This window comes from Bufo gargarizans, unplaced genomic scaffold (assembly GCF_014858855.1).
Source record: "Bufo gargarizans isolate SCDJY-AF-19 unplaced genomic scaffold, ASM1485885v1 original_scaffold_1953_pilon, whole genome shotgun sequence".
NCBI lineage: Eukaryota > Metazoa > Chordata > Amphibia > Anura > Bufonidae > Bufo > Bufo gargarizans.
This window is the reverse complement of record NW_025334580.1, coordinates 34,649-106,737: the sequence shown is the minus strand read 5'-3', so window position 1 is coordinate 106,737 and position 72,089 is coordinate 34,649. Positions and strand designations below refer to the sequence as shown.

Here is a 72,089-nt window from a genome sequence, read left to right as displayed (position 1 = left end):
TTTCACTTCTCAGATCTCACTGTGCGTCTCCTGTATGATATAAGTAACAACCAACGATTTATACAGGAAAATCATGACGAATAACAAGGTTGCCCAAACTTTCGCATCCCACTGTATACAGTATACTGTCCTCTGTAGTGTATATACAGTATACTGTCCTCTGTAGTATATATAGAGTATACTGTCCTCTGTAGTGTATATATACAGTATTCTGTCCTCTGTAGTATATATACAGTATGCTGTCCTCTGTAGTATATATACAGTATACTGTCCACTGTAGTGTATATATACAGTATACTGTCCACTGTAGTGTATATATACAGTATTCTGTCCTCTGTAGTATATATACAGTATACTGTCCTCTGTAGTGTATATATACAGTATACTGTCCACTGTAGTACATATACAGTATATTGTCCTCTGTAGTATATATATACAGTATACTGTCCACTGTAGTGTATATACAGTATACTGTCCTCTGTAGTATATATACAGTATACTGTCCTCTGTAGTGTATATATACAGTATACTGTCCACTGTAGTACATATACAGTATATTGTCCTCTGGAGTATATATACAGTATACTGTCCACTGTAGTGTATATATACACTATTCTGTCCTCTGTAGTATATATACAGTATACTGTCCTCTGTAGTATATATACAGTATATTGTCCACTGTAGTATATATACAGTATACTGTCCACTGTAGTATATATACAGTATACTGTCCTCTGTAGTATTTATACAGTATACTGTCCTCCATAGTATATATACAGTATACTGTTCTCTGTAGTATATATCTACAGTATACTGTCCTCTGTAGTATATATACAGTATACTGTCCTCTGTAGTATATATATATATACAGTATATTGTCCTCTGTAGCATACATACAGTATACTGTCCTCTGTAGTGTATATATACAGTATTCTGTCCTCTGTAGTATATACAGTATAATGTCCTCTGTAGTATATATACAGTATACTGTCCTCTGTAGTATATATACAGTATACTGTCCTCTGTAGTATATATATATACTGTCCTCTGTAGTGTATATACAGTATACTGTCCTCTGTAGTATATATACAGTATACTGTCCTCTGTAGTGTATTTACAGTATACTGTCCACTGTAGTATATATACAGTATACTGTCCACTGTAGTATATATACAGTATACCGTCCTCAGTAGTATATATACAGTATACCGTCCTCTGTAGTATATATCTACAGTATACTGTCCTCTGTAGTATATATACAGTATACTGTCCTCTGTAGTATATATACAGTATACTGATTTCTGTAGTATATATACAATACACTGTCCTCTTTAGTATATACAGTATACTGTCCTCTGTAGTATATATACATTATACTGTCCTCTGTAGTATATATACATTATACTGTCCTCTGTAGTATATATATACAGTATACTGTCCTCTGTAGTATATATATATACAGTATACTGTCCTCTGTAGTGTATATATACAGTATACTGTCCTCTGTAGTATATATACAGTATACTGTCCACTGTAGTATATATACAGTATACTGTCCTCTGTAGTATTTATACAGTATACTGTCCTCCATAGTATATACAGTCATGTGAAAAAATTAGGACACCCTTTGAAAGCATGTGGTTTTTTGTAACATTTTTAATAAAAGGTTATTTCATCTCCGTTTCAACAATACAGAGAGATTAAAGTAATCCGACTAAACAAAGAAAACTGAAGAAAAGTCTTTTCAAGATCTTCTGTAAATGTCATTCTACAAAAATGCCTATTCTAACTGAGGAAAAAGATAGGACACCCTCACATGTATTCCCTCTTAAATTGGCTCAGATCTCACACAGGTATATCACACCAGGTGCACATAATTAGTAGATCGTTACTCTGCATGTTGAATGAGGCTTGCCCTATTTAAACCTCAGACATTTAGTTTGGTGTGCTCCTGACTGTTGAAGTGAGAGTGAGCACCATGGTGAGAGCAAAAGAGCTGTCAGAGGACTTCAGAAAAAAGATTGTAGCAGCCTATGAGTCTGGGAAGGGATTTAAAAAGATCTCAAAAGATTTTGAAATCAGCCATTCCACTGTCCGGAAGATAGTCTACAAGTGGAGGGCTTTCAAAACAACTGCCAACATGCCCAGGACTGGTCGCCCCAGCAAGTTCACCCCAAGAGCAGACCGCAAGATGCTAAAAGAGGTCTCCAAAAACCCTAAAGTGTCATCTCGAGAACTACAGCAGGCTCTGGCTACTGTTGATGTAGAAGTACATGCCTCTACAATCAGAAAGAGACTGTACAAGTTTAACTTGCATGGGAGGTGTGCAAGGAGGAAACCTTTGCTTTCCAAGAGAAACATCGAGGCCAGACTGACATTTGCCAGAGATAAAGTTGACAAAGACCAGGACTTCTGGAATAATGTTCTTTGGACAGATGAGTCCAAAATTGAATTATTTGGACACAACAGCAGAGGACATGTTTGGCGTAAACCAAACACAGCATTCCAAGAAAAGAACCTCATACCAACTGTGAAGCATGGAGGTGGAAGTGTCATGTTTGGGGCTGCTTTGCTGCAGCAGGACCTGGTCAGCTCACCATCATAGAATCCACGATGAATTCTACTGTGTATCAGAAGGTGCTTGAAGAACATGTGAGACCATCAGTTAGAAAATTAAAGCTGAAGCGGAACTGGACCATGCAACATGACAATGACCCAAAACATACTAGTAAATCAACCAAAGATTGGCTGAAAAAGAAGAAATGGAGAGTCCTGGAATGGCCAAGTCAAAGTCCAGATTTGAATCCCATTGAGATGCTGTGGGGTGACTTGAAAAGGGCTGTACGTGCAAGAAACCCCTCAAACATCTCACAGCTGAAAAAGTTCTGCATTGAGGAGTGGGGTAAAATTTCCTCAGACCGATGTCGAAGACTGGTAGATGGCTACAAGAACCGTCTCACTGCAGTTATTTCAGCCAAAGGAGGTAACACTCGCTATTAGGGGCAAGGGTGTCCTATCTTTTTCCTCAGTTAGAATAGGCATTTTTGTAGAATGACATTTACAGAAGATCTTGAAAAGACTTTTCTTCAGTTTTCTTTGTTTAGTCGGATTACTTTAATCTCTCTGTATTGTTGAAACGGAGATGAAATAACCTTTTATTAAAAATGTTACAAAAAACCACATGCTTTCAAAGGGTGTCCTAATTTTTTCACATGACTGTATACAGTATACTGTTCTCTGTAGTATATATCTACAGTATACTGTCCTCTGTAGTATATATACAGTATACTGTCCTCTGTAGTATATATATATATACAGTATATTGTCCTCTGTAGCATATATACAGTATACTGTCCTCTGTAGTGTATATATACAGTATTCTGTCCTCTGTAGTATATATACAGTATATTGTCCTCTGTAGTATATATACAGTATACTGTCCTCTGTAGTATATATACAGTATACTGTCCTCTGTAGTATATATATATACTGTCCTCTGTAGTGTATATACAGTATACTGTCCTCTGTAGTATATATACAGTATACTGTCCTCTGTAGTGTATATACAGTATACTGTCCACTGTAGTATATATACAGTATACCGTCCTCAGTAGTATATATACAGTATATCGTCCTCTGTAGTATATATCTACAGTATACTGTCCTCTGTAGTATATATACAGTATACTGTCCTCTGTAGTATATATACAGTATACTGATTTCTGTAGTATATATACAATACACTGTCCTCTTTAGTATATACAGTATACTGTCCTCTGTAGTATATATACATTATACTGTCCTCTGTAGTATATATACATTATACTGTCCTCTGTAGTATATATATACAGTATACTGTCCTCTGTAGTGTATATATACAGTATACTGTCCTCTGTAGTATATATACAGTATACTGTTCTCTGTAGTATATATGCAGTATACTGTCCTCTGTAGTATATATACAGTATACTGTCCTCTGTAGTATATATATACAGTATACTGTCCTCTGTGGTATATATGCAGTATACTGTTCTCTATAGTATATATACAGTATATTGTCCTCTGTAGTATATATACAGTATACTGTTCTCTGTAGTATATATACAGTATACTGTCCTCTGTAGTATATACAGTATACTATCCTCTGTAGTATATATACATTATACTGTCCTCTGTAGTATATATACAGTATACTGTCCTCTGTAGTATATATGCAGTATGCTGTCCTCTGCAGTGTATATATACAGTATACTGTCCTCTGTAGTATATATACAGTATACTGTCCTCTGTAGTATATACAGTATACTGTCCTCTGTAGCATATATACAGTATACTGTCCTCTGTAGTATATATACAGTATACTGTCCTCTGTAGTATATATATACAGTATACTGTCCTCTGTAGTATATATGCAGTATACTGTCCTCTGTAGTATATATGCAGTATACTGTCCTCTGTAGTATATATATACAGTATACTGTCCTCTGTAGTATATATGCAGTATACTGTCCTCTGTAGTATATATGCAGTATACTGTCCTCTGTAGTATATATGCAGTATACCGTCCTCTGTAGTATATATCTACAGTATACTGTCCTCTGTAGTATATATACAGTATACTGTCCTCTGTAGTATATACACAGTATATTGTCCTCTGTAGTGTATATACAGTATACTGTCCTCTGTAGTATATATACAGTATACTGTCCTCTGTAGTGTATATACAGTATACTGTCCTCTGTAGTGTATATACAGTATGCTGTCCTCTGTAGTATATACAGTATACTGTCCTCTGTAGTATATATACATTATACTGTCCTCTGTAGTGTATATACAGTATGCTGTCCTCTGTAGTATATATACAGTATACTGTCCTCTGTAGTATATATATATATACAGTATATTGTCCTCTGTAGCATATATACAGTATACTGTCCTCTGTAGTGTATATATACAGTATTCTGTCCTCTGTAGTATATATACAGTATATTGTCCTCTGTAGTATATATACAGTATACTGTCCTCTGTAGTGTATATACAGTATGCTGTCCTCTGTAGTATATACATTATACTGTCCTCTGTAGTATATATACAGTATACTGTCCTCTATAGTATATATGCAGTATACTGTCCTCTGTAGTATATACAGTATACTGTCCTCTGTAGTGTATATACAGTATACTGTCCCCTGTAGTGTATATACAGTATACTGTCCTCTGTAGTATATATACAGTATACTGTCCTCTGTAGTGTATATACAGTATACTGTCCTCTGTAGTATATATACAGTATACTGTCCTCTGTAGTATATATACAGTATACTGTCCTCTGTAGTGTATATACAGTGTACTGCCCTCTGTAGTGTATATATGCAGTATACTGTCCTCTGTAGTGTATATACAGTATACTGTCCTCTGTAGTATATATACAGTATACTGTCCTCTGTAGTGTATATACAGTATACTGTCCTCTGTAGTATATATACAGTATACTGTCCTCTGTAGTATATATACAGTATACTGTCCTCTGTAGTATATATACATTATACTGTCCTCTGTAGTATATATACAGTATACTGTCCTCTGTAGTATATATACAGTATACTGTTCTCTGTGGTATATATGCAGTATATTGTCCTCTGTGGTATATATGCAGTATACTGTCCTCTGTAGTATATATGCAGTATACTGTCCTCTGTAGTATATATACATTATACTGTCCTCTGTAGTATATATACAGTATACTGTCCTCTGTAGTATATATACAGTATACTGTCCTCTGTGGTATATATGCAGTATACTGTCCTCTGTAGTATATATGCAGTATACTGTCCTCTGTAGTATATATACAGTTTCCCCTGTCGTCCTCGGCAGCACATGAAGGGTTAACAGAGTCCTATTCTCGCCCCAGGACCGCCCACCTAGATAAAAACAAGATAATTAATTAGCAATCCTATAGGTCCCTATAAAGCACTCCCTCTGGCAAACCTCCACTGTGTTTTTTTCATGTCCTTATTCTGGACAGGTTCCATAGCCCACCTCACTTGGGAGCCCTCATGCCTGGGGGGTGTCCCAGGCTTAGGCTCAGAGTCCAGCCAGCCATGGGGGTGCCTTGGCGCTGCTCTGTGGAGTCTTTTCCTTCCTGTGCCGGTCCGGATGTGCAGCGGGGCCTGCAATATGCAGCACCAGCACTTCTTCTCACTGGACGGCAATGGCGGCGCCTGCAGGTCTTAGTGGAACGCATCGTGGAACGCAGCGTCGGCTGCGTCTGACGTCATCAGCGGGCGCCCGCCCCCCGGGATTCTGGTGGCAAATTCAAATTATCTCCTGTATTTAAGGTGGTATAGTCCATGCTCTTACTGCCCTTGTGCCTTGGCAGTCGAGCTCTTTTTTCTCTAAGGTACCCCTGATCCAGGCTCTGGTTATGACTGATTACAGCCAGTTTGTTCTGGCTTTATATTATGTGGTATCTTAGATCTTTATATATTTAATCTGTTCCTCTTTCCAGATGTCCAGCCATTCCAGTAAAGGAGGAAAAAGATCCAGGAAGCACAGGCACAGGCTGTGCCAATCCTGCGACCAGCCTCTCCCTGATGACCACCAGGAGGATTATTGTGAAAGCTGTGAATTGGAGGTGTTTTCCCATTCCCCGGAATCCTCACCCAGACGTGCGAAGAGACATAAGAAGAAGCAGCCCTTATGTATTACGTGTATTAAACCGCTTCCTAAGGGGTATACGTCTAACATTTGCGCAGCCTGTACTCAGCCAGAGGTTGTCTCTGAAGATAATACAAAAAAATTGATCTCCTTACTTGTATCCTTTCTGTCTCAATCTAAGAGACAGAAGACGCATAAGAGGAAAAGGGCTGATCCTAGCCCTTCTACGTCTGCCGAGAAGTCTTCTCTCTCAGAAGGGGAGGTGTCCTCTGGTTCTAGCTCAGATCTAGAACCAGCCACAGAGGAGAATTTTTTGTTCAGAAAGGAGGATATTAACCGTCTCATCAAGGATGTGAAGCATATAATTGAATCCAAGACGGAGACGCGTACCGACCAAGATGAGGGGAGCCTGTTTTACTTTCCTAAAAAGAAAGTGCGTGTCTTTCCCAGTCATCCGGTGCTTGAATCTATCATCCAGAAAGAATGGAAACATCCATTAAGGAAGATGGATTCAGGAAGAAGAGCTAAGGCTATGTACAGAATAGATCCTGCTGAATGTGAGAAATGGGGGGCACCTTCCAAGGTCGATCCTGCAGTGGCCAGACTAGCGAAGAGGTCCTTTTTTTCCGTCTGACGACTCTACGTTGTTAAAGGATCCCATGGATAAGAAGGCAGATAATCTCCTAAAGCGGCTTCATTCTTATATAGCCTCCCTGAAGAAGGCGTCTATGGCCGCAGTGCCTGTAGCCCGTGCCCTGAGAGTATGGTTGAGTCAACTAGGAAGGGATATTGAGGATGGCGTGGATAGGGAAGATTTGCTTCAGCAACTTCCTTCTTTGAAGATCGCGGCGGAGTTCCTATGTGACTTTCCCGTGGATACCCTGAAAGGCTTAGCCAAAAATATGTCTCTCTCCAACTCTATCAGAAGGTCAATCTGGGTTGAAATTGTGGTCGGGTGATGTCCCCTCCAAGAACAACCTTTGTTCTCTTCCATTTGAACCAGGGCGTCTGTTCGGCTCGCAGTTAGACACTCTATTGGAGACCAATAAGGAAGATAAAGCACTGGAATTTCCTCTTTCCAGGCGCAGATTTCAACCCAGAAGCTTTCGGCCCTTTAGAAGACAGCGCTTTCAAAGATCCGATTTTCGCGGGCGTTCGGACAGGAGAGGATCTGACCGAAGGTATTTTGCCAAAACATCGGACAAGGGTAGGAAAAACCAGAGGATAAACCCACCAAAGAGGACTTCTGACGCCAGAAGCAAAGGGGTAGGAGGTCGGCTTACTCGATTCTACGCAGCATGGCAGAGAATTTCCTCAGACAGTTGGGCCTTGAGGATCGTAAGAGAAGGCTACTCACTGGAGTTTATCCGCCGTCCAAGAGACCGTTTTCTCTTAAGTCGAAGAGAAGACCCTCGGGTCATAGACCTCGTGAGAGAATTTATTCAAAAGGGTGCTCTGGAACCTGTACCAAAACATCAAGAAGGAACAGGAGTGTATTCTAGAGTGTTTCCAGTCCCCAAGCCAGAGGGAAAGTGGCGCCTAATCATAGACCTCCGCTACGTGAATCAATTTATCACAAAAGTTCATTTCAAGATGGAAAACATAAGGTCTATCACGTCTCTGCTTCAAGAAGGTCACTTCTTAGCATCCATCGACTTGAGAGACGTTTACCTGCATGTCCCAATAGAGAACGCGTCCAGACGCTTTCTAAGGATCGCAATCGCCATGGGAGGAAGGGTAAAACACCTCCAATTCAAAGCCCTGCCCTTTGGCCTCTCATCAGCACCCAGAATTTTTACGAAATTAGCCGTAATTGCTGTTGCAAGTTTACGCCTACAAGCCTTACAGGTGTTTCCGTACCTGGACGACTGGCTTGTAGTGGCACCCACCAGGGACTTACTGAATTCTCATCTCCTGAAAGTCATCAAGTTGCTTCAGTCTCTGGGCTTCTTGATCAATTGGGACAAATCCGACATCCAGCCAGCAACATCCAAAACGTTTCTAGGCTTCAGGATAGACACTTGCACCATGACCCTGTATCTCCCGACCTCCAGGATAAGCTCTGTCACATCAGCAATAAAGATCTTAATTGCGGGCCAAAGACCTACAGTCCACAGGGTGATGAAAACCCTGGGTTATATGACATCGGTAATAGATGCAGTTCCATGGGCTCAGGCCCACATACGGGAATTACAGCAGGACTTGCTTCAGGTCTGGAAGTACAACCACAATCTTTCAGCCCGTGTCAGGTTGAGACCTTCCACAATCACGGAGCTGAAATGGTGGTTAAGAGGAAGGAATTTATCCAGGGGCAGATCCTTCCAGCTAACTCCTACGGTGACTGTTACAACGGATGCCTCTTCCCGGGCCTGGGGAGCCCATCTCGGAAACAGTTGGGTTCAAGGTTCTTGGTCCTGCACAGAACGACAGCTGTCCTCGAACTTCAGAGAGTTGAAGGCAATCAAGCTGGCATTACAACACTTTCGGACAGATTTGGAGAACCAATCAGTCCTAATTCAGACAGACAATCTCCCTGCAGTTTTTTACATAAACAAGCAGGGAGGCACCCGGAGCCTTCTACTCCTTGCATTATGCAGGAAGATCTTTGCGTGGGCAGAGAGGCACTTACAGAATCTAAGGGCGGTACACATCAAAGGCTCGATGAATACTCAGGCGGATCTTCTGAGTCGGAGGAAGATCAGACAAACCGAGTGGGAGCTGAACCAGAAATACTTCCTGCAGATTACAGCCAGATGGGGTACTCCGTCTATAGATCTGATGGCCTCCAAGGAAAACAGCAAACTTCCCAAGTTCTGTTCTCTGAACAGATTCCAGAATCCAGCAGCAGTAGACGCCTTTTCTATAACTTGGAAGGACCAGTATGTTTGTATCTTTCCTCCGATGCCCCTAATCTTAAGAGTCCTGCAGAAGATCCTATTAGAGAAACCTCAAGCGATATTGATTGCTCCTTTTTGGCCAAGCAGGCCGTGGTTCCCACTTCTACTCCAGTTATCCAGAGGAGTCTACTGGAAGCTTCCATCTTATCCCGACTTACTAGTTCAGAACGGCCTGTTTCATCAACATCTGAACAAACTTCATCTCACAGCTTGGAGACTGAGAGGTCCAGACTAGAAGGAAAAGGGCTGTCTGTCCCTGTCATTAATACTCTGCTCTCCTCCCGGAAAACTTCTACAAATATAAAGTATGAAAGGAAATGGAGGAAATTTTTATCCTGGATCACAGAGAATGAATGTTCAGATATTACAGTCCCTGTTGTCCTCCAGTTCCTGCAATATGGATTCCAGAAAGGTCTTACTCCAAACACCTTGAAAGTGCACATGACAGCCATTAATGCCATGACAGAGAGCAGATTCGGACATCATCCCTTAAAGGGAACCTGTCACCGGGATTTTGTGTATAGAGCTGAGGACATGGGTTGCTAGATCGTCGCTGGCACATCCGCAATACCCAGTCCCCATAGCTCTGTGTGCTTTTATTGTGGAAAAAAAACGATTTGATACATATGCAAATTAACCTGAGATGAGTCCTGTATGTGAGAGGAGTCAGGGACAGGACTCATCTCAGGTTAATTTGCATATGCATCAAATAGTTGTTTTTTTTACACAATAAAAGCACACAGAGCTATGGGGACTGGATATTGCGGATGTGCTAGCGGCGATCTAGCAACCCATGTCCTCAGCTCTATACACAAAATCCCGGTGACAGGTTCCCTTTAATTAATCGTTTCTTCAAGGCCATTAAGAAGCTTAGACACCCTATGCCTGTTTGGGATCTGTCATTAGTCCTCAGGAGATTGACTGAACCCCCCTTTGAGCCCTTAGTAGACGCAGAACTTAATTGGCTCTCCTGCAAAGTTCTCTTTCTTATTGCCATCACTTCGGCTAAGAGACTCGGAGAATTGCAAGCACTATCGGTTAAGACGCCGTATTTAAGAATCCTGCCGAATGGAGTTCTTTTTTTTTTTTAAACCAAATTTTTATTAGTTTTTAGATCATCAGACATCCAAAGCATGTACAAGATACATATATCCAAAATTCACATTACATCGGCAAAAATTTCAATCTTATACATTTATCATGCTAGGTAAGTGTAAATACACAAACTTACTTTCCCACCCTACTTTGTATAAGCCCCAGTAATAACCCCTATAGTAACCTGTGCCAGTACTCTCATTATTCCCTAGCTCATTTCTGACTTTGTTTTACCCCTAAACTCAAACCCCCTGACCCTACTGCTCTAAATTACCTAAAGTACCCTTCAATTGTTCTAGTAGATACCAAGACGTCTGCTTCAAAGGGGCCATAATACCCTTTATTTCTGACGGATCCAATACCTTACTGATAAATCCTCTCCATCTGGTAATCAGTTTCTGCAAAGCTTTTTCCGCGCCTTGCTCTGCTGCAAAGATTTCCCTATTTAGACACCATTTTATTTGAGTAACGACCTCCCCGATTGATGGGACAGCTTGGAGTAATACATTTTTGAGAATGCAACGTTTTGCTGCATTTGTACGACTAAGGGTACTAACCCGAAACGCGTCAAGGTTTATGCTGTGTACCAAGTGGCTGCGTCCGCTATTTATCTATGAACAATAAAGAAGAGCTTTTAGAGGATCTCTATTGCTTCCGAGACCTTCCCTTTCAAAGTTATTTGGAAGAGTGTAAAGTCAGGAGTTAGTGACATTGTGACATGCATTACATCTTTTAACCATGTCTCAACAGACGCCCAAAATTCCGCTATCTTTGGGCATGTCCACAGACCGTGAAGTAAGTCGGAATTTTCCAGCGCGCACTTTGGACAATGCGTAATTTTATTCGCTTGCACTGCTGAACTGGTATTATAGAACCCATAGATCGCTCTGTGTGCTATCTTGAATTGAGTCTCTCGCCATATTTCGTTAGGAATCACATTCCGCAGACATAACCACCCTTTCAAAATATCCTCATGGTCCCCTTGCCTATCAAGCTCCTTACCCCATGCCTTAAATGGCTGGAGAGGGGAGGTCACCCACCCGGCTTCTTGTAGTCTACCTTGTAGATCTGACAAGGATAAAGACGAAGCATTCACGTTTCCTAGGAGGTCAAACTTATTTGTGGGAAATTCTTTACTCAAGTCAGTTATCTTACTTTTCAGGAAGCTGCATACCTGCGTGTATGCCAAATGTTGACTAGAATGTAAGTCATATTTGTTGCACAGTTCCCCGAAGCTGAGGTATCGGCGATCTGTACTATTCCACAAATCCGCTAGAGAGCGTATTCCTTTGTCTCTCCATACACAGAATTGTTTGTTAAGTCTCCCCTCCTCAAATTCTGGATGCCCCCAGATAGACATATGTTTAGATAAAGAAAAAGGTGACCCATATTCCTTCCGCACTGCCGATGTCACGGACGGTGTACAGGAAACAAGACAAAGCAACATGCATATATGACTCACTGGATCCAAAGCTAAGGAACCAAAAGGGAGACCCCTGCACAAGACCTAGCACTTTCCCTGGCTGCTCAGCCTATGCAAAGATCCCAAAGGTGGATGGTTGCATATCCACGTACCTCGACTATATAACCCCTGAACACCCTACAATAGTGAGAGGACACGACCACCGGCTCCCTACACCAGACACGGAGGGAGTCAGGGTCACCTGGGATCCAGCAAACAGAAAATAACAGATAAATGTTCAGCACTTAACTTTGTAGAAGACTGGGAAACAGGATCAGCATGCACACACACTCCAGGAAGAAGTATAAGCCGCCCAGTAATGCATTATGGGGCGGAATTTAAAGGGATGCAATCAGTCCAACTACATGACAGCTGAGAGAGGCTAACGAGATGAGGAACTGAACAGCACAACAAGAAAACTCAAGGAGGAGGTTCTGAAAGGCTTCTGTCAGAGCTTCTCAGCTGTCTGGTTGTGACAGTACCCCTCCCTCTACGAGTGGACTCCGGACACTCAGAGCCCACCGTCTCAGGATGGGACCTATGGAAAGCCCTGATGAGACGAGAGGCCTTAATGTCCGTCACTGGGACCCACATCCTCTCCTCAGGACCATAACCCTCCCAATGAACAAGGTACTGGAGAGAACCGCAGACAAGACGAGAATCCACAATCCTAGAGACCTGAAATTCAAGATTCCCATCAACCATAATCGGAGGAGGAGGCAAAGGCGAGGGTACAATGGGTTGAACATAAGGTTTCAATAAGGACTTATGAAAAACATTATGGATCTTCCAAGTCTGAGGAAGATCAAGACGGTAGGCAACAGGATTGATGACAGACAGGATTTTGTAAGGCCCAATAAACCTAGGACCCAACTTCCAGGAGGGAACCTTCAATTTGATATTCTTGGTAGACAACCACACCAGATCACCAACATTCAGGTCCGGACCAAGCACACGTCTCTTATCTGACACACGCTTATATCTCTCACTCATGCTCTTTAGATTATCCTGAATCTTTTGCCAAATAGATGACAAAGAGGAGGAGAATCTGTCCTCATCAGGTAAACCAGAAGACCCCTCTCCCGAGAAAGTCCCAAACTGCGGATGAAACCCATATGCACCAAAAAATGGTGACTTATCAGAGGACTCCTGACGACGGTTATTTAAAGCAAACTCAGCAAGGGACAAAAAAGAACACCAATCCTCCTGATTCTCCGCCACAAAACAGCGCAGATATGTCTCTAGATTCTGATTGACGCGCTCAGTCTGGCCATTCGACTGCGGGTGGAAAGCAGAAGAGAATGACAACCGAACCCCCAAGCGAGAACAGAAAGCCTTCCAGAATCTGGAAACAAACTGCGTGCCCCTATCAGAGACTATGTCTGAAGGAATACCGTGCAATTTGACAATGTGATCAACAAATGCCTGCGCCAGCGTCTTAGCATTGGGCAAACCAGGAAAAGGGATGAAATGCACCATTTTGCTAAAACGGTCCACCACCACCAGAATCACAGTCTTCCCCGAGGAACGAGGCAGGTCCGTGATAAAGTTTATGGACAGATGTGTCCAAGGACGGGAAGGAATGGGTAAGGGAAGGAGGACCTGAAGGCCGTGAATGAGGGACTTTGGCACGAGCGCAAGTCTCGCAAGCAGCCACAAAACCCTCAACCGACTTACGAAGCGCAGGCCACCAGAATCTCTGAGCAATGAGAGCCAGTGTGGCTCTTGCCCCCGGGTGCCCAGCAAGGACCGTATCGCGGTGTTCCTTAACAATCTTGTGTCTTAAAGCGAGAGGCACAAACAACCTCCCAGGAGGACAAAGATCAGGAGCCTCTGACTGGGCTGCCTGCACCTCTGCCTCCAATTCAGAAAAAGAGCAGAGACCACCACACCTTCAGCCAAAATGGGACCCGGGTCTTCAAAATTCCCGCCTCCCGGAAAACAACGTGACAGGGCATCTGCCTTCACATTCTTAACCCCAGGGCGGAACGTGACAACAAAATTAAATCTTGAAAAGAACAAAGACCATTTGGCCTGTCTCGGATTCAGACGCTTGGCTGACTCCAAGTAGGCCAGATTTTTATGGTCAGTAAACACGGTAATAGGGTGTCTGGCTCCCTCCAGCCAATGGCGCCATTCCTCAAAAGCCAACTTGATGGCCAACAATTCCCTATCTCCCACATCGTAATTTCTCTCTGCGGAGGAGAGTTTTTTCGAGAAAAAGGCACACGGTCGCCATTTGGCAGGAGAGGAACCCTGAGACAAGACCGCACCCACACCCACCTCAGAAGCATCAACCTCAACTATGAAGGGTAAAGAAATATCAGGTTGCACCAAGATGGGAGCGGAAGCAAAACTCTCCTTGATATCAGAAAAAGCCTTACGCGCCTCTACCGACCAGGAAGAAAAATCTAACCCCTTTCTGGTCATATCAGTGAGTGGTTTAACAATAGAGGAATAATTCAAAATAAACTTCCTGTAATAATTGGCAAAGCCCAAAAGACGCATCAGCGCCTTCTGATTCTCAGGAAGCTCCCACTCAAGCACAGCGCGGACCTTCTCGGGGTCCATGCGAAAACCAGAAGCGGAGAGAAGAAACCCCAGAAATTGAATTTCTGGAACCGCAAACACACATTTTTCCAGTTTCGCATATAATTTATTCTCCCGCAGGATGAGCAAGACCTGACGTAAGTGTTCCTTATGAGTTTTGAAATCAGGAGAAAAAATCAAAATGTCATCCAAATACACTAATACAAATTTTCCCATCAAATGATAAAAAATGCTGTTCACGAAATGCTGAAAAACGGCTGGGGCATTCATCAAACCAAAAGGCATAACCAAATTCTCAAAATGGCCCTCAGGGGTATTGAAGGCCGTCTTCCATTCGTCCCCTTCTCTGACCCTGACCAGGTTGTATGCCCCTCTTAGATCTAATTTGGAAAAGACTTTAGCCCCAACAACCTGGTTAAACAGGTCCGGGATCAGAGGAAGCGGATAAGGGTCACGAATAGTGATAACTGTTCAGCTCCCTGAAATCCAGACAAGGTCTTAAAGAACCATCTTTTTTCTTAACAAAGAAAAAACCAGCGGCAACAGGTGACTTCGAGGGTCGTATGTGTCCCTTTCTCAGACTCTCAGAGATATAAGCACGCATAGCGATCCTCTCAGGTTGGGAGAGATTGTATAAACGAGATTTAGGCAGCTTGGCGTCTGGGATGAGATTAATAGGGCAATCGTATTCTCCCTGTGCGGGGGCAAATCCTGAACTCCACTCTCAGAGAAGACATCCGAAAATTCAGAGAGAAAGGATGGTACAGTCTTAGTAGAAACCTCAGAAACAGATGTCATGAGGCAATTCTCTCTGCAAAAGTCACTCCAACCATTTATTTGCCTCGCTTGCCAATCAATGGTGGGGTTATGTTTAGTGAGCCAGGGTAGCCCCAACACTAGAGGAGTAGGTAATCCGCTAAGGACGAAACATGACACATCCTCAACATGAGCATCACTCACAATTAAACGGATATTGTGAACTATGCCCTTTAATGATTTCTGAGAAAGTGGAGCGGAATCAATAGCAAAAACAGGAATATCCTTTCCCAAAGTGCGCACCTGGAAACCATGAGTTATCGCAAATTGATTATCAATGAGATTGACAGCTGCTCCACTATCCACAAAAATCTCACAAAAAATGCTCTTGCTCTCTAGCGCCACCCTAGCAGGCAGGACAAAATGGGAACTACAAGCAAACGGAAAACCTTCAATTTCCGCCTCAACCCTGCCAATAGTAACAGACGGAACATTTTTAAAAGATTTTTTCCTCTTTGTTTCTTTATTACTCCCAGAGAACTGCCTGAATCTCCTAGAGGGACAAATATTTGCCAAATGATTTATACCTCCACAACAAAAACAAACCCTCCCATGCGGGCTGAATCTTCCACTGTCAGAGGCAATCAACCCCAGCTGCATGGGCTCCTGCTCAGAAGGGGCTGACAGCGACTGAGACCCCTGCGCACAGAACGGGACCGCTGCACTGTCCTGGGACTGAGTATGACAGGAAGGAGATATCTCTCCTCTCTCTCTAAGACGCCTGTCAATACGAACGGCCTGAGACATAGCAGAGTCCAAGGAGATAGGCCTCTCATGAAAGGCAAATGCATCTTTCAATCCCTCTGAAAGACCATGGCTGTGGCGAAACCAACCTCGCCACTGGGTTTTGGAGAGGACTGTTTAAAGGCCTCTTGCCTCAGGATTATGGCCCATAGTAACTTTAAAGGAGAAGACAGACCGGCCGCACAGCTTAAATCTGTCTGTAGAATTGTATTTTATGTTATTATGCGTTCGGTTAAATTGTATGTTATGTGAGGCACCCAGATAGCTAATATTATTGTATTCGTGTATTCTGAGTGCCATTCGCCTAATGATATGCACTCAGACTTGAGCTATCTGGGGATATGTTAAATGTCTGTGTTTGCTGTGGGGGGGTGCCATTGTGTGTTTAAATGGTGATGTCTGTCCTGTTGTCTCCACGTGTATATTGGTGATCTCCCTTTGTCCTGAGAGATAATTGGATTGCCTTCGGTCGTCTCCCAGACAGAGAGGAGGAAACCATGATGCATTGTGGGGATATGTTGTATCTGTTATGTGTCGCAGTCTCCCTTCTGGTCCTCTGGGGGCGGGAACGATTGGTTGCTGTACTTGCATTGTGTGTTGTAAGGTATTGATTGGTTGGATTTCAAAACCCTGTGGGCAGCACTATGTATGTTTCTTATGAATAAAAGAGGCTGTACTTGAAGTACAGTCAGAGCACTGCTTGACCCTCAACACGGAGCCTTGTCTCGTTATTGGGGGGATTCCCTGTATGCTGTTGGAGACTGATTGCCAGGAGTGTAAGCTGACTGTACGCTTTTCCTGTTCGTCTGCTGACAGCTATTCGTGAGGTTCCGTTCGGAGTTTGGAGCATTCCCTTGTATTCCGTTACATTGGTGGCAAGCAGCGGGATCGTTCCTGCAGCCAGAAGGACAGCTACAGGAGACACCATTTCTGTGGATTCTACAATTTAAGGGCAACGCATGTCTCAGTACAGCGACCCTAAAAGCACCAGGATGGAACCAGCAGTGGAGTACAGATACTCTGTTGAGGAATTTGACCGTATGATGTGGTTGCGGCTGAACTTCTTCGGACCCAATCCAGCTGAGAAATCGGTGAAGTTCGTGAGGAGTCTAGTGTTCAAGACCCTACTATACCGGGCAGAAGGTGACGGTCAGCTGCCACGTTGGGTGGACCTCCATCGGAAGTTACAGTTGCGGGACAGAGGGAGCCCAGTCTCCATTCCCCAGCGGCAGTGTGAAGTGCAGGGAGGGGAGAGCAGCGGCCTCCCTCCCCAGCGGCAGGCTGAGTTACAGGGGGCAGAGGTAGTTGTTCCTGCCCCCCAGCAGCAGCATGATTTTTTGGGAATTGGGAGCCTAGTCTCCATTCCCAAGCGGCCGGGTGATGTAAAGGGAATTGGGAGCCGAGTCTCCATTCCCCAGCGGCAGGCGGAGTTACAGGGGGCAGAGACAGTCGGTCCTGTCCCCCAGCAGCAGCAGGATTTGTTGGGAACTGGGAGCCTAGTCTCCATTCCCCAGCGGCAGCTTAACGCACCAGGGGGAGACAGTAAGCCCCACAACTGTGCAGATGGGACCGTGGTCTCTGCACTCACAGCACAGGGGGTAGGGACAGTCGGTCCTGTCCCCCAGCAACAGGGCTGTTTAGCCAAAGAGGAGACAGTCGGTCTCCCCCTCAAACAACCAGATCTCCAGCCATCTCCGCAGGGATACCAGGAGGAGGAGGTAAGCGAGCCCTCCCCTTCCCAGCTACTTCCCAACCGAGTTCTGGGGGCAGGGGATGAGCCTGCAATACCCACTGATCCCTTCCCAGCGGAAGAGCTGGCATCAGGGCAGAGCGCAGTCGGCCTCTGCCCTCCCCTATCCTCTTGTCCAGAGACTGACTTCCCACAGGCATCCCCAGCGGAAGAGCTGGCATCTGGGCAGAGCGCAGTCGGCCTCTGCGCACCAAGTACCTACAGCTCCAAGCTGGAGAACCACAAAGCAAGGAGTAGCAGATGCCCACTCAACAGCTGGGGACATACAGAACAGAGCCAGGCCCTAAGATTCAACAGGTCCAATATTGGGTTGTGGGTGGGCTGCCAGACTAACTCAGGTACCGACCGGCATGAGGTCAGGTATCTGGTTAGTCTTCCCTGGGGGGGAGATGTGTGGCGAAACCAACCTCGCCACTGGGTTTTGGAGAGGACTGTTTAAAGGCCTCTTGCCTCAGGATTATGGTAACTTTAAAGGAGAAGACAGACCGGCCGCACAGCTTAAATCTGTCTGTAGAATTGTATTTTATGTTATTATGCGTTCGGTTAAATTGTATGTTATGTGAGGGCACCCAGATAGCTAATAGTATTGTATTCGTGTATTCTGAGTGCCATTCACCTAATGACATGCACTCAGACTTGAGCTATCTGGGGATATGTTAAATGTCTGTGTTTGCTGTGGGGGTGTGCCATTGTGTGTTTAAATGGTGATGTCTGTCCTGTTGTCTCCACATGTGTATTGGTGATCTCCCTTTGTCCTGAGAGATAATTGGATTGCCTTCGGTTGTCTCCGGGACAGAGAGGAGGAAACCATGATGCATTGTGGGGATATGTTGTATCTGTCCTGTGTCGCAGTCTCCCTTCTGGTCCTCTGGGGGCGTGAACGATTGGTTGCTGTATTTACATTGTATGTGTTGTAAATTACTGATTGGTTGTATTTCAAAACCCTGTGGGCGGACCTGTATTTGCAACAACTGTAATAAAAACCAGGCTGGGTGTGCCAGCACTTCAGACCACTGCTGACCCTCAAGACGGAGCCTTGTCTCATTATTGGGGGGATTCCCTATATGCTGTTAGAGACTGATTGCCAGGAGTGTAAGCTGACTGTACGCTTTTCCTGTTCGTCTGCTGGCAGCTATTCGCGAGGTTCCAGTTTGGAGTGCTATTTTGTATCCAGTTCGGGAGTTTGGTGTTCTGCAGTAGCTGTGCCTGTCTCTCAGAAAGGGGCATATCGCCTAAACGGATTTTAACCCCTTGTCTGCTGAAACGGTGCTGTTACAATGGCAAATTGACTTCGGAGTGCAGCATCATTCCAACCAGTATCAGCTGCCCATCTCCGAAATTCTGAGCAGTATATCTCTGCGGATTGTTTACCCTGGCATAATAGACGTAGTCTAGACTCAGCCAAAGCAATACGATCCGGATCATCATTGTAACGGAACGCCTAGCACCCCGACCGGGTACCTCCGTCGATAGATGCTCCTAGTGCTTTCCGAGGACTCCAAGCACTCCACTTGACACCATACGCCCTGCAGACCCCACGAACCGCCGCAGCTTGGTTGGGGTCTCACCGTCCTCCACCCACGCTGGACCTACGACAAGGCTCCAGGCTCCAGTGGGTGAACCTCTCCTACAGCCAGAGAGCAGGAACAGCTCTTACAAGAGCTCGTAGTTATGCCAGGGGAGTATAGCAAATCTTCAGCGTATAGCAATCCCCCAGTTTGATCAGTTATCCAAACACCAGTCTCAGCATGATGAAGGATAAAACAGGAACAACATATCCAAAATCCGGCTCCGTCGGTCCAAGGGTTCGGGAGTTACGGGTCCCTGAAGTCCTGACCGACCGCACACAGTGTAATTAACAGTTTTGTAACAGTGTAACTAACAGTTTTGTAACAGTGCTCCCTTTTTGTGGAACACTCTGGCAGACACTGTCTGACCCCTTTTCGGGGCAGACTAAGGCTGTCCAGACCGCGGGTTATGCTGGGCTGAGGTCTGTTTTCTTTAAAGTTAGTATGGGCCATAATCCTGAGGCAAGAGGCTAGCAACCAGCCCCCTCCAAAACACCGTGGCGAGGTTGGTTTCGTCACACATCTCCCCCTTCCAGGGAAGACTAACCAGATACCTGACCTCACGGTCAGTACCTGAGTTAGTCTGGCAGTCCAACCACAACCCCATACTGGACCTGTTGAATTTTGGGGCCTGGCTCTGTTCCGTATGTCCCCAGCTGTTGAGTGGGCATCTGCGACTCCTTGCTGCCTTGTGGTTCTCCAGCTTGGAGCTGTAGGTACTTGGTGGGCAGAGGCCGACTGCGCTCTGCCCAGATGCCAGCTCTTCCGCGGGGGTAGCCTGTGGAAAGTCCGGCTCTGAAGAAGAGGGTAGGGGAGGGCAGAGGCCGACTGCGCTCTGCCCAGATGCCAGCTCTTCCGCTGGGGTAGCCTGTGGGATGTCCGGCTCTGGAGAAGAGGATAGAGGAGGGCAGAGGCCGACTGCGCTCTGCCCTGATGCCAGCTCTTCTGCTGGGAAGAAATCAGTGGGTAGCGCAGGCTCATCCCCTGCCCCCAGAACTCTGTTGGGAAGTAGCTGGGAAGGGGAGGGCTCGCTTACCTCCTCCTCCTGGTATCCCTGCGGAGATGGATGGGGATCTGGACCGACTGTCCAGCATCCCTGTAGGACTGGCACCGAGCCCGCGGTCTCATCTGCGCCCATGCAGAGGGGCTTGTGTTCCCCTTTTCCCGGTATCTCCGGCTGCTGGTGGAAGGTGAGGCCGGTTGCCTCTCCTCCCCAGGACTCTGGTTGCTGTAAGGCAGAGGGACCCCGCATCTCCTCCCCCTGGAACTCAGGTTGCCGCTGGGGAGAGAGACCGGTTGTCTCCTCTCCCTGTGATATGCACTGCCGCTGGAGATCTGGGCAGGCGGCCCAGCATCCCTGTAGGGCCAGTAGAGAGACCTCGGTCCCATCTCCACCTGCCATCTGTGGGTCCTCCCAGGACCAGTCTGTGAGGTCCCTCAACATTTGCGAGTCAGGATCACCTGCGTCCACACCTGGCAACTCCGGCTGCTGCTGAGGGTCTGGGCCAGCATCCCAGCATCCCGGTGGAGAGCCCTCGGTCCCGTCTCCACCTGCCTGTTGTGGTTCCTCACAGGACCAGTCTATGAGGACCCCTACCTCTGTAGCTGGTACTGAAGCAGGGGATACTTCAGTCGGGTCTTCCCAGCTGTAGGGTTGTAGGTCTGGGACTGCCACCCAGCTCTCTGGCAGTGTATATTGGGACCGAATTGAGCTGAAGAAGTATTGGTAGTCCTGCTCCAGCTCCCACTCCTTTGTCACTAGAGATGCCAGGTCTTGTCTCACCTCTCTTGCTGTAGCCCAATCATGCATAGCCTCTCTGTAGTCATAGATATCCCAGAACCGGGACCCTCCAGCATCTCCGAACTCCGGTTCTGCGAAGGCCTCAAACAACAGGCCAGGGCCATCATAATCCTCACCCTCGGGTCTGTCGTGCTCAGCCATCCAGGGAGAGTGCCGAATCACATACCACCAGAGTGCCTGTTAGGCGTCATCTAGCCAAAGCTCCTTCCATACCAGGCTCTCCAGTTCTGTCACCCACTCATTCAGGGGCTCCTCTCCCAGAAGGGGCATTCGCAGGGCCACTCGCATCCGCAACTGCTGCTCCTCACTGGGGAGACACTCGCCCCGCCGACGCTGTACATCTTCCAGGGCCTCGTGCCAGACGCCTTTCCGGACTGCATCCCTCCAGTCCGGGTCATCATCCTCCTCGTAGTGGAACGCTGTTCGAAGACTAGCCGATTCCATCCTGCTGTAGCCAGGGGCGCTGTACGGATACTAGCGTTGCCCTCAATATACTCCACGAACGGTGTCTCCGAGCTGCTTCTCCTCACACTAGGAAGCCATCCCACCGCTGCCACCAATGTAACGGAACGCCTAGCACCCCGACCGGGTACCTCCGTCGATAGATGCTCCTAGTGCTTTCCGAGGACTCCAAGCACTCCACTTGACACCATACGCCCTGCAGACCCCACGAACCGCCGCAGCTTGGTTGGGGTCTCACCGTCCTCCACCCACGCTGGACCTACGACAAGGCTCCAGGCTCCAGTGGGTGAACCTCTCCTACAGCCAGAGAGCAGGAACAGCTCTTACAAGAGCTCGTAGTTATGCCAGGGGAGTATAGCAAATCTTCAGCGTATAGCAATCCCCCAGTTTGATCAGTTATCCAAACACCAGTCTCAGCATGATGAAGGATAAAACAGGAACAACATATCCAAAATCCGGCTCCGTCGGTCCAAGGGTTCGGGAGTTACGGGTCCCTGAAGTCCTGACCGACCGCACACAGTGTAATTAACAGTTTTGTAACAGTGTAACTAACAGTTTTGTAACAATCATATATCTGACCCAGGGCTAAAAATAATTCATCCACTGAACGGAGGGGCCGTACCCCCTCCGGCAGCGAAAAGGCCCAGGACTGAGCATTACCCCTGAGCAGCGATATAATGATCCCCACCCTCCGTTCACCAGAGGAATGGGGAAGAAGGTGAAAATTGAGTTTGCAAGCCTCTCTAAAACGCACAAAATTCTCACTACCCCCGGAAAACGTATCCGGGAGCGAGATCTTAGGCTCAGAACAAACTCCATGAACGCCAGCTGAACCGGTCACTTGAAGCTGAGAAAAAGTCCTGCGGAGATCAGCTACCTCCAATGAAAGACCCTGGAAGCGTTCAGTCAAAAGTGAAACCGGATCCATGCTTGAGACGGTTTTGGCGGCTTATAATGTCACGGACGGTGTACAGGAAACAAGACAAAGCAACATGCATATATGACTCACTGGATCCAAAGCTAAGGAACCAAAAGGGAGACCCCTGCACAAGACCTAGCACTTTCCCTGGCTGCTCAGCCTATGCAAAGATCCCAAAGGTGGATGGTTGCATATCCACGTACCTCGACTATATAACCCCTGAACACCCTACAATAGTGAGGGGACACGACCACCGGCTCCCTACACCAGACAGTGAGGGAGTCAGGGTCACCTGGGATCCAGCAAACAGAAAATAACAGATAAATGTACAGTACTTAACTTTGTAGCAGACTGGGAAACAGGATCAGCATGAACACACACTCCAGGAAGAAGTATAAGCCGCCCAGTAATGCATTATGGGGCGGAATTTAAAGGGATGCAATCAGTCCAACTTCATGACAGCTGAGAGAGGCTAACGAGATGAGGAACTGAACACCACAACAAGAAAACTCAAGGAGGAGGTTCTGAAAGGCTTCTGTCAGAGCTTCTCAGCTGTCTGGTTGTGACAGCCGAATGGAGTTCTGCTGCGTACTCTACCTTCCTTTGTGCCAAAAGTTCCTTCTTATGCTAATGTCTACCGAGAAGCGTTTCTACCAGTCTTTTTCCCAGACCCCTCAGATGAAGAACAAGCTCACTGGCACACCTTGGATGTCAAGAGGGCGGTTGAGATCTACCTTCAAAGGACGGAGGATTTTAGACTAGATGAAAATCTGTTTTTGCTATACTCCGGTCCTAATAAAGGTCACAAGGCATCTAAGAGTTCCCTGGCAAGATGGATCAAGTCTATCATCTTGGAGGCATACACCATAGAGGGCATCTCTCCTCCTTCTCCGATTAGAGCCCACTCAACTAGGGCCACAGCAACATCTTGGGCCGAACAAGCACATGTCTCCCTAGAAGAGATCTGTAGAGCAGCATCATGGTCTACGCCATCTACCTTCATGAAGCACTACCGGCTGGACATAGAAAATAAGAGCTCAGCCTTTGGCACCTCGGTGTTGAGTGCAGCCGTTCAGTAATTCCCTCCCTTCAGTATCTATGCATATCCCTTCATGTGCTGCCGAGGACGACAGGGGAAAGTGAAAATTATTACCTGGAATTTTGCTTTCCATGAGTCCGAAGGCAGCACATACATACCCCCCCTAATAAATCCTTTTGTTTTGCATTTTGCCTGAATCTATTTTTTATACACAGTGGAGGTTTGCCAGAGGGGGCGTTTTATAGGGACCTATAGGATTGCTAATAATTAATTATCTTGTTTTATCTAGGTGGGCGGTCCTGGGGCGAGAATAGGACTCTGTTAACCCTTCATGTGCTGCCTTCGGACTCATGGAAAGCAAAATTCCAGGTAATAATTTTCACTATACTGTCCTCTGTAGTATACTGTCCTCTGTAGTATATATACAGTATACTGTCCTCTGTAGTATATATACAGTATACTGTCCTCTGTAGTATATATACAGTATACTGTCCTCTGTAGTGTATATACAGTATACTGTCCTCTGTAGTGTATATAGTATACTGTCCTCTGTAGTATATATACAGTATACTGTCCTCTGTAGCATATATACACAGTATACTGTCCTCTGTAGCATATATACACAGTATACTGTCCTCTGTAGTATATATACAGTATACTGTCCTCTGTAGTATATATACAGTATACTGTGCTCTGTAGTATATATACAGTATACTGTCCTCTGTAGTGTATATACAGTATACTGTCCTCTGTAGTGTATATAGTATACTGTCCTCTGTAGTGTATATACAGTATACTGTTCTCTGTAGTGTATATACAGTATACTGTCCTCTGTAGTATATATATACAGTATACTGTCCTCTGTAGTATATATACAGTATACTGTTCTCTGTAGTGTATATACAGTATACTGTCCTCTGTAGTATAGATACAGTATACTGTCCTCTGTAGTATATCTGCAGTATACTGTCCTCTGTAGTATATATAGTATACTGTCCTCTGTAGTATATATACAGTATACTGTCCTCTGTAGTGTATATACTGTATACTGTCCTCTGTAGTATATATATACAGTATACTGCCCTCTGTAGTGTATATACAGTATACTGTCCTCTGTAGTGTATATATATACAGTATACTGTCTTCTGTAGTATATATACAGCATACTGTCCTCTGTAGTATATATACAGTATACTGTCCTCTGTAGTGTATATACAGTATACTGTCCTCTGTAGTATATATATATACAGTATACTGTTCTCTGTAGTGTATATATAGTATACTGCCCTCTGTAGTATATATACACAGTATACTGTCCTCTGTAGTATATATATATATATATACAGTATACTGCCCTTTGTAGTATATATACACAGTATACTGTCCTCTGTAGTATATATATACAGTATACTGTCCTCTGTAGTATATATATACAGTATACTGTCCTCTGTAGTATATATACAGTATACTGTCCTCTGTAGTATATATGCAGTATACTGTCCTCCATAGTATATATACAGTGTACTGTCCTCTGTAGTATATATATACAGTATACTGTCCTCTGTAGTATATATACAGTATACTGTCCGCTGTAGTATATATGCAGTATACTGTCTTCTGTAGTATATATATACAGTATACTGTCCTCTGTAGTATATATACAGTATACTGTCCTCTGTAGTATATATATACAGTATATTGTCCGCTGTAGTATATATACAGTATACTGTCCTCTGTAGTATATACAGTATACTGTCCTCTGTAGTATATATACAGTATACTGTCCTCTGTAGTGTATATATACAGTATACTGTCCTCTGTAGTGTGTATATACAGTATACTGTCCTCTGTAGTATATATATACAGTATACTGTCCTCTGTAGTGTATATACAGTATACTGTCCTCTGTAGTATATATACAGTATACTGTCCTCTGTAGTATATATATACAGTATACTGTCCTCTGTAGTATATATACTGTATACTGTCCTCTGTAGTATATATACAGTATACTGCCCTCTGTAGTATATATATACAGTATACTGCCCTCTGTAGTATATATACTGTATACTGCCCTCTGTAGTATATATACAGTATACTGTCCTCTGTAGCATATATACTGTATACTGCCCTCTGTAGTATATATACAGTATACTGTCCTCTGTAGTGTATATACAGCATACTGTCCTCTGTAGTATATATACAGTATACTGTCCTCTGTAGCATATATACTGTATACTGTCCTCTTTAGTGTATATACAGTATACTGTCCTCTGTAGCATATATACTGTATACTGCCCTCTGTAGTATATATACAGTATACTGCCCTCTGTAGTATATATACTGTATACTGCCCTCTGTAGTGTATATACTGTATACTGTCCTCTGTAGTATATATACAGTATACTGCCCTCTGTAGTATATATACTGTATACTGCCCTCTGTAGTGTATATACAGTATACTGTCCTCTGTAGTATATATACAGTATACTGTCCTCTGTAGTATATATATACAGTATACTGTCCTCTGTAGTATATATACTGTATACTGCCCTCAGTAGTATATATACTGTATACTGCCCTCTGTAGTGTATATACAGTATACTGTCCTCTGTAGTATATATACTGTATACTGTCCTCTGTAGCATATATACTGTATACTGCCCTCTGTAGTGTATATACAGTATACTGTCCTCTGTAGTGTATATACAGTACACTGTCCTCTGTAGTATATTATATATACAGTATACTGTCCTCTGTAGTATATATACAGTATACTGTCCTCTGTAGTATATATACAGTATACTTTCCTCTGAAGTGTATATACAGTATACTGTCCTCTGTAGTATATATACTGTATACTGTCCTCTGTAGTATATATATACAGTATACTGCCCTCTGTAGTATATATATATAGTATACTGCCCTCTGTAGTATATATATACACTATACTGTCCTCTGTAGTATATATACTGTATACTGCCCTCTGTAGTGTATATACAGTATACTGTCCTCTGTAGTATATATATACAGTATACTGCCCTCTGTAGTATATATATATAGTATACTGCCCTCTGTAGTATATATATACACTACACTGTCCTCTGTAGTATATATACTGTATACTGCCCTCTGTAGTATATATATATAGTATACTGCCCTCTGTAGTATATATATACAGTATACTGTCCTCTGTAGTATATATACACAGTATACTGTCCTCTGTAGTATATATACAGTATACTGTCCTCTGTAGTATATTATATATAAAGTATACTGTCCTCTGTAGTATATATACAGTATACTGCCCTCTGTAGTATATATACAGTATACTGTCCTCTGTAGTATATATACTGTATACTGCCCTCTGTAGTGTATATACTGTATACTGTCCTCTGTAGTATATTATTACTTATTTGAAAGCGCCATTAATTCCATGTACTTCCAGACAGGTTTACACAAATATAAAAATAATATTACATTATTATAAGTTATAGTTATTAGATTTCTATAGAGGTCGTTGATCCCGGGAATTATTCTGATGCCTGATTGGAGTCTGGAAGGAATATTTTCCCCCTAAAATAAGGAAAATTGGCTTCTACCTCACGGATGTTTTTTTTCCTTCCTCTGGATCAACATGCAGGATACCAGGCTGAACTGGATGGACAGATGTCTGTAATCAGCCTGCTCCTCAAATTCGGGCAAACAAATTGTGCAAACAATGCGACCAGGAGGCCGTGGAGGATGAGGCTCATTTCCTGCTGCGGTGCCCCAAATACTCAGCAGTGAGGGAGACTGACTTCAGGAGACTGTCTGATCTCTGCCCAGACTTCACCTCCATGGAGGAGGAAGAGAGAGTCTCTATACTGCTGGGGGAAGAGGAGAACACAGCGGCCACAGCAGCACAATATATTACTGCCTGCCATAGACTGAGAGGAGCCGGATATACCAGGGACTCCTATACCCCCACCCTGGACCTGTCCCCATCCCCCAACCCTACACAATTACTTCCCACTTGCTTTGCCAATGCTAAAATGTATTTACAGACCTCCATCTCACTGTACTACACAGAGACCTCCATCTTACTGTACTACACAGAGACCTCCATCTCACTGTACTACACAGAGACCTCCATCTCACTGTACTACACAGAGACCTCCATCTCACTGTACTACACAGAGACCTCCATCTCACTGTACTACACAGAGACCTCCATCTCACTGCACTACACAGAGACCTCCATCTCACTGTACTACACAGAGACCTCCATCTCACTGCACTACACAGAGACCTCCATCTCACTGCACTACACAGAGACCTCCATCTCACTGTACTATACAGAGACCTCCATCTCACTGTACTACACAGAGACCTCCATCTCACTGTACTACACAGAGACCTCCATCTCACTGTACTACACAGAGACCTCCATCTCACTGTACTACACAGAGACCTCCATCTCACTGTACTACACAGAGACCTCCATCTCACTGTACTACACAGAGACCTCCATCTCACTGTACTACACAGAGACCTCCATCTTACTGTACTACACAGAGACCTCCATCTCACTGTACTACACAGAGACCTCCATCTCACTGTACTACACAGAGACCTCCATCTCACTGTACTACACAGAGACCTCCATCTCACTGCACTATACAGAGACCTCCATCTCACTGTACTACACAGAGACCTCCATCTCACTGCACTACACAGAGACCTCCATCTCACTGCACTATACAGAGACCTCCATCTCACTGTACTACACAGAGACCTCCATCTCACTGTACTACACAGAGACCTCCATCTTACTGTACTACACAGAGACCTCCATCTCACTGTACTACACAGAGACCTCCATCTCACTGTACTACACAGAGACCTCCATCTCACTGTACTACACAGAGACCTCCATCTCACTGTACTATACAGAGACCTCCATCTCACTGTACTACACAGAGACCTCCATCTCACTGTACTATACAGAGACCTCCATCTCACTGTACTATACAGAGACCTCCATCTCACTGTACTACACAGAGACCTCCATCTCACTGTACTACACAGAGACCTCCATCTCACTGTACTACACAGAGACCTCCATCTCACTGTACTACACAGAGACCTCCATCTCACTGTACTACACAGAGACCTCCATCTCACTGTACTATACAGAGACCTCCATCTCACTGTACTACACAGAGACCTCCATCTCACTGTACTACACAGAGACCTCCATCTCACTGTACTACACAGAGACCTCCATCTCACTGTACTACACAGAGACCTCCATCTCACTGTACTACACAGAGACCTCCATCTCACTGTACTACACAGAGACCTCCATCTCACTGTACTACACAGAGACCTCCATCTCACTGTACTACACAGAGACCTCCATCTCACTGTACTATACAGAGACCTCCATCTCACTGTACTATACAGAGACCTCCATCTCACTGTACTATACAGAGACCTCCATCTCACTGTACTACACAGAGACCTCCATCTTACTGTACTGCACAGAGACCTCCATCTTACTGTACTGCACAGAGACCTCCATCTCACTGTACTACACAGAGACCTCCATCTCACTGTACTACACAGAGACCTCCATCTCACTGTACTACACAGAGACCTCCATCTCACTGTACTATACAGAGACCTCCATCTCACTGTACTATACAGAGACCTCCATCTCACTGTACTATACAGAGACCTCCATCTCACTGTACTACACAGAGACCTCCATCTTACTGTACTGCACAGAGACCTCCATCTTACTGTACTGCACAGAGACCTCCATCTCACTGTACTACAGAGACCTCCATCTCACTGTACTACACAGAGACCTCCATCTCACTGTACTACACAGAGACCTCCATCTCACTGTACTACACAGAGACCTCCATCTCACTGTACTACACAGAGACCTCCATCTCACTGTACTATACAGAGACCTCCATCTCACTGTACTATACAGAGACCTCCATCTCACTGTACTACACAGAGACCTCCATCTCACTGTACTACACAGAGACCTCCATCTCACTGTACTAAACAGAGACCTCCATCTCACTGTACTACACAGAGACCTCCATCTCACTGTACTACACAGAGACCTCCATCTCACTGTACTATACAGAGACCTCCATCTCACTGTACTATACAGAGACCTCCATCTCACTGTACTACACAGAGACCTCCATCTCACTGTACTACACAGAGACCTCCATCTCACTGTACTACACAGAGACCTCCATCTCACTGTACTGCACAGAGACCTCCATCTCACTGTACTACACAGAGACCTCCATCTCACTGTACTACACAGAGACCTCCATCTCACTGCACTACACAGAGACCTCCATCTCACTGTACTACACAGAGACCTCCATCTCACTGTACTATACAGAGACCTCCATCTCACTGTACTACACAGAGACCTCCATCTCACTGTACTACACAGAGACCTCCATCTCACTGTACTACACAGAGACCTCCATCTCACTGTACTACACAGAGACCTCCATCTCACTGTACTACACAGAGACCTCCATCTCACTGTACTACACAGAGACCTCCATCTCACTGTACTACACAGAGACCTCCATCTCACTGTACTACACAGAGACCTCCATCTCACTGTACTACACAGAGACCTCCATCTTACTGTACTACACAGAGACCTCCATCTTACTGTACTGCACAGAGACCTCCATCTCACTGTACTACACAGAGACCTCCATCTCACTGCACTACACAGAGACCTCCATCTCACTGTACTACACAGAGACCCCTCCATCTCACTGCACTACACAGAGACCTCCATCTCACTGCACTACACAGAGACCTCCATCTCACTGTACTACACAGAGACCTCCATCTCACTGCACTACACAGAGACCTCCATCTCACTGCACTACACAGAGACCTCCATCTCACTGCACTACACAGAGACCTCCATCTCACTGTACTATACAGAGACCTCCATCTCACTGTACTATACAGAGACCTCATCTCACTGTACTATACAGAGACCTCCATCTCACTGTACTATACAGAGACCTCATCTCACTGTACTATACAGAGACCTCCATCTCACTGCACTACACAGAGACCTCCATCTTACTGTACTACACAGAGACCTCCATCTTACTGTACTACACAGAGACCTCCATCTTACTGTACTACACAGAGACCTCCATCTTACTGTACTACACAGAGACCTCCATCTCACTGCACTACACAGAGACCCCTCCATCTCACTGCACTACACAGAGACCTCCATCTCACTGCACTACACAGAGACCTTCATCTCACTGCACTACACAGAGACCTCCATCTCACTGTACTACACAGAGACCTCCATCTCACTGTACTATACAGAGACCTCCATCTCACTGTACTACACAGAGACCTCCATCTCACTGCACTACACAGAGACCTCCATCTTACTGCACTACACAGAGACCTCCATCTCACTGTACTACACAGAGACCTCCATCTCACTGTACTATACAGAGACCTCCATCTCACTGCACTACACAGAGACCTCCATCTCACTGTACTACACAGAGACCTCCATCTCACTGTACTACACAGAGACCTCCATCTCACTGTACTATACAGAGACCTCCATCTCACTGTACTATACAGAGACCTCCATCTCACTGCACTACACAGAGACCTCCATCTCACTGCACTACACAGAGACCTCCATCTCACTGTACTACACAGAGACCTCCATCTCACTGCACTACACAGAGACCTCCATCTCACTGCACTACACAGAGACCTCCATCTCACTGCACTACACAGAGACCTCCATCTCACTGCACTACACAGAGACCTCCATCTCACTGCACTACACAGAGACCTCCATCTCACTGTACTACACAGAGACCTCCATCTCACTGTACTACACAGAGACCTCCATCTTACTGTACTATACAGAGACCTCCATCTCACTGCACTACACAGAGACCTCCTTCTCACTGTACTACACAGAGACCTCATCTCACTGTACTACACAGAGACCTCCATCTCACTGCACTATACAGAGACCTCCATCTCACTGCACTACACAGAGACCTCCATCTCACTGCACTATACAGAGACCTCCATCTCACTGCACTACACAGAGACCTCCATCTCACTGTACTATACAGAGACCTCCATCTCACTGCACTACACAGAGACCTCCATCTCACTGCACTACACAGAGACCTCCATCTCACTGCACTACACAGAGACCTCCATCTCACTGCACTACACAGAGACCTCCATCTCACTGTACTATACAGAGACCTCCATCTCACTGCACTATACAGAGACCTCCATCTCACTGCACTACACAGAGACCTCCATCTCACTGCACTATACAGAGACCTCCATCTCACTGTACTATACAGAGACCTCCATCTCACTGCACTATACAGAGACCTCCATCTCACTGCACTACACAGAGACCTCCATCTCACTGCACTATACAGAGACCTCCATCTCACTGTACTACACAGAGACCTCCATCTCACTGTACTACACAGAGACCTCCATCGCACTGTACTACACAGAGACCTCCATCTCACTGTACTACACAGAGACCCCTCCATCTCACTGCACTACACAGAGACCTCCATCTCACTGCACTACACAGAGACCTCCATCTCACTGCACTACACAGAGACCTCATCTCACTGTACTATACAGAGACCTCCATCTCACTGTACTATACAGAGACCTCATCTCACTGTACTATACAGAGACCTCCATCTCACTGCACTATACAGAGACCTCCATCTTACTGTACTACACAGAGACCTCCATCTTACTGTACTACACAGAGACCTCCATCTTACTGTACTACACAGAGACCTCCATCTTACTGTACTACACAGAGACCTCCATCTCACTGCACTACACAGAGACCCCTCCATCTCACTGCACTACACAGAGACCTCCATCTCACTGCACTACACAGAGACCTTCATCTCACTGCACTACACAGAGACCTCCATCTCACTGTACTACACAGAGACCTCCATCTCACTGTACTATACAGAGACCTCCATCTCACTGTACTACACAGAGACCTCCATCTTACTGCACTACACAGAGACCTCCATCTCACTGCACTACACAGAGACCTCCATCTCACTGTACTACACAGAGACCTCCATCTCACTGTACTATACAGAGACCTCATCTCACTGCACTACACAGAGACCTCCATCTCACTGCACTACACGGAGACCTCCATCTCACTGTACTACACGGAGACCTCCATCTCACTGTACTACACGGAGACCTCCATCTCACTGTACTACACAGAGACCTCCATCTCACTGTACTACACAGAGACCTCCATCTCACTGTACTACACAGAGACCTCCATCTCACTGCACTACACAGAGACCTCCATCTCACTGCACTACAAAGAGACCTCCATCTCACTGCACTACAAAGAGACCTCCATCTCACTGCACTACACAGAGACCTCCATCTCACTGCGCTACACAGAGACCTCCATCTCACTGCACTACACAGAGACCTCCATCTCACTGTACTATACAGAGACCTCCATCTCACTGTACTATACAGAGACCTCCATCTCACTGTAATATACAGAGACCTCCATCTCACTGTACTACACAGAGACCTCCATCTCACTGCACTACACAGAGACCTCCATCTCACTGCACTACACAGAGACCTCCATCTCACTGTACTACACAGAGACCTCCATCTCACTGCACTACACAGAGACCTCCATCTCACTGTACTACACAGAGACCTCCATCTCACTGTACTACACAGAGACCTCCATCTCACTGTACTATACAGAGACCTCATCTCACTGTACTATACAGAGACCTCCATCTCACTGTACTATACAGAGACCTCCATCTCACTGTACTACACAGAGACCTCCATCTCACTGCACTACACAGAGACCTCCAGCTCACAGCACTACACAGAGACCTCCATCTCACTGCACTACACAGAGACCTCCATCTCACTGTACTACACAGAGACCTCCATCTCACTGTACTATACAGAGACCTCCATCTCACTGTACTATACAGAGACCTCCATCTCACTGTACTACACAGAGACCTCCATCTCACTGTACTACACAGAGACCTCCATCTCACTGTACTACACAGAGACCTCCATCTCACTGCACTACACAGAGACCTCCATCTCACTGTACTACACAGAGACCTCCATCTCACTGTACTACACAGAGACCTCCATCTCACTGTACTACACAGAGACCTCCATCTCACTCTACTATACAGAGACCTCCATCTCACTGTACTACACAGAGACCTTCATCTCACTGTACTACACAGAGACCTCCATCTCACTGTACTATACAGAGACCTCCATCTCACTGCACTACACAGAGACCTCCATCTCACTGTACTACACAGAGACCTCCATCTCACTCTACTATACAGAGACCTCCATCTCACTGTACTACACAGAGACCTCCATCTCACTGTACTACACAGAGACCTCCATCTCACTGTACTACACAGAGACCTCCATCTCACTGTACTACACAGAGACCTCCATCTCACTGCACTACACAGAGACCTCCATCTCACTGCACTACACAGAGACCTCCATCTCACTGCACTACACAGAGACCTCCATCTCACTGTACTATACAGAGACCTCCATCTCACTGCACTACACAGAGACCTCCATCTCACTGTACTATACAGAGACCTCCATCTCACTGTACTATACAGAGACCTCCATCTCACTGCACTATACAGAGACCTCCATCTCACTGCACTACACAGAGACCTCCATCTCACTGCACTATACAGAGACCTCCATCTCACTGCACTACACAGAGACCTCCATCTCACTGTACTACACAGAGACCTCCATCTCACTGTACTACACAGAGACCTCCATCTCTTTGTACTACACAGAGACCTCCATCTCAGTGTACTACACAGAGACCTCCATCTCACTGTACTATACAGTGACTGATGACATCATCATGAGTTGCTACGTTTCTGGAATGTGTTACATTGTGTCTGTATATGTGTCAGTGGTAGGAGGGGGCGGGGCTTGTGTGATGGAACGGCGGGGGGACCACAGTAGAAGATGCTGCAGGAAGCAGTTACCATGGCGACCAGAGAGCGAGCGAGAGGGATGTGAGAAGAGGGAGAGAAAGGAAGACACAAAACAGAGGACAGCGAGACATTAGACAGACGAGGAGATGTCGGAGTCCGGGGCCGGGGGCAGCTCCGTCTACGACACCAGCTCCCTCCTGCAGTACTGTAACGGTGAGTGTCACCCGCTGCACCGGGACCCCAATATCCAGGATGGCCTCGGGGTGGGCCTGGCACTATCGGGGGAGGGGGGCATGATGGCGGAGGAGGGGGTCTCTTACATCTCATCCCCCCAGATGATGGCCTTTCGGGGCCCAGCGCCATGGACACCGACGACCGGATATCCAATCTGGAGCAGAGGCTTCAGCTACAGGAGGACGAGATGCAGGTGCTGCGAGCCGCGCTGAGCGACGCCCTGAGGAGACTGCGGGTGTGCGAGGAAAGAGGGGACCCTCTGCGGGGGCGCCAAGGTAGGAGGGCGTCACTCATTGTACTCCACATACAGCCTCATTCACACCTGTACTAGAGGACGGTGGTCAGCAGAAAATCCGTCATCCTCTGGACCTCCTGCACCCCAGAGCCCCCTGCACTCCAGAGCGTCCTGCACCCTGAGCCCCTCCTGCACCTTGAGCCCCTCCTGCACCCCAGAGCCCCCTACACCCCAGAGCCCCCTGCACCCTGAGCCCCTCCTGCACCCCAGAGCCCCTCCTGCACCCCAGAGCCCCTCCTGCACCCCAGAGCCCCCTCCACCCCAGAGCGTCCTGCACCCTGAGCCCCCCCTGCACCCTGAGCCCCTCCTGCACCCCAGAGCCTCCTGCACCCCAGAGCGTCCTGCACCCTGAGCCCCTCCTGCACCCTGAGCCCCTCCTGCACCCCAGAGCCCCTCCTGCACCCTAGAGCCCCTCCTGCACCCCAGAGCCCCTCCTGCACTCCAGAGCCCCCTCCACCCCAGAGCGTCCTGCACCCTGAGACCCTCCTGCACCCCAGAGCCTCCTGTACCCCAGAGCGTCCTGCACCCTGAGACCCTCCTGCACCCTGAGCCCCTCCTGCACCCCAGAGCCCCTCCTGCACCCTAGAGCCCCTCCTGCACCCCAGAGCCCCTCCTGCACCCCAGAGCCCCCTCCACCCCAGAGCGTCCTGCACCCTGAGCCCCTCCTGCACCCTAGTCCCCTGCACCCTGAGCCCCTCCTGCACCCTGAGCCTCCTGCACCCCAGAGCGTCCTGCACCCCAGAGCGTCCTGCACCCCAGAGCCCCTCTTGCACCCGAGCCCCTCCTGCACCCCAGAGCCCCTCCTGCACCCTGAGCCTCCTGCACCCCAGAGCCCCCTGCACCCTGAGCCCCTCCTGCACCCCAGAGCCTCCTGCACCTCAGAGCCCATCCTGCACCCCAGAGCCCCTCCTGCACCCCAGAGCCCCTCCTGCACCCTGAGCCCCTCCTGCACCCCCAGAGTCCCCTGCACCCCCAGAGCCCCTCCTGTACCCCAGAGCGTCCTGCACCCCCAGAGCCCCTACTGCACCCAACAGCCCCCTTCACCCCAGAGCCCCTCCTGCACCCCAGAGTGTCCTGCACCCCCAGAGCCCCCTGCACCCCAGAGCCCCCTGCACCCGAACCCTTTCTGCACCCTCAGAGCCTCCTGCACCCTGAGCCCCTCCTGCACCCCAGAGCGTCCTGCACCCCAGAGCCTCCAACACCCCAAGCTCCTCCTGCATCCTCAGAGCCTCCAACACCCCCAGATCCTCCTGCACCTCAAACCTCCAACACCCCCAGAGCCCCCTGCAGTCCAAGCCCCCCCAGAGAGTCCCGCACCCTCAGCGGGGCTGTGACTACCTCTCAGACAGGATATACTGGCAGGTTGTCAGCAGTAATATAATGCTTATGGTGTTTTTGTGTTTTTTCAGGGGCCCATGTTGTGAAGCCTCCACCCCGCTCTTCTCAGAATGGTATGGCCCCACGCAGGAGGAGCGCCATGTCCACCTCGCCTTCATCTCCTAAAAAAGGAGGGACCCCTGTCTTCTCTAAAAGGTGCCGCTCTCCCAGACTGTGTGTCCTGTCTTAGGCCCCGTTCCCTCTGTTCCCGGCCGGAGGCCATTTCCTGCACACAATGAAACCTCAGTCCTCACCCCAATCCTGACTGCGGACTGTGAGGTGCCCCAGTTATCTGTTCCCCTTCCCACCTGGTCCTGAGAGCTGCCAGCAAAGGGGGCCGTAACTGTACTGTGAGCGCAACCGGATCTGTCTGGGCCTCACCTGGTCCTGAGAGCTGCCAGCAGAGGGCGCCGTAACTGTACTGTGGGCGCAGCCGGATCTGTCTGGGCATCACCTGGTCCTGAGAGCTGCCAGCAGAGGGCGCCGTAACTCTACTGTGGGCGCAGCCGAATCTGTCTGGGCTTTACCTGGTCCTGAGAGCTGCCAGCAGAGGGCGCCGTAACTCTACTGTGGGCACAGCCGGATCTGTCTGGGCCTCACCTGGTCCTGAGAGCTGCCAGCAGAGGGTGCCGTAACTCTACTGTGGGCGCAGCCGAATCTGTCTGGGCTTCACCTGGTCCTGAGAGCTGCCAGCAGAGGGCGCCGTAACTCTACTGTGGGCGCAGCCGGATCTGTATGGGCCTCACCTGGTCCTGAGAGCTGCCAGCAGAGGGCGCCGTAACTGTACTGTGGACGCAGCCGGATCTGTCTGGGCATCACCTGGTCCTGAGAGCTGCCAGCAGAGGGCGCCGTAACTCTACTGTGGGCACAGCCGGATCTGTATGGGCCTCACCTGGTCCTGAGAGCTGCCAACAGAGGGCGCCGTAACTGTACTGTGGGCGCAGCCGGATCTGTATGGGCCTCACCTGGTCCTGAGAGCTGCCAGCAGAGGGCGCCGTAACTGTACTGTGGAAGCAGCCGGATCTGTCTGGGCATCACCTGGTCCTGAGAGCTGCCAGCAGAGGGCGCCGTAACTGTACTGTGGGCGCAGCCGGATCTGTCTGGGCTCCACCTGGTCCTGAGAGCTGCCAGCAGAGGGCGCCGTAACTCTACTGTGGGCCCAGCCGGATCTGTCTGGGCCTCACCTGGTCCTAAGAGCTGCCAGCAGAGGGTGCCGTAACTCTACTGTGGGCGCAGCCGAATCTGTCTGGGCTTTACCTGGTCCTGAGAGCTGCCAGCAGAGGGCGCCGTAACTCTACTGTGGGCACAGCCGGATCTGTCTGGGCCTCACCTGGTCCTGAGAGCTGCCAGCAGAGGGTGCCGTAACTCTACTGTGGGCGCAGCCGAATCTGTCTGGGCTTCACCTGGTCCTGAGAGCTGCCAGCAGAGGGCGCCGTAACTCTACTGTGGGCGCAGCCGAATCTGTCTGGGCTTCACCTGGTCCTGAGAGCTGCCAGCAGAGGGCGCCGTAACTGTACTGTGGGCGCAGCCGGATCTGTCTGGGCCTCACCTGGTCCTGAGAGCTGCCAGCAGAGGGTGCCGTAACTCTACTGTGGGCGCAGCCGGATCTGTCTGGGCCTCACCTGGTCCTGAGAGCTGCCAGCAGAGGGCGCCGTAACTCTACTGTGGGCGCAGCCGGATCTGTCTGGGTCTGGTCACCACCGCACACACAGTCTGCACCTCGGCCATTTTCATTTCCATTTTAGAGTTTTGAGTAATTTCTTGGCGTTTTCTGATTCTGACGATTGTAGCGCTCATGTAATTTGTGTCTCTTCCAGTGTGCGGCGCTCTCTTTCCCCAGAACGTCTCTCCTTTGTGAAGAGGGATATGTCAGACGCCCGGAGCCGTGTGCTGGCGACTGGAGGAAGGAGAGATGGGTGAGTGCTGTCCTCACTTTGTAGTCACAGCGCCTCCGCTGTCCTCATGTTGTAGTCACAGCGCCTCCGTTGTTCTCATGTTGTAGTCACAGCGCCTCCGTTGTTCTCATGTTGTAGTCACAGCGCCTCCGCTGTCCTCATGTTGTAGTCACAGCGCCTCCGTTGTTCTTATGTTGTAGTCACAGCGCCTCCGCTGTCCTCAGGTTGTAGTCACAGCGCCTCCGCTGTCCTCAGGTTGTAGTCACAGCGCCTCCGCTGTCCTCAGGTTGTAGTCACAGCGCCTCCGCTGTCCTCAGGTTGTAGTCACAGCGCCTCCGCTGACATCAGGTTGTAGTTACAGCGCCTCCGCTGTCCTCAGGTTGTAGTCACAGCGCCTCCGCTGTCCTCAGGTTGTAGTCACAGCGCCTCCGCTGTCCTCAGGTTGTAGTCACAGGGCCTCCGCTGACATCATGTTGTAGTCACAGCGCCTCCGCTGACATCAGGTTGTAGTTACAGCGCCTCCGCTGTCCTCAGGTTGTAGTCACAGCGCCTCCGCTGACATCATGTTGTAGTTACAGCGCCTCCGCTGTCCTCAGGTTGTAGTCACAGCGCCTCCGCTGTCCTCAGGTTGTAGTCACAGCGCCTCCGCTGTCCTCAGGTTGTAGTCACAGCGCCTCCGCTGTCCTCAGGTTGTAGTCACAGCGCCTCCGCTGCGGTTATGTAAAGGTGCATCGTGTGCTCGAGATCCAATGTGAATCGTGTTTTATGTAAATCGGGGTCTAAATGCAGAGAATAGTGGTAAACTGCATGAGTGCTGCTGTCACCGGCTTTAAATGGTTAAATGAGATCGTCCAATCGTTTAAATCCGTCATTCTTGGTGAAGCGTGAGCGCAGTGTGTGGAGAAGGTGGGGGCTGTGTACACAGATGTGGTGAGGGCTGTGTGCACTGGGGCTGTAGCCGTGTGTGCTGGGGGCTGTAGCTGTGTGCACTGGGGGCTGTAGCCGTGTGTACCAGAGACTGGGGCCGTGTGCACTGGGGCTGTAGCCGTGTGTGCTGGGGGCTGTAGCCGTGTGTACCAGAGACTGGGGCCGTGTGCACTGGGGGCTGTGGCCGTGTGCACTGGGTGCTGTAGCCGTGTGTACCAGAGGTTGGGGCCGTGTGCACTGGGGGCTGTAGCCGTGTGCACTGGGGGCCGTAGCCGTGTGTACCAGAGGTTGGGGCCGTGTGCACTGGGGGCTGTGGCCGTGTGCACTGGGGGCTGTAGGTGTGTGCACTGGGGGCTGTAGACGTGTGCACTGGGGCTGTAGCCGTGTGCACTGGGGGGCTGTAGCTGTGTGCACTGGGGGCTGTAGACGTGTGCACTGGGGCTGTAGGCGTGTGCACTGGGGGGCTGTAGCCGTGTGCGCTGGGGGCTGTAGCCGTGTGCACTGGGGGGCTGTAGCCGTGTGCGCGAGGGGCTGTAGCCGTGTGCACTGGGGGGCTGTAGCTGTGTGCACTGGGGGGCTGTAGCCGTGTGCGCTGGGGGCTGTAGCCGTGTGCACTGGGGGGCTGTAGCTGTGTGCACTGGGGGCTGTTGCCGTGTGTACCGGAGACTGGGGCCCTGTGCACTGGGGGGCTGTAGCCGTGTGCGCGAGGGGCTGTAGCCGTGTGCGCGGGGGCTGTAGCCGTGTGCACTGGGGGGCTGTAGGTGTGTGCACTGGGGGGCTGTAGGTGTGTGCACTGGAGGCTGTCGGTGTGTGCACTGGGGGCTGTAGCCGTGTGCGCTGGGGGCTGTAGCCGTGTGCACTGGGGGCTGTAGCCGTGTGCACTGGGGGGCTGTAGCCGTGTGCACTGGGGGGCTGTAGCCGTGTGCACTGGGGGGCTGTAGCCGCGTGCACTGGGGGGCTGTAGCCGCGTGCACTGGGGGGCTGTAGCCGTGTGCACTGGGGGGCTGTAGCCGTGTGCACTGGGGGCTGTAGCCGTGTGCACTGGGGGCTGTAGCCGTGTGCACTGGGGGGCTGTAGCCGTGTGCACTGGGGGGCTGTAGCCGTGTGCACTGGGGGCTGTAGCCGTGTGCACTGGGGGGCTGTAGCCGCGTGCACTGGGGGGCTGTAGCCGTGTGCACTGGGGGCTGTAGCCGTGTGCACTGGGGGGCTGTAGCCGTGTGCACTGGGGGGCTGTAGCCGTGTGCGCTGGGGGCTGTAGCAGGGGGCTGTAGGAGAAGATCTGCAGCCTTCCACCGGGGCTTAGGGGTGTAGGCACACACGGGGGACCCCCAATATTCCAGTGTCCTATGGAGGCTTTACCCTGGGGGTGATGAGGATGGAGGAGGACTCCTTTAGGCCTGTATCAGATCAATATTTGTTCTGTGTGTGGAAACTGCCGTCTGCCCAATGATTGGTGTAATACACCCCCTCCCCCTCCTCCGGGTGTGTCCGCAGCACAAGGAGGGTGTAACTCCCTGCAGAGCAGGAAACTTCGGCCGACACAATGAAGAAGACCTCGAGGTGCCGGGGGACATATTATACCCTTATATTATACCTTTATATGGGGGGCACATATTACACCCTTATAATATACTCTTATATAGGGGGACACTGCTTATACCCTTATATTATACATTTATATGGGGGGCACATATTACACCCTTATAATATACTCTTATATAGGGGGACACTGCTTATACCCTTATATTATACCTTTATGTGGGGGGGGGGGCACATATACCCTTATATTATACCTTTATATGGGGGGCACATATTACACCCTTATAATATACTCTTATATAGGGGGGCACATATACCCTTATATTATACCTTTATGTGGGGGGGGCACATATACCCTTATATTATACCTTTATATGGGGGGCACATATTACACCCTTATAATATACTCTTATATAGGGGGGCACATATACCCTTATATTATACCTTTATGTGGGGGGGGGGCACATATACCCCTATATTATACTTTTTGTGGGGGGGGGCACATATTATACGCTTATCTGGGGGGGGGAACTATTATACCCTCATATTATGCTCTTATTAGGGGGGCACATATACCCTTATATTATACCTTTTATATGGGGGCCAAATATTATACTCTTATGTGCGGGGGGGCACATATTCTACCCTTATATTTTACTCATGTGGGGGGGGCACATACTATACGCTTTTCTGGGGGGGCACCTATTATACCCTTATATTTTACTCACATGTTGGGGGGGGCACATATTATACCCTTATATTTTACTCATGTGGGGGGGGGCACATACTATACGTTTTTCTGGGGGGGCACATATTATACCCTTATATTTTACTCACATGTGGGGGGGCACATATTATACCTTTATATGGGGGGCAAATATTATACTCTTATGTGAGGGGGGCACATATTCTACCCTTATATGGAGGGGCACATATTATGCCCTTATATTATACCGTTATTTTAGGGGGGGGGGCACATATTATACTCTGATGTGGGGGGGAACCTATTATACCCTTATATTATACTGTAATATGGGGGGAAATATTATACCCTTATATGGGGGGGCACATATTATACTCTTATTATACCTTTTTATGGGGGGGTACACATTATACCTTTATATTATACCCTTATATGGGGGGGGGCACATATTATACTCTTATTATACCTTTTTATGGGGGGGTACACATTATACCTTTATATTATACCCTTATGTGGGGGGGGGGCACATATTATACTCTTATATTATAACGCTCTCTTATGTTTTGTCTCCACAGCAAAAGCAAACAAGTCGTCTTCTTCCCCGGTGAGTGGCGCTCGGCCTCGGGCTGGGGCTGTGTTCTGTGTTCTGTGCTGCCAGTATTTACCTTAGGTGAATTGGCGGCCGGCGGTGATGAGAGCGGCCATGTCTGGAGATAATAAGCTGATAATTAACTGCATCCGGGAGGAGCCGGATCCCTGCAATACATGGAGGTGACCGACCAGTGATGGCGGCTGTGGACACAGGAAGGGGCCGCATCTGTACATACAGCACACACATGTACAGTATATATACACAAGCTCACACACACACATACAGTATATACACATCACACATACAGCATACACGGCACACACATGTACAGTCGCCCCCTCAGCCAGGGTCATACACCCCCACCGTCGCCCCGTCAGCCAGGGTCATACACCCTCACCGTCGCCCCGTCAGCCATGGTCATACACCCCCACCGTCGCCCCGTCAGCCAGGGTCATACACCCCCGCCGTCGCCCCGTCAGCCAGGGTCATACACCCCCCACCGTCGCCCCGTCAGCCAGGGTCATACACCCCCACCGTCGCCCCATCAGCCAGGGTCATACACCCCCACCGTTGCCCCGTCAGCCAGGGTCATACACCCCCACCGTCGCCCCGTCAGCCAGGGTCATACACCCCCGTCAGCCAGGGTCATACACCCCAGCCGTCGCCCCGTCAGCCAGGGTCATACACCCCCGCCGTCGCCCCGTCAGCCAGGGTCATACACCCCCCACCGTCGCCCCGTCAGCCAGGGTCATACACCCCCACCGTCGCCCCATCAGCCAGGGTCATACACCCCCACCGTCGCCCCGTCAGCCAGGGTCATACACCCCCGTCAGCCAGGGTCCTACACCCCCACCGTCGCCCCGTCAGCCAGGGTCATACACCCCCGCCGTCGCCCCGTCAGCCAGGGTCATACACCCCCGCCGTCGCCCCCGTCAGCCAGGGTCATACACCCCCGCCGTCGCCCCGTCAGCCAGGGTCATACACCCCCGCCGTCGCCCCGTCAGCCAGGGTCATACACCGTCGCCCCGTCAGCCAGGGTCATACACCCCCGCCGTCGCCCCGTCAGCCAGGGTCATACACCCCCACCGTCGCCCCGTCAGCCAGGGTCATACACCCCCGTCAGCCAGGGTCATACACCCCCGCCGTCGCCCCGTCAGCCAGGGTCATACACCCCCGCCGTCGCCCCGTCAGCCAGGGTCATACACCCCCACCGTCGCCCCGTCAGCCAGGGTCATACACCCCCGTCAGCCAGGGTCATACACCCCCACCGTCGCCCGTCAGCCAGGGTCATACACCCCCGCCGTCGCCCCGTCAGCCAGGGTCATACACCCCCGCCGTCGCCCCGTCAGCCAGGGTCATACACCCCCGCCGTCGCCCCGTCAGCCAGGGTCATACACCCCCGCCGTCGCCCCGTCAGCCAGGGTCATACACCCCCGCCGTCGCCCCGTCAGCCAGGGTCATACACCCCCGCCGTCGCCCCGTCAGCCAGGGTCATACACCCCCGCCGTCGCCCCGTCAGCCAGGGTCATACACCCCCGCCGTCGCCCCGTCAGCCAGGGTCATACACCCCCGCCGTTGCCCCGTCAGCCAGGGTCATACACCCCCGTCAGCCAGGGTCATACACCCCCGCCGTCGCCCCGTCAGCCAGGGTCATACACCCCCACCGTCGCCCCGTCAGCCAGGGTCATACACCCCCGTCAGCCAGGGTCATACACCCCCACCGTCGCCCCGTCAGCCAGGGTCATACACCCCCGCGATCGCCCCGTCAGCCAGGGTCATACACCCCCGCCGTCGCCCCGTCAGCCAGGGTCATACACCCCCCGCCGTCGCCCCGTCAGCCAGGGTCATACACCCCCGCCGTCGCCCCGTCAGCCAGGGTCATACACCCCCGCCGTCGCCCCGTCAGCCAGGGTCATACACCCCCGCCGTCGCCCCGTCAGCCAGGGTCATACACCCCCACCGTCGCCCCGTCAGCCAGGGTCATACACCCCCGCGATCGCCCCGTCAGCCAGGGTCATACACCCCCGCCGTCGCCCCCGTCAGCCAGGGTCATACACCCCCGCCGTCGCCCCGTCAGCCAGGGTCATACACCCCCGTCAGCCAGGGTCATACACCCCCGCCGTCGCCCCGTCAGCCAGGGTCATACACCCCCGCGATCGCCCCGTCAGCCAGGGTCATACACCCCCGCCGTCGCCCCGTCAGCCAGGGTCATACACCCCCGTCAGCCAGGGTCATACACCCCCACCGTCGCCCCGTCAGCCAGGGTCATACACCCCCGTCAGCCAGGGTCATACACCCCCACCGTCGCCCGTCAGCCAGGGTCATACACCCCCGTCAGCCAGGGTCATACACCCCCACCGTCGCCCGTCAGCCAGGGTCATACACCCCCGCCGTCGCCCCGTCAGCCAGGGTCATACACCCCCGCCGTCGCCCCGTCAGCCAGGGTCATACACCCCCGCCGTCGCCCCGTCAGCCAGGGTCATACACCCCCGCCGTCGCCCCGTCAGCCAGGGTCATACACCCCCGCCGTCGCCCCGTCAGCCAGGGTCATACACCCCCGCCGTCGCCCCGTCAGCCAGGGTCATACACCCCCGCCGTCGCCCCGTCAGCCAGGGTCATACACCCCCGCCGTCGCCCCGTCAGCCAGGGTCATACACCCCCGCCGTCGCCCCGTCAGCCAGGGTCATACACCCCCGCCGTTGCCCCGTCAGCCAGGGTCATACACCCCCGTCAGCCAGGGTCATACACCCCCGCCGTCGCCCCGTCAGCCAGGGTCATACACCCCCACCGTCGCCCCGTCAGCCAGGGTCATACACCCCCGTCAGCCAGGGTCATACACCCCCACCGTCGCCCCGTCAGCCAGGGTCATACACCCCCGCGATCGCCCCGTCAGCCAGGGTCATACCCCCCGCCGTCGCCCCGTCAGCCAGGGTCATACACCCCCGCCGTCGCCCCGTCAGCCAGGGTCATACACCCCCGCCGTCGCCCCGTCAGCCAGGGTCATACACCCCCGCCGTCGCCCCGTCAGCCAGGGTCATACACCCCCGCCGTCGCCCCGTCAGCCAGGGTCATACACCCCCACCGTCGCCCCGTCAGCCAGGGTCATACACCCCCGCGATCGCCCCGTCAGCCAGGGTCATACACCCCCGCCGTCGCCCCCGTCAGCCAGGGTCATACACCCCCGCCGTCGCCCCGTCAGCCAGGGTCATACACCCCCGCCAGCCAGGGTCATACACCCCCACCGTCGCCCCGTCAGCCAGGGTCATACACCCCCGCGATCGCCCCGTCAGCCAGGGTCATACACCCCCGCCGTCGCCCCGTCAGCCAGGGTCATACACCCCCGCCGTCGCCCCGTCAGCCAGGGTCATACACCCCCGCCGTCGCCCCGTCAGCCAGGGTCATACACCCCCGCCGTCGCCCCGTCAGCCAGGGTCATACACCCCCGCCGTCGCCCCGTCAGCCAGGGTCATACACCCCCGCCGTCGCCCCGTCAGCCAGGGTCATACACCCCCGCCGTCGCCCCGTCAGCCAGGGTCATACACCCCCGCCGTCGCCCCGTCAGCCAGGGTCATACACCCCCGCCGTCGCCCCGTCAGCCAGGGTCATACACCCCCGCCGTCGCCCCGTCAGCCAGGGTCATACACCCCCGCCGTCGCCCCGTCAGCCAGGGTCATACACCCCCGCCGTCGCCCCGTCAGCCAGGGTCATACACCCCCGCCGTCGCCCCGTCAGCCAGGGTCATACACCCCCGCCGTCGCCCCGTCAGCCAGGGTCATACACCGGCTCTTCCCTCATCGCTCCCTCACATGACCTCATTTTCCCCCCGGTGTCTCTCGTGCCTCCTCCTTGTCTCTGTCTCTTTCGGCCTCTCACAGCTTTCTAACCTATTTCTCCTCCTTACAGAAGAGGGCATGGTGAAGCTCTACCTGCGGGGCCGCTCTGTGCCCCTCTACGTTCCAGACTCGCTGGTCGCATCTTACAGTCTAGAAGCAAAGGGAGAACTTCCCCCGAGGGACCTGCAGCTGGAATGGGTGTATCCTGATGTGCAGTGGCCGACCATCACCCCCGGCATGAGACCACTGGCTATAATGACCCCAGATATGAAGGGAGGGGGGGTTGTTTACCATCCGGATGTTGGTTCATCATGCTGATATCTCAGGGTGAGAGACTCTGGGGGTGCCGATATCTCGGGGTGAGGGACTCTGGGGGTGCCGATATCTCGGGGTGAGGGACTCTGGGGGTGCCGATATCTCGGGGTGAGGGACTCTGGGGGTGCCGATATCTCGGGGTGAGGGACTCTGGGGGTGCCGATATCTCGGGGTGAGGGACTCTGGGGGTGACTCTAATGGTCAGGGGTTAGCTATAGTGGAAGCAGGGGAAGTGGCTGTTATGTGGCCAGGGCCGTCTTTAATATTGATTGGATTTACTTGGGCCCCTGGATCCCGCCTTCCCACACCTTAGCAGCAATCACGGCCTCCACCACAACACACACACAAAAAATCCACACATCTGGTAGAGTCCAGTGAATGAATGTAAATCCTTCCAGTTCTGAAGACTCCAGCGGCTCAGGATCAGTGCTCGGGGCAGCTGGGCTCAGGCTGGAAGTGGGCACCGCTCTGCAGGAAGGAGACCAGGGCTCGGCTCACCCTAGTATTACAGTGCACCCCAGCACCCCACAGTATGCAGTATAGCACCCTATAGTATACAGCAACCTACAGTATGCAGTATAGCACCCTATAGTATACAGCACCACACAGTATGCAGTATAGCACCCTATAGTATACAGCAACCCACAGTATGCAGTATAGCACCCTATAGTATACAGCAACCTACAGTATGCAGTATAGCACCCTATAGTATACAGCACCACACAGTATGCAGTATAGCACCCTATAGTATACAGCAACCCACAGTATGCAGTATAGCACCCTATAGTATACAGCAACCCACGGTATGCAGTATAGCACCCTATAGTATACAGCAACCCACAGTACAGCAGTATAGCACTCCACAGTATACAGCCCTCCACAGTATACAGTACAGCAGTATAGAACTCCACAGTATACAGCACCCACAGTATACAGTATACAGCCCCCCACAGTATACAGCCCCCCACTATACAGTACAGCAGTATAGCACTCCACAGTATACAGCCCCCACAGTATACAGCCCCCCACTATACAGTACAGCAGTATAGCACTCCACAGTATACAGCCCCCCACTATACAGTACAGCAGTATAGCACTCCACAGTATACAGCACCCACAGTATACAGCCCCCCACTATACAGTACAGCAGTATAGAACTCCACAGTATACAGCACCCACAGTATACAGTATACAGCCCCCCACAGTATACAGCACCCCACTATACAGTAGTTTACAGTATATTAGCATAACAGTCCCTGTCACCTTTTTCTGATGTAATCTTCACAAAAAAGCTCCACAGTTAAGGCAAACTTCACCTGCAACACTCCTGGTAGAAAGGACCTTGATGACCTCATAGCCATGTGACCAGTAATATTGCTAGGTTACTGGTCACATGGTGATGATGTCATGTAAGGTCCTAGAGAATCCCAGCTCTCACAGTACGCTGCCTGGACTCAGTGCCGGCAGGCATGGCATGGCAGCACCCCCTGTGTAGCTGACAGCCTGACACCCGGGGAAGTGGCTAGTAGGGCTCAAGAGGCAGCTTCCTTGGGCCCCCCAGGAGCAACTGGGCCCGGGGAAGCTGCCCCTTTTGCCCCTTGGTAAAGACGGCCCTGTATGTGGCTCATAATCCTGGGACTAAAGATTATATTGTCTGGGTCCCTTCAACAGAATTATACAGTCTAAGCAGTGACATACAATATGTACGTGTGTCGGAAACGGACGGGTATATGCACACGGGTGTAATACAGTGGCACAGAAGTAGGTGATCACATGGCGTGGAGCGTCACCTGTGGTACAGATTGTGAAATCTGAGGCAAATGCACCACAAACGCCACAAGTAACGCCTAAATTGCGGTGCTGCGTGCATGTACCCTAATCTTCTACAAATGATGGAAAATTTACGTCTTCCCGGGGAGGGGTCATTACATCTGCATGAAAACCGCCATGTGAGATGTGCGTCTATAGTGCCGACACAGGCCGCTCCATCAGCTGAAGGTCCGCCAGGTTCCTCCTTATTGTCCCTTGACCTTCGGATGGACAGATATGGATACAGAGGTCGGGATTGTCGCAGCAACCTCTACGTCCTCCCGTCTGGAGAGCTGTTGTACTTCACAGCGGCCGTCTGCGTCCTGTACGACCCTGCAGCCGGCACCCAGAGGCACTACAGGGGCCACACTGATGACATCAAGAGGTCAGTCCAGGAGTCGGTTGCTGGGGGGGTGACTGTACCCAAAACGCTGCCTGTGTTTAGGACTGAAGGATTTCTTTGTCTTCCAGTCTTGCTGTCCATCCAGACTCCGTAACAATCGCCAGCGGCCAAGTGGCGGGTAACTCGCAGGATGGCAAGGTGAGTGGCAGAGTGCTGTGACTTCTATGGAAGGACATGATCCTCTATAAACACTTCTTATAAATGGAGTAAAATGTAAGAATTCACAGAGAGGGGCGGGCCCGGAGTAACCCAGGGAACTTACAGGCTGCGCTCCCTGGCGCCCATAGGCGTGGTGGGCTGTCTCTTATTGACTGCAGCGAAAGGCTTTACCTTATCATGTGATATACGTGTACGGCCCCACGTGTGCTCAGCATGTATGTAACCCGCCACCCTCCCTAAAGCAGTATCGGTACAAGTTGGTTTCGGAAGTGATCTGTGCTTTATATGAATCTCTCCTTACACCTCACGCCAGCCTATTGGGCCCTTCACCAGTCGCCATGCAGCGAGCTGTCCATACCCTACTGTTTCTATATCTGACATCAGTTTACGGCTCCAGTTCTGCCGATCTCTATGGTGTTGGACATGACGGAGGACACATTATAGTCGGCGTCCTCCACAGCGACTGGGAAAGCCTCCCACCCCCACAGCTCCAGGGGCTCAGTATGATTTCTGCTGTGAATGGGGGGGAGGTGTCGCTACCGAAACGCGTACAGTAACGCGGTAACGCCTAGGGCGCTCAGTGGCTTTCTTGGCCTGTCTGCTGCTGCGCTGCTCCATGTCCGCACAGTTCCACCCTTCCCACACTGGCTGCCCCGTGTCCATAGAGGATAGACACAGAGAGAACGCTCCTTCTATTGGGTAACGAGTGAGGTGACATCTGTGATCGTCTTGGCATGTGTTCCTTCCCGCAGGCTCTGCCGCCCCACGTCCGGATCTGGCACTCCGTCAGCCTGTGCACGCTGCATGTCATTGGAGTGGGACATTTCGACAGAGCGGTCACCTGTCTCAGCTTCTCCAAGACTGTAAGTTGTGGCCTTGGCAGTGGTGTACCGCCTATAGTGCACACCTAGCATGAACCTGTGCCCGCCTTATGCTCCGCAGGATGGCGGAGGTCATCTGTGCGCATGCGATGAATCTGGAGACCACGTCTTGTCGGTGTGGCAGTGGCAACGGGAGGTGAAGGTTGCCGAAGTAAAGGTACAGGATTTCTTCAGATTGCTGATAAATGGAATGATTTGCAACAAAGAGTTAATGGAGACCATTTGTATGTCCCCAGTGCTCTACAGAACCCGTGCTCGCCGCCATCTTTCACCCAACAGAACCCAATCTAATTATAACATGTGGGAAGTCCCAGCTCTACTACTGGACCCTGGAAGGGGCCCCTGCCGGGGGGGCTGCAGGTGCCACAGCCACTTTGAGCAAGAGGCAGGGAGTTTTTGAGGTAAGATGTCACAAAAGGAAGAACAGACACCATAATGACACAGAGACCAAGACATCGTGAAAAGCTGAGAATTGGGGGCTCGTCCGGGATGATGGAGAAGTAGCACATGAGACGTGGACCCAACTGGTTATTGGGGGTTTAGAGATTTCGCGCTATTCTGGCAATGCTAAGAATAGACTCCCGTATGACTGATCTGTCAGGTCACTCCACAGAAACATGAGAAGCCGCGCTTTGTCCTGTGTCTGGCGTTTGCGGAGAACGGAGATGTGGTCACCGGAGATTCTAATGGCAATCTGTACATATGGGGTAAAGGTAAGAAGAGTGGGGGGCATTGCTCTGAGAGCGTCGGGGCCACGCCATTACTCCTGTCTGCATGTCTCTTTCAGGCAGTCACAGGATCGCGCAGGCGGTGTGTGGTGCTCACGATGGCGGAGTCTTCGCTTTGTGTGTGTGCAGAGACGGGACATTACTATCTGGAGGAGGCAAGGACGGGAGGATCATACTGTGGGACCGAGACTATAAGAAAGTGCGGGAGACCCGGGTATGACGGGGCAGAGGGGCTGCTGGAGACAGAGTCCTATGGGAGGAGCACTGACATGTCTTATACGTCACTTAGATTCCGGAATGTTATGGCCCTGTGAGAACCATTACTGAAGGCCGAGGAGGGGACACGCTGTATGTGGGCACCACCAAGAACTGTGTGATGAGCGGCAGCCTGGAGAGCGGACTCAGCTGCTTGATCCAGGTAATGGCCGATCCCACCTGCACATTGGGCCGAGGCTGCATATAATGGCCCCTGGAGGGGAGGAAGGTCAATTGGTTTGGGGAAATCTGCTTCTCTTCTGGCTGTTCAGGGGCCCCCGGGATACGATTATTATAACGTCCATCGTGGGATGTCGCCCATAACTGGCCAACAGTGTGTCTTGCTTTTTTCATCCTCAGGGTCACACAGATGAACTGTGGGGTCTGTGCAGTCACCCATCCCTAGACCTGTTTCTGACCTGTGGCCATGACAAACTGGTTCATCTCTGGAACAGCAAAACCCACAAGCCTGTGTGGACCACCACCCTGGAGGTGAGTGGGGGGACGCTCATATTGCTGTATGAGAGAACATACAAGCTCCATGCAGATGTTGTCCTTGGTCGGATTCCAACCTAGGACCCCAGTGTTAACCACTGAGCCGCCGTGCTGACCACTGAGCCGCCGAGCTGTATGCAGGGAGTGTGAAATCAGACCTGCCATATACAGAGATGATGATGGAGGCTGCAGGGATATCTGCACTTCTCGGCTTGTTATGGCCTGCAGTGCCCCATATGACGCTACATCTCATGTTCTCTTCAAGTAGATGGACATCATATGGGATGTATGTATGGCGGTGACTGAGATGTAGCCATTTACAGCACAGGGAGGATGGTGGGCGTTATAGTGGATGTGACTGAGACATGTAATGGGGTAGCGGGCACCGATGAACCAGTCACTCTTAGGCCCCATTCACACATCTGCAATTCCGTTCCCCCCAAAAATAGAACATGTACTATTCTTGTCTGCATTTGCTGACAATAATAGGCATATTCTATTAGTGCCGACAATGTGCGGTCCAAAAAATGTGGAACGCACATTGACAGTGTCTGTGTTTTACCGATCCCTGGATCCGCAAAACATGTTACGGATGTGTGAATGGAGCCTTGGGGGCATTCCATATTTCCTTTTAATCCTCCTTGTCTTACCGACATCATTATTACCGACTCTCTCCAAAGTAGCGGCGGCGCTGACCATGGTGTTCATTAGTAACATGACCCGCTTGACCAGCACCACGGAGTCTCACAAGTTTGACGGCGCGCTTGTGTCTTTATGTATGGCCGTCTTATTCCTGACTCTTGTGACCCTCCTTACTGAGGGGAGAACACGGACCATGTCTTGGACCTGGGTGCCGAGCCCCTCGCTCCCCTCGCACTGATGTCACATACTATTAATGTACAGTCCAGTGTATTCCGTGTCCATGATGGTGTCTGTGCCTGAAGTCTGATGTTTCCTCAGGATCCTGCTAGAGTGGCCGGATTCCATCCATCTGGTAATGTTGTGGCTGTGGGAACCACAACCGGGAGGTGAGTAACTGAACGTACCCGACATACATGTACAGTTGCAAGAAAAAGTATGTGACCCCTTTGGAATGATATGGATTTCTGCACAAATTGGTCATAAAATGTGATCTGATCTTCATCTAAGTCACAACAATAGACAATCACAGTCGGCTTAACCTAATAACACACAAAGAGTTGAATGTCACCATGTTTTTATTGAACACACCATGTAAACATTCACAGTGCAGGTGGAAAGTATGTGAACCCCTAGACTAATGACATCTCTAAGAGCTAATTGGAGTGAGGTGTCAGCCAACTGGAGTCCAATCAATGAGATGAGATTGGAGGTGTTGGTTACAGCTGCCCTATAAAACACACACCAGTTCTGGGTTTGCTTTTCACAAGAAGCTGTCACAACCAGACAGCTGAGAAGCTCTGACAGAAGCCTTTCAGAACCTCCTCCTTGAGTTTTCTTTGTTTTGGTTTTCAGTTCCTCATCTCGTTAGCCTCTCGCAGCTGTCATGTAGTTGGACTGATTGCATCCCTTTAAATTCCTCCCCATAATGCATTAGTGTGCGGTTTATACAACTTCCTGGAGTGTGTGTGCATGCTGATCCTATTTCCCAGTCTTCTACAACATAAGTGCTGTACATTCTTTTGTGATTTTCTGTTTGCTGGATCCCAGGTGACCCTGACTCCCTCCGTGTCTAGTGTAGGGAGCCGGTGGCCGTGTCCCCTCACTATTGTAGGGTGTTCAGGTGTTATATAGTCGAGGTACGAGGATATGCGATCATCCACCATTGGGGTGTTAGCATAGGCTGAGCAGTCAGGGAGAGTGCCAGGTCTTATGCAGGGGTCTCCCTTTTGTTCCTTAGTTTTGGATCCAGTGAGTCATATATTCATTTAGCATTATCTTGTTTCCTGTACACCTTCCGTGACATTATAAACCGCCAAAACCGTCTCAAGCATGGATCCGGTTTCACTTTTGACTGAACGCTTCCAGGGTCTTTCATTGGAGGTAGATGATCTCCGTAAGACTCTTTCTCAGTTTCTAGTGACCGGTTCAGCTTGCGTTCATGGAGTTTGTTCTGAGCCTAAGATCTCGCTCCCGGATACGTTCTCCGGGGGTAGTGAGAATTTTGTGCGTTTCAGAGAGGCTTGCAAACTCCATTTTCGCCTTCTTCCCCATTCCTCTGGTGATGAGGAACGGAGGGTGGGGATCATTATATCGCTGCTCAGGGGTAACGCTCAGTCGTGGGCCTTTTCGCTGACTCCGTTCAGTGGATGAATTCTTTTTAGCCCTGGGTCAGATATATGATGATCCGGATCGTGTTGCTTTGGCTGAGTCTAGACTACGTCTGTTATGCCAGGGTAAACAATCCGCAGAGATATACTGCTCAGAATTTCGGAGATGGGCAGCTGATACTGGTTGGAATGATGCTGCACTCCGAAGTCAATTTTGCCATGGTCTTTCAGAGGGATTGAAAGATGCATTTGCCTTTCATGAGAGGCCTATCTCCTTGGACTCTGCTATGTCTCAGGCCGTTTGTATTGACAGGCGTCTTAGAGAGAGAGGAGAGATCTCTCCTTCCTGTCATACTCAGTCCCAGGACAGTGCAGCGGTCTCATTCTGTGCGCAGGGGTCTCAGTCGCTGTTGGCCCCTTCTGAGCAGGAGCCCATGCAGCTGGGGTTGATTGCCTCGGACAATAGAAGATTCAGCCCGCATGGGAAGGTTTGTTTTTGTTGTGGAGGTATAAATCATTTGGCAAATGTTTGTCCCTCTAGGAGATTCAGGCAGTTTTCTGAGAGTAATAAAGAAACAAAAAGGAAAAAATCTTTTAAAAATGTTCCATCTGTTACTATTGGCAGGGTGGAAGTGGAAATTGAAGGTTTTCCGTTTGCTTGTAGTTCCCGTTTTGTCCTGCCTGCCAGGGTGGCGCTAGAGAGCAAGAACATTTTTTGTGAGATTTTTGTAGATAGTGGAGCAGCTGTCAATCTCATTGATAATCATTTTGCGATAACTCATGGTTTCCAGGACGTGGAAACAGGATATTCCTGTTTTTGCTATTGATTCCGCTCCACTTTCTCAGAAATCATTAAAGGGCATAGTTCACAATATTCGTTTAATTGTGAGTGATGCTCATGTTGAGGATGTGTCATGTTTCGTCCTTAGCGGATTACCTACTCCTCTAGTGTTGGGGCTACCTTGGCTCACTAAACATAACCCCACCATTGATTGGCAAGCGAGGCAAATAAATGGTTGGAGTGACTTTTGCAGAGAGAATTGCCTCACGACATCTGTTTCTGAGGTTGCTACTAAGACTGTACCATCCTTTCTCTCTGAATTTTCGGATGTCTTCTCTGAGAGTGGAGTTCAGGATTTGCCCCCGCACAGGGAGTACGATTGCCCTATTAATCTCATCCCAGGCGCCAAACTGCCTAAATCTCGTTTATACAATCTTTCCCAACCTGAAAGGGTCGCTATGCGTGCTTATATCTCTGAGAGTCTGAGAAAGGGACACATACGACCCTCGAAGTCACCTGTTGCCGCTGGTTTTTTCTTTAAGAAAAAAGATGGTTCTTTAAGACCTTGTCTGGATTTCAGGGAGCTGAACAGTATCACTATTCGTGACCCTTATCCGCTTCCTCTGATCCCGGACCTGTTTAACCAGGTTGTTGGGGCTAAAGTCTTTTCCAAATTAGATCTAAGAGGGGCATACAACCTGGTCAGGGTCAGAGAAGGAGACGAATGGAAGACGGCCTTCAATACCCCTGAGGGCCATTTTGAGAATTTGGTTATGCCTTTTGGTTTGATGAATGCCCCAGCTGTTTTTCAGCATTTCGTGAACAGCATTTTTTATCATTTAATGGGAAAATTTGTATTAGTGTATTTGGATGACATTTTGATTTTTTCTCCTGATTTCAAAACTCATAAGGAACACTTACGTCAGGTCTTGCTCATCCTGCGGGAGAAAAAATTATACGCGAAACTGGAAAAATGTGTGTTTGCGGTTCCAGAAATTCAATTTCTGGGGTTTCTTCTCTCTGCTTCTGGTTTTCGCATAGACCCCGAGAAGGTCCGCGCTGTGCTTGAGTGGGAGCTTCCTGAGAATCAGAAGGTGCTGATGCGTTTTTTGGGCTTTGCCAATTATTACAGGAAGTTTATTTTGAATTATTCCTCTATTGTTAAACCACTCACTGATATGACCAGAAAGGGGGTAGATTTTTCTTCCTGGTCGGTAGAGGCGCGTAAGGCCTTTTCTAATATCAAGGAGAGTTTTGCTTCCGCTCCCATCTTGGTACAACCTGATATTTCTCTACCCTTCATAGTTGAGGTTGATGCTTCTGAGGTGGGTGTGGGTGCGGTCTTGTCTTAGGGTTCCTCTCCTGCCAAATGGCGACCGTGTGCCTTTTTCTCGAAGAAACTCTCCTCCGCAGAGAGAAATTACGATGTGGGAGCTAGGGAATTGTTGGCCATCAAGTTGGCTTTTGAGGAATGGCGCCATTGGCTAGAGGGAGCCAGACACCCTATTACCGTGTTTACTGACCATAAAAATCTGGCCTACTTGGAGTCAGCCAAGCGTCTGAACCCGAGACAGGCCAGATGGTCTTTGTTCTTTTCAAGGTTTAATTTTGTTGTCACGTTCCACCCTGGGGTTAAGAATGTGAAGGCTGATGCCCTGTCATGTTGTTTTCCGGGAGGCGGGAATTTTGAAGACCCGGGTCCCATTTTGGCTGAAGGTGTGGTGGTCTCTGCTCTTTTCCTGAATTGGAGGCAGAGGTGCAGGCAGCCCAGTCAGAGGCTCCTGATCTTTGTCCTCCTGGGAGGTTGTTTGTGCCTCTCGCTTTAAGACACAAGATTTTTAAGGAACACCACGATACGGTCCTTGCTGGGTACCCGGGGGTAAGAGCCACAGTGGATCTCATCGCTCGGAGATTCTGGTGGCCTGCGCTTCGTAAGTCGGTTGAGGGTTTTGTGGCAGCCTGCGAGACTTGCGCTCGTGCCAAAGTCCCTCATTCACGGCCATCAGGTCCTCTCCTTCCCTTACCCATTCCTTCCCGTCCTTGGACACATCTGTCCATGGACTTCATAACGGACCTGCTTCGTTCCTCGGGGAAGACTGTGATTCTGGTGGTGGTGGACCGTTTTAGCAAAATGGTGCATTTCATCCCTTTTCCTGGTTTGCCCAATGCTAAGACGCTGGCGCAGGCATTTATTGATCACATTGTCAAATTGCATGGTATTCCTTCAGACATAGTCTCTGATAGGGGCACGCAGTTTGTTTCCAGATTCTGGAAGGCTTTCTGTTCTCGTTTGGGGGTTCGGTTGTCATTCTCTTCTGCTTTCCACCCGCAGTCGAATGGCCAGACGGAGCGCGTCAATCAGAATCTGGAGACATATCTGCGCTGTTTTGTGGCGGAGAATCAAGAGGATTGGTGTTCTCTTTTGTCCCTTGCTGAGTTTGCTTTAAATAACCGTCGTCAGGAGTCCTCTGATAAGTCACCATTTTTTAGTGCATATGGGTTTCATCCGCAGTTTGGGACTTTCTCGGGAGAGGGGTCTTCTGGTTTACCTGATGAGGACAGATTCTCCTCGTCTTTGTCATCTATTTGGCAAAAGATTCAGGATAATCTAAAGAGCATGAGTGAGAGATATAAGCGTGTGGCAGATAAGAGACGTGTGCTTGGTCCGGACCTGAATGTTGGTGATCTGGTGTGGTTGTCTACCAAGAATATCAAATTGAAGGTTCCCTCCTGGAAGTTGGGTCCTAGGTTTATTGGGCCTTACAAAATCCTGTCCGTCATCAATCCTGTTGCCTACCGTCTTGATCTTCCTCAGACTTGGAAGATCCATAATGTTTTTCATAAGTCCTTATTGAAACCTTATGTTCAACCCATGGTACCCTCGCCTTTGCCTCCTCCCCCGATTATGGTTGATGGGAATCTTGAATTTCAGGTCTCTAGGATTGTGGATTCTCGTCTTGTCCGCGGTTCTCTCTAGTACCTCGTTCATTGGGAGGGTTATGGTCCTGAGGAGAGGATGTGGGTCCCAGTGACGGACATTAAGGCCACTCGTCTCATCAGGGCTTCCCATAGGTCCCATCCTGAGAAGGTGGGCTCTGAGTGTCCGGAGTCAACTCGTAGAGGGAGGGGTACTGTCACAACCAGACAGCTGAGAAGCTCTGACAGCCTTTCAGAACCTCCTCCTTGAGTTTTATTTGTTTTGGTTTTCAGTTCCTCATCTTGTTAGCCTCTCAGCTGTCATGTAGTTGGACTGATTGCATCCCTTTTAATTCCTCCCCATAATGCATTAGTGTGCGGTTTATACAACTTCCTGGAGTGTGTGTGCATGCTGATCCTATTTCCCTGTCTTCTACAAAATAAGTGCTGTACATTCTTTTGTGATTTTCTGTTTGCTGGATCCCAGGTGACCATGACTCCCTCCGTGTCTAATGTAGGGAGCCAGTGGCCGTGTCCCCTCACTATTGTAGGGTGTTCAGGTGTTATATAGTCGAGGTACGAGGATATGCGATCATCCACCATTGGGGTGTTCGCATAGGCTGAGCAGTCAGGGAGAGTGCCAGGTCTTATGCAGGGGTCTCCCTTTTGTTCCTTAGTTTTGGATCCAGTGAGTCATATATTCATTTTGCATTATCTTGTTTCCTGTACACCTTCCGTGACAGAAGCATTGCCTGATGTGAATGATGCCTCGCACAAACGAGCTCTTAGAAGACCTACTGTCACGACCATGGTTGTGGTCGTCACTCCTTGGTTCGCATGCCGTTGTCAGCGGTTTGTTTTGTGTTGTCTTCCACAGGTGTGGGCTCTGCATCTTGCCTCACGTGTGGTTGCCGCTAGCAACATAAGGTGGTTGGCAGTGGAGCGGCCTGAGTGGCTGCTAGGCGCTCCCTGTCACGGCATGCGGTTGCCTCTGGCAACGTGTGGTTTCAGTGTTCACTTTTTATGTTTGGTGTGAGGGAGTTTGTGGTGTGCACACTTCTCCTTTAAGTGACACTTTCCCTGTTTGGTGATGGAAGGGTTAACCCCTTTGTGTGTGTGGCCGCTCGGGCTATTTAGCCTCAGTTTAGATGGTAGAAGCTGAGGGGTACTTCAGCCCTGTGGTTTTGCTGGAGTCATCCTCCTGGTACCCTTATACCATCTCTCCAGTGAGGGCCACCCTTGCGGTCATAAAAACATGTGGTGGTGATATGCTTTATGTTGGTCTTTGTTATTACTGCGGCTATGGATCTGGGTTCCTGTGTGTGTGCTGTGTCCTTTTATGTTTGGGAGTGAACACCAGCTTGTGAGCACGGGATCCAGTCAGGGTGTCTGTGGCAGGTAGGAGTGGAAGTCTTTCACCCTCCTTCCATATCCATAGACTGTTTATGTTTCTATTCCCTTGCAGCTTGGCCAGTTTAGACTCCTGTTTCTCCGCGTCCAGGAGGAACAGGTTGTCTACCCAGCTCCTAGCTCAGGGATCGGCGGAGGGTTAACAGGGATCCGAGGTTCCTGAGCATGAGCCCTCCTACCATCAAGGTCAGCACATACAGCTAGGAGTCAGGGTCAGATTAGGGATGCGTTAGGAGGTGACCTGCTCCCTAACTCTGTTGTCCTGGCCAAGCAGCTCCCACATACATGTATCATTACAAGGCTGAGGGTTTTCCCCATCCTCAGCCGTGACACCTACGATTTAAGAATTGTTGACTTGCATAAAGCTGGAAACCCTTTTAAAGTATATCCAAAATCCTTGCTGTTCATCAGTCCACGGTAAGACAAATTGTCTATAAATGGAGACAGTTCAGCACTGCTGCTACTCTCCCTAGGAGTGGCCGTCCTGTAAAGATGACTGCAAAAGCACAGCGCAGACTGCTCAATGTGGTGAAGAAGAATCCTAGAGTGTCAGCTAAAGACTTACAAAAGTCTCTGGCATATGCTGACATCCCTGTTAGCGAATCTACGATATGTAAAACACTAAACAAGAATAGATTTCATGGGAGGATACCACAGAGGAAGCCACTGCTGTCCAAAAAAAACACATTGCTGCACGTTTACAGTTTGCACAAGAGCACCTGGATGTTCCACAGCAGTACTGGCAAAATATTCTGTGGACAGATGAAACCAAAGTTGAGTTGTTTGGAAGAAACACACAACACTATGTGTGGAGAAAGAGGCACAGCACACCAACCTCAAAACCTCATCCCAACTGTGAAGTATGGTGGTGGGGGCATCATGGTTTGGGGCGTCAGGGCCTGGACGGAATGCTATCATTGAAGGAAAAATGAATTCCCAAGTTTATCAAGACATTTTGCAGGAGAACTTAAGGCCATCTGTCCACCAGCAGAAGCTCAACAGAAGATGGATGTTGCAACAGGACAACGACCCAAAGCATAGAAGTAAATCAACAACAGAATGGCTTAAACAGAAGAAAATCCGCCTTCTGGAGCGGCCCAGTCAGAGTCCAGACCTCAACCCGATTGAGATGCTGCGGCAGGACCTCAAGAAAGCGATTCACACCAGACATCCCAAGAATATTGCTGAACTGAAACAGTTCTGTAACGAGGAATGGTCAAGAATTACTCCTGACCGTTGTGCACGTCTGATCTGCAACTACAGGGAACGTTTGGTTGAAGTTATTGCTGCCAAAGGAGGTTCAACCAGTTATTAAACCCAAGGGTTCACATACTTTTTCCACCTGCACTGTGAATGTTTACATGGTGTGTTCAATAAAAACATGGTAACATTTAACTCTTTGTGTGTTATTAGGTTAAGCAGACTGGGATTGTCTATTGTTGTGACTGAGATGAAGATCAGATCACATTTTATGACCAATTTGTGCAGAAATCCAGATCATTCCAAAGGGTTCACATACTTTTTCTTGCAACTGTATGTTACATGTTATCATAGACTTACTGCAGATGTCAGTGACCGTCCTTCCCTCTCTGTACCTGGATGTCAGTGACCGTCCTTCCCTCTCTGTACCTGGATGTCAGTGACCGTCCTTCCCTCTCTGTACCTGGATGTCAGTGACCGTCCTTCCCTCTCTGTACCTGGATGTCAGTGACCGTCCTTCCCTCTCTGTACCTGGATGTCAGTGACCGTCCTTCCCTCTCTGTACCTGGATGTCAGTGACCGTCCTTCCCTCTCTGTACCTGGATGTCAGTGACCGTCCTTCCCTCTCTGTACCTGGATGTCAGTGACCGTCCTTCCCTCTCTGTACCTGGATGTCAGTGACCGTCCTTCCCTCTCTGTACCTGGATGTCAGTGACCGTCCTTCCCTCTCTGTACCTGGATGTCAGTGACCGTCCGTCCTCACTTGCGGCTCATTCTTGTCCTCCTCATCACAGGTTTCTGGTCTTGGATGCTCAGTCACACGTTATAGTGACGACCTTTTCGGATGCCGGTGAACAGATCAGTGCTATCAGCTACAGTCCTGGTGAGGTTCACACCTTGGGCCTCGCACCCTGTGTCCCACTATGGGGATACCTGTGCTTTACTATCTTTTCCGTATGCAGATGGTCAGTATTTGGCGGTTGGATCACATGACAACTTTATCTACCTATATGAAGTGGCTGAAGAGGGACGAGAATACAGACGGGTGGGAAGGTGCTCGGTAAGTGCATGGAAGACGCTCTTGTCCTGAGGGCCTCAGTCCTGGTCCTTTGGGAGCAATGGGGCCCGGAACATGTGGCTGCTTCTGTACAGATGAAGACATGCAACATGAACTGATCTCCCTTCAGCTCACCCGTTCCCTTCAGCTCACCTGTACCTGGTTTCTATATAACCACCTTGCCCTCTTCACTGCAGGGTCACTCCAGCTATATCACACATCTGGACTGGGCGTCCGATAGTTCCAGCTTCATGACCAACAGCGGTGACTACGAAATCCTCTATTGTGAGTAAGATGATCCCAGTTCCTGTGCAGCTTGTCCTCTGGGATCTCGGCTCTTCTCTGGAGTCTTGCTTCATGGGTGGCTGGGGTCTCAGAGAGATCTTCCCACAAGTGTGGGTGGTCGGTGAGTTATTATGGGTGGTCAGATGATTTGTAAGGAGAATTCTGTACGGGAATAACATCTATGGATAAATGTTGAGTGGTTGTGTCCGGCATTAGTAGGATTGTGTGTGACAGGATGTCACTTTATATACTTACTAATTATAATGAGATAATGACTTCTCCCTCCACTCAGGGGACCCGGAATCTGGGAAGCAGATTGTCAGCGCAGAGAGTGTACGCAATGTGGAGTGGGAGAACGCCTCGTGCACGCTGAGCTTCCATGTGCTGGGTGAGTACCTGAGAGACACGCTGTGCCTTCCGACTGTAAAGAGTGTACTTCTGTCATTCCTCCGGCAGTAACGAGTGCCCTTATGTTATTCCTATGACTGTAAAGACTGCCCTTGTGTCATCCCTCTGAATACAAACACTGTACTGTGTCATTCCTCCGACTGTAAAGAGTGTTCTCGTCATTCCTCCGACTGTAAAGAGTGTTCTCGTCATTACTCCGACTGTAAAGACTGTCCTTGTGTCATTTCTCAGACTGTAAAGAGTGTACTTGTGTCATTCCTCTGACTATAAAGACTGTCCTTGTGTCATTTCTCAGACTGTAAAGAGTGTCCTTGTGTCACTCCTCCGACTGTAAATACTGTACTTGTTTCATTCCTATGACTGTAAAAAGTGCCTTTGTGTCATTACTCCGACTAAATACTGTAATTGTGTCATCCCTCTGATTGTAAAGTGTACTTGTGTCATTCCACTGACTGTAAAGACTGTACTTGTCATTCCAATGACTGAAGAGTGCCCTTGTCATTCTTATGACTGTAAAGACTGCACTTGTGTCATTGATCTGACTGTAAAGACTGCACTTGTGTCATTCCTATGACTGTAAAATGTGCCTTTGTGTCATTCCTCCGACTGAAGACTGCCCTTTTGTCATTCCTCCGACTGTAAAGAGTTTCCTTGTCTCATTTCTTCTGGTGCAGAGGGCATCTCTTCTCAATTTGTCAATTTTTCCAAATGCTGTTTCTCTTGGTGCAGAGGGCACCTCGCCTCCATTTGTAGACTGTTGCTCATGTTATTCCTCCTAGTTCAGAGGGTATCTCTCCTCCATTTGTAGATTGTTCCTCTCGGTGCAGAGGGCTTCTCTCCACTACTTGTAGACTGTTTCTCATGTTGTTCCTCTTGGTGCAGAGGGCTTCTCTCCACTACTTGTAGATTGTTTCTCATGTTGTTCCTCTTGGTGTAGAGGGGTTCTCTCCCCTACTTGTTAACCGTTTCTCATGTTGTTCCTCTTGGTGCAGAGGGCTTCTCTCCCCTACTTGTAGACTGTTTCTCATGTTGTTCCTCTCGGTGCAGAGGGCTTCTCTCCCCTACTTGTAGACTGTTTCTCATGTTGTTCCTCTTGGTGTAGAGGGGTTCTCTCCCCTACTTGTAGACTGTTTCTCATGTTGTTCCTCTTGGTGCAGAGGGCTTCTCTCCCCTACTTGTAGATTGTTTCTCATGTTGTTCCTCTTGGTGTAGAGGGGTTCTCTCCCCTACTTGTTAACCGTTTCTCATGTTGTTCCTCTTGGTGCAGAGGGCTTCTCTCCCCTACTTGTAGACTGTTTCTCATGTTGTTCCTCTCTGTGCAGAGGGCATTCCCTACTTGTAGACTGTTCCTGCTGGTGCACAGAGTGTCCTCCACATCGGTCTGGGTTGAATCATCCCTTTAACAGCTTCCTTCTTCTTTGTATCTTCCAGGCATTTGGCCAGATGGAGCAGATGGAACGGACATTAATGCAGTCACCAAGTCCCATGACAGAAAACTGGTGGCCACTGGGGATGATTTTGGAGGAGTTCGCCTGTACAGTTACCCCTGCGTGGTGCCCCGGGTAGGAACGATACATGTACTGTCTACATCACCATTGTTTCTGAGCTGGACCGACTCCTCTGACTAATGGGGTCCATTTGGTTTCGGTTTGGGCCCCTGCATGCAGGACATTTTCGTCCTGTTATTTTGGTGGGATTTACGGCGTAGGTGTTGAATGGAGCATCCTGTGCAGATGTGTACAATCCCATGGAGGGGTGTAGAACCCATGCTGGTCCCTATGCCCCCTCACGATGAGTACACACCTGAGACCTAGAGAGGTGGCGTTCCGGCCATCACCCCATGATCATGTCAGTGGCCCGCAGTCTCAGATACATTGAGGCGAAAGGTCTAGAGCGTCAGACCCTAGCGGCGATTATTCCGCACAGTCCTAGGGTGGTTGTTGTACTGAACGATGTGGTGATCACTCATCTTCTTCTCTTTTCAGGCCGCCAGTTCTAAGTACAGCGGTCACAGCAGTCACGTGACCCGCCTCAGCTTCCTGCACAGCGACGGCGCTCTGATCTCGGTTGGAGGCAAGGATTGCACTGTGTTGCAGTGGACAGTGATGTGAGTGGGTTTCCTGCGTAGCCTCTGTCGTCTTCCTGTACAGAACCTCTAGATCTTACCAGCAGAGTCTTGTCTTCGACCCTCTAGCACCCCCCCCCCCAGCTGTGCCCACCCCCCACAGTGCACGGCCGGCCTCTGCTCAGCACCTGCTTTCCTCAAGATTTTCTATAGAGAGCTGGGCAGCATGTTCCTATAGAAGGCTCTCTGCACCAGGACTTGGACACTCCTATTTGCACAGCTGCACAGAGTATTTAAGCCCCTGTAATATCCTGCTGGCTGTAGAAGGCTTGTACTCAACCCTGATGTAGAGACGTTTGTTCTTGGAGGCTGGCACTGACATTCACTGCAATAAATTCTATAAAATGTCTGCGTCTCTGATGCTTCCAGAGCATGGACCCCAGGTCCTCTACGCGGCCCGGACACACTGACTACACCTGCCACAGCAGCAGGATCAGGTCACATGACTGGTGGGGGAGGGGGGCCACAACACAAAGATCAGACCCCCTCCCCGCCAGATTATTTTCTGATGAATATGCAGTATTTCCTGTTATTTATAGAGTGGAGGCCCCTATTACCCTGTGCTCAGAAGCTTACAATCTAATCCTTCTAGCTTACACACCATGTATCACTCCCATCATTCCTGGCCATGATTTATTGCTGAAGTTGGACTATGTTCATGTTGTGGCTCAACACCGACCGTAAAAAATATACCAATCACCATGAGGTGTGAATGAACAGAACAGCGCCCCCTGTGGTCACATTACTGTGCAGAGCATATGCTGGACATGTTGCTGGTGGTCACTGACCGGAGATGAGAGCGCCACCATCAGTCAGATCCTGGACATGTCACTGACCGGAGATGAGAGCGCCTCCATCAGTCAGATCCTGGACATGTCACTGACCGGAGATGAGAGCGCCTCCATCAGTCAGATCCTGGACATGTCACTGACCAGACATGAGAGCGCCTCCATCAGTCAGATCCTGGACATGTCACGGGGGGTCACTGACCAGACATGAGAGCGCCACCATCAGTCAGATCCTGGACATGTCACTGACCGGAGATGAGAGCGCCTCCATCAGTCAGATCCTGGACATGTCACGGGGGGTCACTGACCGGACATGAGAGCGCCACCATCAGTCAGATCCTGGACATGTCACGGGGGGTCACTGACCGGACACGAGAGCGCCACCATCAGTCAGATCCTGGACATGTCACTGACCGGACATGAGAGCGCCACCATCAGTCAGATCCTGGACATGTCACGGGGGGTCACTGACCGGACATGAGAGCGCCACCATCAGTCAGATCCTTGACATGTCACGGGGGGTCACTGACCGGACATGAGAGCGCCTCCATCAGTCAGATCCTGGACATGTCACGGGGGGTCACTGACCAGACATGAGAGCGCCACCATCAGTCAGATCCTGGACATGTCGCTGGGGGTCACTGACCGGACATGAGAGCGCCACCATCAGTCAGATCCTGGACATGTCGCTGGTGGTCACTGACGGGAGATGAGAGCGCCTCCATCAGTCAGATCCTGGACATGTCACTGACCAGACATGAGAGCGCCACCATCAGTCAGATCCTGGACATGTCACTGACCGGAGATGAGAGCGCCTCCATCAGTCAGATCCTGGACATGTCACTGGGGGTCACTGACCGGACACGAGAGCGCCACCATCAGTCAGATCCTGGACATGTTGCTGGGGGTCACTGACGGGAGATGAGAGCGCCTCCATCAGTCAGATCCTGGACATGTCACTGACCGGACACGAGAGCGCCTCTATCAGTCAGATCCTGGACATGTCGCTGGGGGTCACTGACCGGACACGAGAGCGCCACCATCAGTCAGATCCTGGACATGTCACTGACCGGACACGAGAGCGCCTCTATCAGTCCGGTCCTGAACATGTCACTGGGGGTCACGAGAGCGCCACCATCAGTCAGATCCTGGACATGTCACTGGGGGTCACTGACGGGAGATGAGAGCGCCTCCATCAGTCAGATCCTGGACATGTCGCTGGTGGTCACTGACGGGAGATGAGAGCGCCTCCATCAGTCAGATCCTGGACATGTCACTGACCAGACATGAGAGCGCCACCATCAGTCAGATCCTGGACATGTCACTGACTGGAGATGAGAGCGCCTCCATCAGTCAGATCCTGGACATGTCACTGGGGGTCACTGACCGGACACGAGAGCGCCAACATCAGTCAGATCCTGGACATGTTGCTGGGGGTCACTGACGGGAGATGAGAGCGCCTCCATCAGTCAGATCCTGGACATGTCACTGACCGGACACGAGAGCGCCTCTATCAGTCAGATCCTGGACATGTCGCTGGGGGTCACTGACCGGACACGAGAGCGCCTCCATCAGTCAGATCCTGGACATGTCACTGGTGGTCACTGACTGGACACGAGAGCGCCTCCATCAGTCAGATCCTGGACATGTCACTGGTGGTCACTGACCGGACATGAGAGCGCCACCATCAGTCAGATCCTGGACATGTCACTGACCGGACACGAGAGCGCCACCATCAGTCAGATCCTGGACATGTCACTGACCGGACACGAGAGCGCCACCATCAGTCAGATCCTGGACATGTCACTGGGGGTCACTGACCGGACATGAGAGCGCCTCCATCAGTCAGATCCTGGACATGTCACTGACCGGACACGAGAGCGCCTCCATCAGTCAGATCCTGGACATGTCACTGACCGGACATGAGAGCGCCTCCATCAGTCAGATCCTGGACATGTCACTGGTGGTCACTGACCGGATACGAGAGCGCCACCATCAGTCAGATCCTGGACATGTCACTGACCGGACATGAGAGCGCCTCCATCAGTCAGATCCTGGACATGTCACTGACCGGACATGAGAGCGCCTCCATAACGGGTGTCCCGGCCGCCCGTGTGCGCTGCATGTGAGGCTATAATCCGGTAATATCCTGTGGGGGGCGATTATCACCCCCCCCCCCACAATGGGGTCATCTACTGGCTCTGACCAAAAAAAACATAGAAAAGCTGTAATGAGCAGCAGATCTGCCACATGTACAGACCTCAGGACCAGCCACGGAGTCCACGTGCAGGGCACGCCCCCGCAGAGGCTGCCTGATGACTTCATCTGATCATGGGCGGGGAGGGGGTGGAGTTCTAGTGATCATGTGATTGCCAGGGCAGCATGTTGGTGGGTTCCCCGATCACTGCCCGGTCACAGGGGCGGACGCTGATGCCGTGTCCTCCTCGGCAGTTATCGGTGTCTCACTATGAAGCTGCTCCTCACTTTGCCAGCATTGTGCTGTGGATAATGTCCTCATCCTGCTGGGGGCGCTCCTGGTGATTGGCGCTGCGCCTGAGCAGGGTGTAGAGGTGGAGACGCAGAGGAAGCGCCCCTATCTATAGCTATGGCCTCTCGCCTCCTCGTTGTTTGCCTTCGCCGGGTCTCCTGGTTACTGCTCTTCTCTCCCTTCTTCTCTAAGCTCCAATTTCCAGTCGGATTCTCCAGGAAAGATAAGACAGATAAGATTCAGCTGAAACCAGATGAGACTGTCCCGAGCCGGAGAGACGGCCACGGATGGACGCGGGCACCGGGGACACGCCTGATCCAGAGATAAACGTGACCCAGGAGCTCGCCGACCTCCAGCAGTCCTCCCTGCCATCCTATGTAGGGTGAACCCAGTCCGATACCTCTATTCCCCCTGAGATAAGCGTCACCTCGGGTATCTGCTGGCCGCTTATCATTTTTCAAGCAGATCAGTGTGGGAATCAGATGGTTAGCAAAGTGCAAATAAAAACTTGGAGCGCTTGGTGTCTGCTGGGGCTCATGTTGTATAATGGGGCCCTTGGTTTAAAATAGGGCCCTTGGTGTCAACTGGGGCTCTTGTTGTATAATGGGGCCCTTGGTGTATGCAGGGGCTCTTGCCATAAGACCAGCAGTGCAGGGGTTACTACATATATATAGACCAGCAGTGTAGGGTTTACGGGTTACTATATATATATGGACTGGCAGTGCAGGGGTTACGGGTTACTACATATATATAGACTGGCAGTGCAGGGGTTACGGGTTACTACATATATATAGACCGGCAGTGCAGGGGTTACTACATATATATAGACTGGCAGTGCAGGGGTTACTATAAAATATATGGACTGGCAGTGCAGGGGTTACGGGTTACTACATATATATAGACCAGCAGTGTAGGGTTTACGGGTTACTATATATATATGGACTGGCAGTGCAGGGGTTACGGGTTACTACATATATATAGACTGGCAGTGCAGGGGTTACTACATATATATAGACTGGCAGTGCAGGGGTTACTATAATATATATATGGACTGGCAGTGCAGGGGTTACGGGTTACTACATATATATAGACCGGCAGTGGAGGGGTTACTACATATATATAGACCGGCAGTGCAGGGGTTACTACATATATATAGACTGGCAGTGCAGGGGTTACTATAAAATATATGGACTGGCAGTGCACGGGTTGCTACATATATATAGACCGGCAGTGCAGGGGTTGCTACATATATATAGACCGGCAGTGCAGGGGTTACTACATATATATAGACCGGCAGTGCAGGGGTTACTACATATATATAGACCGGCAGTGCAGGGGTTGCTACATATATAGACCGGCAGTGCAGGGGTTACTACATATATATAGACTGGCAGTGCAGGGGTTACTATAAAATATATAGACCGGCAGTGCAGGGGTTACTACATATATATAGACCGGCAGTGCAGGGGTTACTACATATATATAGACTGGCAGTGCAGGGGTTACTATAAAATATATAGACCGGCAGTGCAGGGGTTACTACATATATATAGACCGGCAGTGCAGGGGTTACTACATACAGTCATGTGAAAAAATTAGGACACCCTTTGAAAGCATGTGGTTTTTTGTAACATTTTTAATAAAAGGTTATTTCATCTCCGTTTCAACAATACAGAGAGATTAAAGTAATCCGACTAAACAAAGAAAACTGAAGAAAAGTCTTTTCAAGATCTTCTGTAAATGTCATTCTACAAAAATGCCTATTCTAACTGAGGAAAAAGATAGGACACCCTTGCCCCTAATAGCGAGTGTTACCTCCTTTGGCTGAAATAACTGCAGTGAGACGGTTCTTGTAGCCATCTACCAGTCTTCGACATCGGTCTGAGGAAATTTTACCCCACTCCTCAATGCAGAACTTTTTCAGCTGTGAGATGTTTGAGGGGTTTCTTGCACGTACAGCCCTTTTCAAGTCACCCCACAGCATCTCAATGGGATTCAAATCTGGACTTTGACTTGGCCATTCCAGGACTCTCCATTTCTTCTTTTTCAGCCAATCTTTGGTTGATTTACTAGTATGTTTTGGGTCATTGTCATGTTGCATGGTCCAGTTCCGCTTCAGCTTTAATTTTCTAACTGATGGTCTCACATGTTCTTCAAGCACCTTCTGATACACAGTAGAATTCATCGTGGATTCTATGATGGTGAGCTGACCAGGTCCTGCTGCAGCAAAGCAGCCCCAAACCATGACACTTCCACCTCCATGCTTCACAGTTGGTATGAGGTTCTTTTCTTGGAATGCTGTGTTTGGTTTACGCCAAACATGTCCTCTGCTGTTGTGTCCAAATAATTCAATTTTGGACTCATCTGTCCAAAGAACATTATTCCAGAAGTCCTGGTCTTTGTCAACTTTATCTCTGGCAAATGTCAGTCTGGCCTCGATGTTTCTCTAGGAAAGCAAAGGTTTCCTCCTTGCACACCTCCCATGCAAGTTAAACTTGTACAGTCTCTTTCTGATTGTAGAGGCATGTACTTCTACATCAACAGTAGCCAGAGCCTGCTGTAGTTCTCGAGATGACACTTTAGGGTTTTTGGAGACCTCTTTTAGCATCTTGCGGTCTGCTCTTGGGGTGAACTTGCTGGGGCGACCAGTCCTGGGCATGTTGGCAGTTGTTTTGAAAGCCCTCCACTTGTAGACTATCTTCCGGACAGTGGAATGGCTGATTTCAAAATCTTTTGAGATCTTTTTAAATCCCTTCCCAGACTCATAGGCTGCTACAATCTTTTTTCTGAAGTCCTCTGACAGCTCTTTTGCTCTCACCATGGTGCTCACTCTCACTTCAACAGTCAGGAGCACACCAAACTAAATGTCTGAGGTTTAAATAGGGCAAGCCTCATTCAACATGCAGAGTAACGATCTACTAATTATGTGCACCTGGTGTGATATACCTGTGTGAGATCTGAGCCAATTTAAGAGGGAATACATGTGAGGGTGTCCTATCTTTTTCCTCAGTTAGAATAGGCATTTTTGTAGAATGACATTTACAGAAGATCTTGAAAAGACTTTTCTTCAGTTTTATTTGTTTAGTCGGATTACTTTAATCTCTCTGTATTGTTGAAACGGAGATGAAATAACCTTTTATTAAAAATGTTACAAAAAACCACATGCTTTCAAAGGGTGTCCTAATTTTTTCACATGACTGTATATATAGACCGGCAGTGCAGGGGTTACTACATATATATAGACCGGCAGTGCAGGGGTTGCTACATATTGTGACACAGTGAGAGGTTTTGTCTGGGACCACAGGTATTGTCCTCCCGGCGTGTGCGGCTGGGCTGATTTACAGCCAGGTGAGGTCAAATACCGGACCGGATTTTAAGTGCTGGTCCGGGTTTTGGCAGCACCTGGCTGTCCTTAAATAGGCAGCTGGGCTCAGCAGTCTCTGTGTTGGGATCTGGGAACCTGTTTGGCGTGAAAACAGGTTGGTGCTGCTACCAGCAAGGACTCTTTGAGGCAGAATTACCACCAACACCACAAGGTGACTTTTTGCTTGTTTATTTACTGCTTGTTTAGGCAAGTGAAAAAAAAGTGTGAATAAAACACTTAACTGTTTGATCCAAAGAACTTGTTGTTGCCTCTATACTGCGTCCGCTAATCCTGTCTACCAGAGCGAAACCCCATAATTGGTGGAGGATGCGGGCTAGGGCAGTGAGGCTGGCGTGACCGCCAATATTTTTGGTTTCTGCATTTTTTAGGCACGGTTGTATGTCGTACATTAAACCAGCAGTAATACAACCAGTGCCCCATGACAAAATGGAGGCTGTTGTGAAGGCCCTCATGGAGGCTAATCTTCAGCAGCGAGAGACAAACCTGGAGCAACGCAAGGCTAATAAGCAGCAGCAGGAGACTAACCAGTTGCTGCTACAACACGTGATGGCTTTGCAGACAACAGGTGCAACCCAGAGCGTCCACGATGCCTGGAAAGCAATCTGTGCCGCGATTCCTAAGATGACCTCCACAGACGACATCGAAACCTACCTGGCGATGTACGAGAAAGTGTCCATCAGGGAAAATCTACCGGGTGACCAGTGGGCTGAGATCGTCGCTCCATTCTTGCATCCGATTCCCAGCGGGTGCATTTCGGCTTGCCAGGCAATCAAGCGGCCGACTACCAGAAAGTCAAGGGTAAGATTCTGGCAAGACTGGGGGTGAATGTGTTGGTCCGGGCCCAGCGGGAACATCAGTGGGGGTTCAACCCGGCTGACCCACGAGACCCCAGTATTATAACTTACTTCACCTCTTGCAAAAATTGCTACAGCCTGACACGCTGAGTCCCCCGGCTATGCTGGAACGTCTGTTAGCCGATATGTTCTGGAGGGCTGCCACCCCTTCTCCAGCACTGGATCGGTCAGGTGTCTCCTGGCAATGCCCTTGAGATGGTGGACCTGGTGGAACGCTATGAAGCTACCAGGAATCTAAAGGAGGGTTCTGTCGGGAGGGGGGTCGGCAAACCCCGGAAATCTCCACCCCAGGCCTGGAGATTTGAGCCGATAAAACCCGCCCGTGATGTACCCACGGCGGACCTGGCTCCGATAGTCTGCTGGCGGTGTCAGGAACCTGGCCATGTAAGGGCTGACTGTCCCCATAGGGTTCAGCCCCTTGACAATAACTATGACTACCATCATTTGCTATATGCCAGGAGGCTGTGTGCAACAGGTACCCCAAAGTCTCTAGATTACTTGTGCCAGGTGGAAGTGGGAGACACTCCTGCTGGACTCAGGGAGTCTGGTGACCCTAGTAAGGGCTCCCCTGCTGCTATGAGTATACTGGCCGGAAAGTCGTGCATCCACGGAGACTTAAAAGACTACCCCACCTCGCTGGTGTCTCTAACTACGGTGGCCGGTAGATGGACCCACGAGGTGGCTGTCGCCACAAATATACATTATGAACTCATAATAAAGAGAGACTTCCCGGGCTTCCTGGCATTGTGGCCTGCTGTGAGAGTGACTGATACCCATGAGACAGGGGTAACCCTAGCAGAGTGGCCCGGCTCAGGTGGGAGACCAGAACCCTGGGAACCTGA

The 72,089-nt window shown here is 49.6% G+C and overlaps 1 protein-coding gene across 1 annotated transcript; it reads left to right on the top strand.

The window, feature by feature from the left end:
* The first annotated feature begins 40,904 nt into the window (after positions 1 to 40,904).
* Positions 40,905 to 64,078, top strand: LOC122923806 (echinoderm microtubule-associated protein-like 2). The gene is made up of 19 exons (XM_044274651.1): positions 40,905 to 41,149; positions 42,407 to 42,435; positions 46,327 to 46,456; positions 48,616 to 48,765; positions 48,852 to 48,921; positions 49,695 to 49,805; positions 49,885 to 49,980; positions 50,060 to 50,224; positions 50,437 to 50,536; positions 50,611 to 50,765; positions 50,841 to 50,969; positions 51,167 to 51,298; positions 52,262 to 52,329; positions 60,652 to 60,740; positions 60,820 to 60,917; positions 61,112 to 61,199; positions 61,492 to 61,587; positions 63,039 to 63,169; positions 63,593 to 64,078. Exons 1-19 carry the CDS (start codon positions 41,133 to 41,135, stop codon positions 63,716 to 63,718), a joined length of 1,980 nt encoding a protein of 659 aa, XP_044130586.1. The 5' UTR covers positions 40,905 to 41,132; the 3' UTR covers positions 63,719 to 64,078.
* Positions 64,079 to 72,089: the final 8,011 nt, after the last annotated feature.

What these genes read in the sequence shown, in the direction of transcription:
- LOC122923806 (XM_044274651.1), top strand. An exon ending in AGAGGCAGGGAGTTTTTGAG is followed by an intron (nt 50,225 to 50,436) that starts GTAAGATGTCAC and finishes GTCACTCCACAG; the next exon opens with AAACATGAGAAGCCGCGCTT. An exon ending in ACCCCTGCGTGGTGCCCCGG is followed by an intron (nt 63,170 to 63,592) that starts GTAGGAACGATA and finishes TTCTCTTTTCAG; the next exon opens with GCCGCCAGTTCTAAGTACAG.